At 41.3% G+C, this 62616-nt stretch overlaps 1 protein-coding gene across 1 annotated transcript; it reads right to left on the bottom strand.

Moving 5' to 3' along the window:
* Window positions 1-25302: 25302 nt before the first annotated feature.
* On the bottom strand, window positions 25303-57392 carry DSG1 (desmoglein 1). Its single transcript, XM_038766516.1, has 18 exons — window positions 57330-57392; window positions 55978-56086; window positions 51626-51672; window positions 46494-46532; window positions 46054-46185; window positions 44209-44364; window positions 43863-44007; window positions 41342-41508; window positions 39288-39422; window positions 38815-39000; window positions 37350-37609; window positions 35849-35988; window positions 34013-34324; window positions 32560-32696; window positions 32275-32332; window positions 30244-30255; window positions 29073-29290; window positions 25303-26418 (listed from the first exon to the last, which is right to left on the bottom strand). The coding sequence occupies exons 1-18, from the start codon at window positions 57390-57392 to the stop codon at window positions 25303-25305; spliced, it is 3432 nt and encodes a 1143-aa protein (XP_038622444.1).
* Window positions 57393-62616: the final 5224 nt, after the last annotated feature.

Here is a 62616-nt window from a genome sequence, read left to right as displayed (position 1 = left end):
GTGCTCTGCACACAGAAGCGCTCAATAAATACGATTGAATGAGTGAATGAATGAATGACTTGTATTTATCCCAGCGCTTAGAACTGTGCTCGACACACAGTAAGCGCTTAGCAAGCTCGTTGTGGGCAGGGAATGTATCTGCTTGTTATTGTATTATACTCTCCCAAGCACTTAGTACAATGCTTTGCACACAGTTAGCATTCAATAAATATGATTGAATGAATTAAATATCATTAAAAATAGGAAGAAAGGAAGCTGTATTATTAACCCCCACAGTGGGGAAAAAGCACTTCAGTAACTGACAGTTTTTGAGGACACCTTTCAGATCTGCTGTGAATGACCTCACTCCCAGATGCCAGAGACATTTGAGGTTTTGTATGAGATTCCAGTAAGATATGCCCCAGAAGTTTTTCCATTCTTTAGTAATTCATCGTCATCATCATCAATCATATTTATTGAGCACTTACTGTGTGCAGAGCACTGTACTAACCGCTTGGGAAGTACAAGTTGGCAACATAAAAGAATTAAAGAATTAATTACACTTTTCCTCAGGTGGAATGCTACTTACCTTCTAGAAAGCATTTTCATGGTTAATGCTGACAACACATTTAAAGATGGAGAAATCCTACTAAGGAGACTAATAAATGAGAACATTTTCCAATTTGGCATGATGGAATAGTGCTATCTGTGGAACTTAACTCTTGGCTCTACTTTAAATAATTATGCATGTAACACTGAATTTGATTTTCATTCTCCCTACAGGCAAGGGTGGGAGACTGACTCTCCTGCTGTTAGCATGTCTTCCTGACTGGCTAACTGCTCTTAGCTCAGATAGGGAGGGTTGGACATATTTTGATAACAGTTACTGTTTCATTGATCATCCATGGACAGAGGGCACACAGCTGAGTCCCATTATTAGTATTATTATTATTATTGTATTTGTTAAGTGCTAACTATGTGCCAGGCACTGTACTAAGTGCTGGGGTGGGTACAAGCAAATTAGATTGGACACAGTCCCTATCTTCCATAGGGCTCAAAGTGTTAATCCCCATTAAGACTGAGGTACTGAAAAGTGAAGTGACTTACCCAAGGTCACACAGCAGACAAGTCCCATGGAGACTCAATCGCCCAGTCCTCACATGTGTGAATGGACCAGATTGGAGTTTGGCTTCACAAAGCTACTCTGTTGCCACATTAAAAACTCTGTCAGCTTCACACCATGAAACTTTGGCTGACCTTTAGGTCATTGGTTAATTGTCTTTTGAAAGAACCGATAGAACCTATATGACCAAGGCAAACGTGTTTCTGGAGCTGTTTTTTCCACTCATTCATTCAATCATATTTATTAAGTGCTTGCTGTGTGCAGACCATTGTACTAAACACCTGGGAAAGTACAATAAAACAATTAACAGTGACATTCCCTGCCCACAACGAGCTCACAGTCTAGAGTAGGGGAGGCAGACATCAATATGAATAAATACAATTACAGATTTATACGTAAGTGCTCTGCGGCTGGGATGAGGGAGAGAAGAGCAAAGGGAGCAAGTCAGGATGATGCAGAAGGGAGTGGGAGATGAGGAAAAGTGGGGCTTAGTCTGGGAAAGCCTCTCGGAGGAGATGTGCCTTCAATAAGACTTTGAAGTGGGGGAGAGTAATTGTTGGATTTGAGCAGGGAGGGGGTTCCAGGTCAGAGGTAGGACATGGGCCAGGGGCTGGCGGCGAGACAGGTGAGATCCGGGCACAGTGAGAAGTTTAGAGCTAGAGGAGCCAAGTGTGTGGGCTGGGTTGCAGAAGGAGAGAAGTGAGGTGAGGTATGAGGGGACAAGGTAATATCTGGGTTTGGACCAAGATCAATCAAACCTCTGTTGTTCAACAAATGCAGACAGCACCATTCTTTCTGAACCACATCATCATCCAATGCTTAGAACGGTGCTTGGCACATAATAAGTGCTTAACAAGTACCATCATTACTGTTATCATCATCAAAGGTACTTATTGAGTGCTTACTATGTGCAGAGCACTGTGCTAAGCCCTTGGGAGAGTACAATGCAGCAGAGCAGCAGCCCACAATGAGCTTACACTGCACCAATTACAGCCCAGTGTCTTCTTCAGGAACCCTGACATCAGCCCCGCTGACAGACTGCGTTTCAGGCTCTTCCAGTTATCTCCAGGCCAGCCTTCCTCTTCCTCCTCCTCCTCTGCCACCCTCCCTCCACTCAATCCCCTGAGGAGAGTCTATGAGAAAACAAAGGTCTTGTCCAACTGATGAAACTGTGCATTGGTGAAAAGCAGGATTAGACAGTGAGCTGATTTATTTATAATCTTCATAATAAGAGTGCCTGCCTCCTGCTAATATATGCTACCACACCTGAATCACTTTACGGAAGAGAAATTGTCCACAGAGGGGAGGAAAAAAAGGCTTATTTCCAGATTGGTAGCAGGTGCATGTGTGTGTGTTGTGTATGTGTCTGTGTGTGAGAGAGAGAGTAATGTCTACCTCCCCCTCTAGACTGTAAGTTCATGTGGCCAGTGAATGTGTCTGTTTATTTTTATATTGTATTCTTCCAGGTGCTTACTACAGTGCTCTGCACACAGTAAGTGCTCAATAAAAACCACTGACGATGATGAAGATATGCACTTTGGTGATGAAGCTACTGATGAAGAGATCCTATCCATGTATGAGAGTGTGTTCAAAAAGACCAATGCAAGATGTATATTCCCTCCTGCACTATTTGTGCTTAAGGATAACTCCTAGCAATCTACAGGTTTGTTCTATACAGGATTCATCTCCTTTTTCAACTTGCCGCCCAGGATCCGGGTATTTCTGACCTATCTGCTTCACAGAGAACAGTTGAAAAGACTCAGCACATGAGCAGATAATAAATAAGAACGAGAAGGAAAAAGATGCATTCCCTGGGCCAAATTTTGTTCCACCAGCTGTTCAAAACATTGGCCTCTTTCACATAAATGACACTGTACACTCCTGGAAACCAACGGAATAAAACAATCACTGGTGGTCCAGGCGGCTACATCCCAGCTCTATGAGCCATTGATTTCTTTGAGGTTTGCAGTTTGACAGTCCTTCAGTATGTCCAATATCAATCAATCAATAAATCAAGCAATGGTATTTGAGCAATTACTGGGTACAGAGCACTGTGCTAAGTGCTTGGGAGAGTATCTGGCTCTGTGAGTCATTGATTTCTTTGAGTTTTGGGTTTCACAGTCCCTCAGCATGTCCAATATCCATCAATCAATGGTATTTATTGAGCACTTAATGTGTCCAGAGCACTGTACTAAGCACTTGGGGTAGCCCAATACACCAGAGTTGGTAGGCATCTTCCCTGCCTACAAGGAACTTACAGTCTAAATGGGATGGGAAAGGCCCACCCACTACAGGATCTGGTGTGGTAACCGTCATCAGAAGTCATCATAACCTTAAACCTGCTGGTTTACAAATCTTTGATTTCAACCTTGACAACAGTAGTCAACATCCAGGGAGTAGGTGGCCTGAGGTGACTACTGTTTTTCTTAATGGTATGCTTTAGGATAGATACAAGATAATCAGGTTGAACATGGTCCATGTCCCACACAAGTCTCACATTCTTAGTCTTCATTTTACAGAAGAGGTAATTGAGGCACAGAGAAGTTAAGTGACTTGTCCAAGGTTACACAGCAGACAAGTGACAGAGCAGGCATTAAAACCCAGGTCCTCTGACTCCCAGGACTGTGTTCTTCCCACTAGGACATGCTGTGACTCCTTTCCTCCCTCTTAACATTAGCAATCACATATTTTGATCCCCTTCTCTTAGCAACTAATGAAATAGCCCTGTCTCAATATGAAGAATGAAGAATGCTAAGTGGTACTATTGGTAAGGCAGTGGGGATGATAGTCACTTGTATAAGCATATACACCATGTGATTAATCTTTATACCTTCATTCTATTTTTTCAAACTGATGTTGCACAGTGTTAGGTTATGGATACATGCTATTTCATTCCTCAAGTGGCCTACCTTTTTTGAAGATCTGTGCTCGAAGCCACTTGCTCCCAAAGTTCTAGAACAGCTTGATTAATGTCCAACTTCCCAATCAATATTAGTAAAAATAAAAGGAGGTTCCCTCCTACTTAGACTATGAGCCTTGTGTGGGACAGGGACTGTGTCTGACCTGATTATCTTATATCCAAGCCAGTGCTTAGTACAGTGCTTGGAACATAGCACTTAACAAGTTATCACCATTATTATTTTTTATTATTGTTCCACTCCTCAAATTTATCCAGTGAAATGATCTTTCAAAACCATTTTGAACTACATTTTCATTTTTTTTGATGGCATTTATTAAGCGCTTACTATGTGCAAAGCACTGTTCTAAGCGCTGGGGAGGTTACAGGGTGGTCAGATTGTCCCACGGGGGGCTCACAGTCTTAATCCCCCTTTTACAGATGAGGTAACTGAGGCCCAGAGAAGTGAAGTGACTTGCCCAAAGTCACACAGCTGAGAATTGGCAGAGCCGTGATTTGAACCCATGACCTCTGACTCCAAAGCCCGGGCTCTTGCCACTGAGCCATGCTGCTTCTCATTAGTTCATTAGAACTAACATTTTCAAAAAGTGAATGTTATACGAGAACAGTGCTTCTAGTCTCCATTCTGTGGGTACAGAGTGATGTGAGTCTTACAGTGAGCAACATACTACAGTCATGTTTTTAAGTATCTCATAACTACTGTACTGCCTTTCAGTCCACATTGTTTTGGGCTGTGCAAATTTTCATGGCAAAACTATGCCATGGAGGACGTGTGGCCTAGTGGGAAGAGCATGGGCCTGGGACTCAGAGGACCTCGGTCCTAATCCTGACTCTACCATTTGTCTGCTGGGTGACCTTGGGCAAGTTACTTCTCTTCTCTGTGCCTCAGTTACCTCATCTGTAAAATGGGGATGAAGACTGTGAGCGCCACATGGGACATGGACCGTGACCAATCGGATTGCCTTGTATCTACCCCAGAGCTTAGAACAGTGCCTGACACATTGTAAGCACATAACAAATACCATAACTAAAACCCAATTAACTCTGTGTTTTTTTTTTCCTAAGGAACAGCCCTACATAAGCTCCAGTGTCTAGGGGAAGTGCACAAGCCTGGTAGCCAGAAGATCAGGGTTCCAATTCTAGTTTGCTACTGGCCCGCAGTGTGACCTTGGACAAACCACTTAATGTCTCTGAGCCTGGTTTTTCATCTGTAACATGGAGACATGATTATGTGGAATGTGTAGGGAAGCAGCATGGCTCAGTGGAAAGAGCCCTGGCTTGGGAGGTCATGGGTTCAAATCCCGGCTCCACCGCTTGTCAGTTGTGTGACTTTGGGCAAGTCACTTAACTTCTCTGTGCCTCGGTTCCCTCATCTGTAAAATGAGGATTAAGACTGTGAGCCCCACATGGGACAACCTGATCACCTTGTATCCTCCCCAGCACTTAGAACAGTGCTTTGCACATAGTAAGCACTTAACAAATGCCATTATTATTATTACTACAGCAAGGACTTTGCTCTGATTATCTTGTGCTAACTGCAACACTTAGCACGCTGCTGAACCATTGTTATTACCTCTCAAAATGATTTCTCTCTCCATCTTCTCAAGCATCCCATCAGCCACCTCAGCATTCATTCATTTATGCACATATTTATTAATTAATTTGCACCTATTATTTATATCCAGACTGTCACTCTTTCTTAAAGAAAACCTCTTGGAAGAGATGTGATTTTAGAAAGGCTTCGATGTGTAAGTTCATTGTGGGCAGGGAATGTGCCTTCCGACTCTTTTATACTGTACTCTTCTAAACACTTAGTACAGTGCTCTTGCCACAGTACCAATACATATGATTGATTGATTGAGAGAGGAAGGGCATGTTCTGCCTTAATGACCTTTTAAGGGAAGGAAATAAGACCTCATTGGGTACGGATCTGAAGCCAGAAGGGTTCATGATGTGTTCACAAAAATGTTGATCTGATAAAGAAATCTTAATTACTTTGTTTTGCCTTCTCAAATGCTGGAAGATAAAGTATGTGCTTCTAATAACAAAACGTGTTCAGCTTCTGCAGCAAAAATACCTTAAAGCAGATGGCATTTTGATTGACTTTTAAAGGCAACAAAAGAAATCCTCCAAACCAAAATGTAACTTGTTTCATCGACTACCAGCGTGGATGATTCAAAAACTTATTTAGCTGAATTAGTGGAATATCTGCATGTGATCCAGACACTTTACAATATCAAATCATGACTCATACCCTTTTAAAAATGTCAGGGAAGTTAAACCCAGGGTATAATTTGCTGCCATCTGACCTTGGAATAGTGTGCCTTTTATTGGTTTAAGCCGCAGCCAAAATATTGTTTAAAGTAATTCTTTGTGGCTAGTGTGGATATTATGGAATAACCAAACGCCTGCAAAGTGCTGCCACTCCCTTGGTGGAGTGGCTTGCAATAATGCACGGATCGGTCTTTGATTTTGATGCTAATGAAGCAGGCAAAAGTTTAAGCTTAGAAAATTAAGGATTATGAGGGTCCGGCCCAGTGATTTAAGGTTAGAATCTGCTGTCCCAAGCAAGTTCACCACTTGCAGGTGGGGTGGAGGGGAAGCGATTCATGATGACATGCTGATGTCTGGTTTATCACCAAACTTTTGCCTGGTCAGGGCTGGTCATTGGCTTTTTACCAAAGACAACAGAGGTGCCGGCGTGGGGAAGCTGTGGGTTGCAGCTGGGCCAGGGGAAAGCCTGGTGCAGGAGATGAGATGGGGAAGGGCCATTACATTACTCTGCCTCAAGGGATTCCAGGAGTCTTAATCCTAGAAATAGTGGGCGGTAAGTGGTCAGGTTTTTTAGGACTACTGGACCTGAAATCACTCTTGGCTTAGAGCCCAAGGCTTCCAACCAATATGTCCTTTCCAATACCTCCATTAAACTTGAGTTTCCCACCTGTCCAATCCTGCTTTCTCACCTTGTTCTCAAAATGCCGGGGATGGCGGAGTCTCTTCTGAGCAATGCCGTTGAACTTCCCTTATGACTGATTTGACCGCGTCCAGTCATTCCATGCAGTGGTCTCTCTCGGAACTATATGCTCTCTATAAAATACCCTTGTGCTATGTATTATTGTAAATAATTTGATGTTTGATCTCCTCTTTTAGAGTGTGACCTTCTCGTGGGCAGGGAATGTGTCACTTATTTATGCTCTATGTCCCAAGGGCTTAGTACAGTGCACTGCACCAACTAGATGCTCAACAAATACTCTACGACTACACTGTTCCCCTCATGAAATGTCCCAGTTTGAAGCTTCAAGTTTCCACGGGTGTCATCAAATAGGAAAATAATCCACTACATCTCACGTTTGGGGTAAAAGTAGTTATGAGGAAACCAGCATTCAAAACAAAATAAATCAAGGGAATAAAAAGGAGATCCTGGGAACATAAGGTTGCTGACAACTAGACACCCTGCAAGATTTTATAGGAGAAGGAGAAGATTTATACTAATTAAGCGGGCTTTAATCCGAAGATATTACCAAGCAAGCACTTCCCAGAGAATCAGAACCCAAGCCTTACATCTCATTGTCCATAGTAGATATCCCCACAGGAAGCCCCAAATTCAACACAAGGGGATTATTTGCTCATTGAAGTTTAGATAAATTAGCTACTCGGAATACATTAATTATACAGAGCTGGGTGTGGTCTGCAAGAATCTTTCGGGACTCTTCTTAGAAAAATACGCAACCTCTAACTTTATTAGTTTTTTTGTACTTAGTTTCACAACAGATGAATTATTGTGTTTTGCCTGGTACGCATTTATAGTTATAACTGGGAACAATGAACTGGTCATAGAGGTAATTTTTCACACAGGGAAGAGACGTTTATTATTTTCTTTGTCAAAGGAAGAGCTGGGTTCTCCCAGAGGAGAGGCATTTTTGGAAGCTGAAATCACTCTTTCGGTCCACAAAGGATCCTTCAGGAAGCATATTCACATAGACACTGTCTACATTCAGTAAGTTTATCTATTTGATGGAATGCCACTTTCAGGTGTGACTAATTCACTCCTTTGGAGTCACTTAGGCTTTAGACAAATCAAGCTCATGCTGGACTATTACTGCTGGAACAGTACCGAAATTTTTAAGCTATTCCATTAACAATAATAATAATAGTGGTATTTTGCTTCATGTACTGAACTAAGCCCTGGAATAAATACAAGATAATCAGGTTGGACCTATCCCTGTCTCACATGGGGCTCAAAGTCTCAGGGGAAGGGAGAACAGGCATTTAATATCCATTTATCCAGTTAACACACATTTAGCCACTCTAAACCATTGAATAGCCCAGTTGGGGAAAAAAAAAATCTGTGTCCAGCTGTGGATGTTTAATTGAGAATGCAAGTAAGCTTGTTCGACAAAGAGCTTCCTCGCAGATCTTTACATGCCCAGGACTTTACATGCCATAGCTTAAAAGGAAATCCATTTAAATGACTTCACAGTGGTGCCCTCTGGATGCGACACTCCAGAGATGTGGAACCTGTCAGGGTTTCCCCATTTGCCTATGTAGGCACTGTCCAGGCTTCTATTTTCTTCTTCAAACTCTTCTTAAGTTTTTGGAATTTGATTTTTAAAGATTTCTCCCTTTCCCTGCCCAGCATGTTTTAAATCCATTTGCAACCATTGTGTCACTCTCAATATGTGGGTCTAGGAAAGAGCTTACAGGGTTCAGTCTTTTGCCAAATTTCCCTTCTACAAAATCAAAACTTATTTTGGCCCTGAGACTTTGGCAAAGCTCAAAAAAATAAAGCCCAACAACCTCAAATAATGGATATCAAGCAACTTGTGGAAGGCAGATGACCCCTATTGAAGTTATGGACCAAGGGGAGTTGCTTGGTTGTAGAAATTATGGCACATCCCTCTTTTAGCAAATGTACTCATCAACTGCAATTTGGGGGAATAAATGACATTGGGGAGCCTTAAACCCAAATTTAGGAGATACTGAATTTTCTTGTAATAACAATAATAATAACAATAATAACTGTGGTATTTGCTAAGCATTTACTGTGTGTCAGGCACTGTTCTAAGTGCTGGGGTGGGTACGAGAAAATTGGGTTGGACAGAGTCTCTGTCCCACATGGGACTCCCAGTCTTAATCTCCATTTTACAGATGAGGCAACTGAGGCCTGGAGAAGTGAAGTGACTTGCCCAAAGTCAAATAGCAGACAAGTGGCGGAGCAGGAATTAGAACCCAGGTTCTCCTGGCTCATGCTCTATATCCACTAGGCTATGCTGCTTCTCTTGTTTGATTTGTGGCCTAGTGAAAAAGGTACAAGAATGGGTGTCTGAAGACCTGGTCTAATCCCAGCTCTACCAATAGGCTGCTCTGACCTTGGGGAAGTCACTGTTCTCTGGACCTGTTTCCCTATCTGTAAAATGGGTATTAATTAGCTGTTTTCCCTCCCTCTTAAACTGTCAACCCCTTGTGGGACAGAGATAGGGACATCATTTTTAACTTAACTACCTCATTCGTAGGGATGAGAAACAGAGATCTTTTCCTTTGCCATGATTTCTCAACAAGACAAAGTCCAAATTCTGAAAAAACTCCCCTTGTGAAATATTTTTGAGATTTTTTTCCCAGGTCATTTTAGTGTCACTTCATCATTTCTAATCTTGGCAGTGTGACATATTATTGTAATCTTGCAGAATTACTGGACTATCCTCCACCTTTGTCTAAATTAACCCCAATTTTAAGTAAAACAAGATAATTAAGAAAAATAGAACATTCAGAAAGTGTTGAAGGATTTTCTGCTTTGGCTACCCTTCCAGCCTCATACGTTCTACACACACAGTGATACACCTTTTCATCCATTGCATCACAGAAAGAAGATGATTCAATTACAGTGAATTAAAAAAAGCCTATGATTCCCAAAAGTCTACTCTAATACTCATTTTTGTTGATGTTAACACACAACTATTTTACCAACTGCCACAGGAATGCATTTTGCTATTTCCTTAACTGGCAAAAACAGTTCTTCCTGGAGTTGAGGCATTCATTAACGGATTTTCAGGGATCTGAGCAGGCATAGTAGAGCCATTTTGTAATTGTTTATTGATGTAACTAATGAAAATTACTAATTAGCACCAGCCCAGGTTTTCATTTATAAACTTTCTAGAATAGTGGAGAACAAGAAAAAGAAAGCAATAGATATAGCTTAAGATTTCAACCATCTAATCTGTACGAGTAACTAAAAACAGCACTTTGCCACCCGATGAAGAATAGCAGAACGATTACCCCATAAATTATGTTTTGGCTTCCCTTGAAGGACAGTGAGCTCTCTAGGGACTAAAACCCAGTTCCAAATATTACATTTCCAAGTCACCCACTAGATTTTCAGGGCACCAATTTGAAAACTGCCACCACATATACTCGGAATTGCAGATTATTCCGTATTCCATTAATTGTAACTACTGAGCGCTTACTGTGTGCAGAGCAAGTACTAAGTGCTTGGGAGGCCTCGGTGAAACAGACTTGGTAGACACGTTCTCTGGCCACAATGAGCTTATGAGCTACAGGATGAGCTTACAGTCTAGAGTGTATTGAGGGTGGGAATCCAAAAGAATTCAGCCAAACTCTGAATCACAGTCACACAGAAGAGATTGAATGGTGGAAGCTTGGGTGACAAGTGCAGTCCGGACACCCCACCTCCAACATTGTACTCACCATCAAAATGACCAGAACCCCAACTGTCCTGCAAGGCAAACAGTCCATCGCTTCCAGCGTCTCTCACATACAAATCCAACTGAGTTTCAGTTTCAGTCCCGTCCTTCTGGCTCCCAGATTCAGATGAAGGGGCCCGGATGCTTAAGGATGCTTTTTACATCAGGACGTTAGAGGTGACTGGCTTCCTCTGGACGGAGGCTGGAAGATGCTCTATAATGACTCGGTTTCCCCTCCCCAACCTCCTGGGCTGGTCTGCAAAGTTTGCATGGTTATTACTCCCAAGCAAAACCTTAGACACACCTCAGTTCTTATTGCACTGAAACCCTTTGTTGGACACCAAAGAGAAAAGTTTACAGAGCGAAGACAAGATTTATGGGGAAGATACCCAATGAATAATAAATTACTCACAACATGAAAAATAATTAAAATGCTAGCACCTATCATCATGCTGAATAAAATTAGTAGGTTTCTTCTTGCTGCCAGCATTTAAAAGGTGAAATTATATATACTGGATGTACACATGCCCATCCTCACTGCAGTCCAAATGTCAAGGACTGAAAAGTTTGTCAGAGGAAACCCCATTTCCACTTGTCTCCTTCTGGATGCAAAGACAAGAGTCAAAATAGGCTCCAGAGAGTTTATCAGAAATGAAACTGCTGGACAGAAAATCATATGGTGTCTGATTCACTCCCTTCATAACCCTAGTGTTGTATTCCATTCCTAGAGTTTTAAACATAGTGATAGGAAATAAGTAGGGTGAGACAAAAACCTTTATCATTTCATTAGGTGCTATGATTCTATATTCAGTTCTTTTCTGTGTAATTTCATCTCTTCAGGATTACCTAAACCAAACTACTTTAAAGCTAAAAAAGTCCCCCTATTCTTTGTGGTTTGTTTTCAGTGAGAAAATCAATGTAGAACGTGTTGGTGGATTAACATTAATATTTATCTGTTTGCTAAGAGGTGTTGAAAGCACCACTGAGATTTTCCAGGGTTGGGGATGAAAAGGGAAAAGCAAAGGGAGATCTGTTTGCAAACATTATTTTTTTTCCCAAAAGTAGTTCAGCGGAGTGGGTCATCTTTCTTGGAAAAGTGACACAAACAAGTTGCTTCAAATATAGATGTAAGTGCTCACTCTTGGGTTGATACTAAATTGACCCTACTGTGCCATTAAGGAAGCACATACGTTCATTATTCTGTCTATGAACAAAGAATCCCTGTTTTTGGAGGTGTGAATTGTTCTTTCAATACAGTCTCCTGTTCTGGGATCCTCAGTGCTAGAAAAAATACTACAAAAACCCCCACATACACAGTTGTGGAAATGCAGAGAGTAGGAACAAAATAATTAGAGGGTTGGTAGAGTGGCCTATGATGACAGATTCAAAGAATTAATACGCTCAAATTATTTACAAGGAACAGATAGGCAGTGCTTTGAAGTGAGAACAAGGCGGAAGTAGGGTGGCTAGTGTAGCGTTTCAGTTGGGGATATAATGGAGTGTAGTCAATTAGATGTCTTTTCTACTAGAGAAATAAGGCAGCGGGGTCTTTCAGGTATCTTTCCTTTGAGGAAATAAGGCCGGGGGTGCTTTATCTTAGTCACAGATCGTATGCCTAAGTAGCTGGATCGTGGCAAGCCTTCCTGACAATATAGAAATAGGGTGACAGCCTGCCTTATCCCATCTCAATTTAAGCCCTAGCAGGGAAATGAGGTTTAAGTGAAAGAAATGAATTTGAAATTCATTAAAGATAACACATTTCATTCATTCATTCATCCAATCGTATTTATTGAGCGCTTACTGTGTGCAGAGCACTGTAGTAATCGCTTGGGAAGTACAAGTCGGCAACATGTAGAGACAGTCCGAACCCAACAATGGGCTCACAGTCTAGAAGGGGGAGACAGACAACAAAACAAAACATGTAGACAGGTGTCAAAACCGTCGGAATACATAGAATTATAGCTATATACATATTATTAATAAAATATAGTAAATATGTACAAGTAAAATAAGTAGAGTAATAAATATGTACAAATATATACAGGTGCTGTAGGGAGGGGAAGGAGGTAGGTCAGGGGGCAATGGGGAGGAGGAGAGAAAAAAAGGGACTCAGTCTGGGAAGGCGTACTGGAGGAGGTGAGCTCTCAGTAGGGCTTTGAAGGGAGGAAGAGAGCTAGTTTGGCAGTTGTGTGGAAAGAGGACAGTCTGCCAGTTTCCCCCCAAATCATACTGGTCTTGATTTTTTTCTACTTTGTCCATCCATGCAGAATAATAATTGTGGTATTTGTTAAGTAAGAGCCAGGCAGTGTATTAAGCGCTAGGGGGTGGGGTTGGGGAGATACAAACAAATCCTGTTGGACACAACCCCTGCCTCACATCAGGTTCACAGTCTTAATTTCCATTTTACAGATGAGGTAACTGAGGCACAGAGAAGTGAAGGGAGTTGCCCAAGGACACACAAAGCAGACAAGTGGCAGAGCTGGGATTGTTGGATAGTTGGTAAAATAGCAAAATGCGGCAACAATATTCAGCATGTGTTGCTAATAACATTTTGGGTTGGGTAGAGTTACCTTGGTGTCGGCCAGTATATGATCGTCTTCAGTGGTATTTATTGAGCTCTTACGATGCGCAGAGCACTGTATTAAGTGCTTGGGAGAATTCAGTGCAACAGAGTTGGTAGATTTGTTCCTTGCCCACATAGAGCTTACAGTAAAACAGGCTTTATTAAGAGGTTGCCATGTGCTAAGCACTAGCTCTTCTTTGGACTAATTAGCCATCCAAAAAACTGTGCTGACTCTGTGCAATAATCTGAGTGTCTTCTTTTTTGTGTGTCTTCAGAACACAGTCATCATCCTACAATAGTTCTTGGTTGCCTGTGTCATAGGTTTTTGATGAGGCTTTTAGCCTGTGCATTGGAAGAATTTTCAGGAAGACTAGAAATATATTCTGAGCCCAGTTTTCAGGTTCTTCAGAGTAGCTTCAAATTTGGCAGTAGAGAATAGGATGAACAAAACTAGGGTGAGGAGGTTATAGGTCTTAAATTAAGAAAGGGAAGATAACTGGCTTTCCAGAAAAGTATTGTTTTTCCTTTTCACTAAAATCCACCAAAATGAGAATTTTGTTTTCTGCAGTTTAGTTTATGTGATACCACATCATAGATTATGACATTTCCCAAGGTGTATCCTTGCCCGGTGTTTAGTGCAGTGCTCTGCACTCAGCTAAGCACTTAATAAATACTACTATTATTATAACAACAACAACTGTAATAAAGGCTCCCATAATGGGGTCTGGTTTTTTGTATACTACTAAGCTTTTCTTTCCCAGATATGCACCCTTCAAGGCATGGGAAGGTCATATACCAGAGATCATTTTGGCTTTGCAAAAAATGGCAAGCAAATTCGACCATGCCTCACCTTAATACGGCAGAATTAGGGCTTACTCTCAACACCTGTTAAAAAAGAAAATGAGTAGAATCCATCACTCCAGTCAAAACACATTGATATAGCAGTAACACAAAAAATCTGACTGGATTGAAACTGGTCATTGGCAAGGACTTGGTTTCGTAAAGACTTTCCACAGTTCTCCTTCATGAGATCGGCAGTAGAAATGGAGACAACCATTTTGGAAAGATGTTTATAGAAAAGTTTACAAATGGCAATCAGATACAGGGCAGTGATTACTGATCGGTTAGACCAGAAGAGAGTTTAAGGAAGAAGACAATTCTACTCTTCATAAATGCTGGGAAGATTATTTCCCTATGGAAAGTAGTTTTTACCTCTAAGTGAAGTTCCTGCCTATATAATTGTTTGCTTTTTGACTTTCCATCTGTTTGCTTAACAGAATCCCCAAATATGTGGTTTCACTTTTCAAACTGAGAAGCTGGAATCTGTTTTTACAGTTCAGTAGCAGATAGGAGAGAGTGCTCTGACCAAGTTTAACTCTCTGCTGAGATGAAAAGAAAAGGTAAGTTTTTGTTTGTTTTTTTTAACTGTGATTCGATGCTCTTGCCTTTTTTTCTCTAGCTCCAAAATGTACCACTGTAAAATCACTTCTTTACTTGGGCAACTTTACAAAACAACTAAATGCGTAATTGCAATTTAGTCCCCTGTCTGAGATTCACCAGAGATAAAGAACCTTTCCACAACCAGCAGACTACCCAACAACACAAGTTAATTGTTGTCTCTAGTGAACAAGATTTTTGTGCAGTGACATCACATTGTTATTATTTTTGCAACTAAGTGGTGTTCCATTTTCTCATGCCAAAATGTGAACAGAGTACAGTACAAGTAGGTCTCTCCAGAATTAATTTTACATTTCCTTTTCTAGTAAATGAGATCCAAGATCTGACTCAAAGTTAGCTCAGAGACTTTTCTTTGAGGCAACCTCATCGCAGCTTCACAGTAGCAAAATATTTTGATTTCTCATCCTGGGCCTGCAATACACCAATGAGCTTGACAATTGAAATACTACCCCAGTTTCAGTTATTCAGTTATCCCATTGACCTGAAATATTTCTTTCAGACCAACATGGCAAGAGAGAGCTGAAGCTTCACTGAAGCTCAGGGAAGCAGTGTGGCCCAGTGGAAAGAGCACAGACCTGGGATTCAGAGGACTTGGATTCTTTGGAACCATGGGTAAGTCAATTAATTTCTCTGTGCCTCGGTTTCCTCTTCTGTAAAATGGGAATTAAATCCTTCTTCCTCCTACTTAGACTGTGAGCCCCATGGGGGACAGGGACTGTGACCAACCTGATTAGCTTACATCCACTCCAGTGCTTAAAACAGTGCTTGATTCATAGTAAGCACTTAACAAGTGTTATTACTGTTATTATTATTATTCATAAAGTTTCTCCTAAATTCATGATTTCAGGACCTCAACGATTCAGGCTCGTGAAGGGATAACAAAAACTCCGAGTCCCTGGATGGACTCCAAAGGATGGGAGATCATCACTACATAATCATTTCTAGGCACTTACCCTGAAACTGCAAGACAGAAAGAATTCTTGACCGACGCCTTAGACAAAACATTTCTAAAACCTATCCCAGCTTAGACGATGCAAACTGAACCATGGCTGACAGACCTGCCTGAAGAGGTGGACAAGCAGGCAAACAATAAGGCTCTGTTGATTTCTGACCTAGACCAGAACAGAGCAGACCTTGAGATAATAGCACAGATGATAAGCATCCTGTCTCCTCAATAAAGCCTATTTATGTGCGGAAGCAGATGGCCAAAGAATCAGGCTAGTTAGTGGGTGGAAGCAGGCTCGAAGGACGAATGTGTGTTTTTCTATGGATCACCTTAATGCCACAAGGGTGATGCGAATTTACACCCCAAAACCATATTTATAGGTTGTCATTAATGTCCTGTTGCGTCAGACATGACACGGTGTCATCCGTGTGGATGACTTCCAAATACGTCACTGAGGGAGAGCGTGGCTTCTACTTCCATACTAATTAGGGAGGCTTTACATTCCCATGCCCATTTACTTTCAGGAGAAATAATGAAGAAAATCTTTTGCTCTGCGATCCTAGCTTAAGGTTCATGGACTCCAAATGATGACATCTCTTCTACAATGGAGTGTTTGTTCAGATGGAGGCTTCACAATCATTAGTAGCAGTGTCATTATTGTCATCATCTGCAGTACTTATTGAGTGCCTAATTAGTGCAGAGCTGAACGAGTCTGTGATTTTTTTAATGGCATTTGTTAAGTGCTTAGTATGCTTCAAACGCTGTTCTATGCACTGGGGTAGAGAGAAGTTAATTAGGTTGGACACAGTCTCTGTCCCACATAGGGCTCACAATTTAAGTAGATGGGAGAAAAGGAGAACTGAGGCACCAAGAAGTTAAGTGACCTGCCCAAGGTTACACAGTAAGCAGTTGGCAGAGCCAGGATTAGAACCCAGGTCCTCTTACTCCCAGGCCTGTACTCTTTCCACTAGGCCATGTGAATCTTATCTTCCAGGAACTTGGAATCTGAGGGGGGTGATGGTGGCAGGGGGTGGGGATTGTGTTGTTGAAATACTACTTCCTAACTTACTGCCAGAAGTGGCTTGAGTCTAGCAGGGAACAGCATGGCTTAGTGGATAGAAACCCAGAAAGACCCAGAAACACCTGGGTTCTAATCCCAGCTCTACCACTTTTCTGCAATGTGATCTTGAGCAAGTCACTTAACTCCTGAGAAGCAGCGTGGCTCAGTGGAAAGAGCACGGGCTTCAAAGTCAGAGGTCATGGGTTCAAATCCTGGCTCCACCGTCAGCTGTGTAACTTTGGGCAAGTCACTTAACTTCTCTGTGCCTCAGTTACCGCATCTGTAAAGTGGGGATGAGGACTGTGAGCCCCATGTGGGACAACCTGATTACCTTGTATCCCTCCTCCCCCACCAGCACTTAGAACAGTGCTTGGCACATAGTAAACACTTAACAAGTGCCACTATTATTTCTAGACTGTGAGCCCATTGTTGGACAGGGATTGTCTCTATCTGTTGCCGAATCGTACTTTCCAAGTGCTTAGTACAGAGCTCTGCACACAGTAAATGCTCAATAAATACGATTGAATGAATGAGAGCTTTCATAACAGCACTTTGTGAGGTTTTTTTATTGCATCCCCAAACGAGGTGGGATTGCTTGATTACAAATGGCAATTGGAGTTCACAGAGGGTCACTGATTAAAATAGGGAAAGTATAGACTACCTATGCCAGTAAACATTGATTTTGCTTCCAATAAGTCATGCTGAGAAAGGCAAAGGGGAATTTCTCGAAAGACTCTGTCTGCATTAATCTTTCTTCTATTACTCTTTGGGAGAGAGAGAGAGTGTGTGTGTGTGTGTGTGTGTGTGTGTGTGTGTTTGTGTGCACACCTCTCTGGTTGACTGGGTCCTGGTTAATGAAAGAAGTATCAGAGATGAGAAGAACTGTATCCCAAAGGCAGGAGCTAAGGGGAGAAGAAAAGAAGCTGAGGTACTAGAGCAGTCCTGTACAACTAGAGAGATGGGGGAGATCAAGTGGGTCCATGATTGGCATGGAAACAGGTACGAGGACACAGAAATACAGTGGATGATGTCATGGAGGAAGAGGGTGTACCTGTCTAGCAAGTATTAAAACAGTGGTTCTTTAAGTGTACCCAGGGGCCGATTTAATGGCAGACTCCCAGAGGCCTGGTAGACCCAAGCTTAAGACAACTGATTTTAGAAGATAGCAAATGTTAGCTTCCTTGAACCACAGTGTTCATGTGTATTTTCCTAGAGCTTCCAACTTCACTTTTACTCTTCCAATCCCTTTCCCCCTCCAGCCTTCCACTCTGACATGGGGGGACTGGGGAGTAGGATTGTGAGGGCTTCTATTTTACTTCTATTTCCTTCCTGGCCAGAGGGAAACAACTCTGGAACCCTGGTCCTGGGAAGTGCTGGGGTATCGGGGTGCTGAGGGATGGAGTTGCCAAGATGTATAATGTCCTGAACTCAGAGAAACTTCTAGGGAGGTGCATTTGGGGGTACTTGAATTGTGCTACATACCTGAGGGAGAAGTCACACCTCCACTGCTGCCTGATTCTCCCCTCTGCAGCCAAACGATGTGAGAAAATGGAAGTGAGAGAATCAACGATATTTATTGAGTTCTTACTCTGTGCAGGGCACTGTACTAAGCTCTTGGGAGGATACACTAGAGTAAGTAGACCAGATCCCCACCCTCAGACAGCTTACAAACTAGCAGGGGAGAACAACCCTTGAAATATATTATGGGCAGGGGTGCAAACTGGGGAGTTACTTCAAGCCTTTCCAACTATTCACACAGCCATTGCCATGGTCTTTAAGATATGCATGGTTTCTGGGAAATTTGAATAGACTGATGGTGCATTTCTCCTCAGAGACTTAGCTGGAACACTATACGTTTGGTCTGTTTTCAGAACTGCAAAGCTGGCAGACAGCTCTAAGCATCTAAGGTATTGACTGAGCACTTACTGGGCAGAGCACTCTAGTAAGAGTTTGGGAGAGTACAACAGAGTTAATAAATGCAATCCCTGCCCTCGAGGAGCTTACAATTTAGTGGGCAGTTCTAATAGATAGGGTAAAGCATGTGTCGTGTCAGCACTTCCAGTGCTCTGCACACAGTAAGTGCTCAATAAATACCATTGAATGAATCTTCAGAGATACCCTCTCTTGACTTCAACTGCATCTGGTCTCCTCAGCCCATACTTCCCTGCTATGAGATCCATCACTCCTGAAGCTGTGCTCATAATCAATCATATTTATTGAGTGTTGACTACGTGCAGAGCACTGTACTAAGTAATTGGAAGAGTACAGTATAACAGAGTTGGTAGACATGTTCCCTGCCCAAAATGAGCTTACAGTCTAGAAGGGGAGAATACCTCACAATAGCCCTTATGGTATCATCATCATCATCAGTCGTATTTATTGAGTGCTTACTATGTGCAGAGCACTGTACTAAGCGCTTGGGAAGTACAAATTGGCAACATATAGAGACAGTCCCTACCCAACAGTGGGCTCACAGTCTAAAAGGGGGAGACAGAGAACAAAACCAAACATACTAACAAAATAAAATAAATAGAATAGATATGTACAAATAAAATAAATAAATAGAGTAAAAAATATGTACAAACATATACACATATATACAGGTGCTGTGGGAGGTAGTAGTATCACATTTGACTGCAGGGACATATATGTTCTCTCTAGGACAGGTGGGAAGGGAAAACTGTCATCTGGAAAGTCTCCAGTAAAAACCAGGCCATTTCCATCAGAGTGCAATAAATTGTGTTTGTATTTGTTAAGCACTTACTATGTGTCAAGCACAATTCTAAGCACCGGGGTAGATACAAGCTAAACAGGTTGGACACAGTCCCTGTTCCACATAGGGCTCACATTCTTAATCCCCATTTTACAGAAGAGGTAACTGAGGCACAGAGAAGTTAAGTGACTTGCCCAGGGTCACACAGCAGATAAGTGACAGAGCAGGGATTAGAGTCTAAGTCCTTTGCCCCAATCCTGATTAGTGCATCAGCCTCCTCTCTGACCCCCCATCCTCCTGTCTCTCCCCACTTCACTCTGCTGTCCGGATCATCTCTGTGCAGAAACACTCTGGGCATGTTACTCCCCTCCTCAAAAATCTCCAGTGGCTGCCTGTCAACCTACGAATCAAGCAAAAACTCCTCACTCTTGGCTTCAAGGCTCTCCATCACCTCGCCCCATCCTACCTCACCTCCCTTCTCCTTCTCCACACCCTCCGCTCCTCTGCTGCTAACCTCCTCACTGTGCCTCGTTCTCGCCTGTCCCACTGCCGACCTCTGGCCCACGTCCTTCCCCTGGCCTGGAATACCCTCCCTCCACACATCTGCCAAGCTAGCTCTCTTTCTCCCTTCAAAACCCTACTGAGAGCTCACCTCCTCCAGGAGGTCTTCTCAGACTGAGCCCCTTTTTTCCTCTCCTTCTCCCCATCCCCCCTGCCCTACCTCCTTCCCCTCCCCACAGCACTTGAGTATATTTGTAGAGATTTATTACTCTATATTTTACTTGTACATATTTGCTATTCTATTTTGTTAATGTTGTGCATATAGCTATAATTCTATTTGTTCTGATGATTTTGACACCGGATGTCAAAATCTGTGAGGGATTTTGTTAGGGTTGTCAAAATCTGTGAGTCAAAATTTGTCTGTCTCCCCCTTCTAGACTGTGAGCCCGTTGTTGGGTAGGGACTTTATATGTTGCCGACTTGTACTTCCCAAGGGCTTAGTACAGTGCTCTGCACACAGTAAGCACTCAATAAATACGATTGAATGAATGAATGAATGAATGGACTCTATCCACTAAGCCACTGTGCTGCCTTGCAATTCTTTCCATCCTCTTTCCACATGATCAGCTGCTGATTTATCCCTGTTTATCCATTGGAAAAAGTACCACTCTAGCAATTAGGAGACCTTGGGCTCCGATTCTGGCTCTGTCTGTAGCAGGCTAACATGGGCAAGGCATGGGAAAGTGCACTTCACAATGTGTTGCTCCGCTCCTCTGCCCGCTTACTCACTTGGTCCACTGTGCACCCCAGTGGGAGCAAGACTGGCAGGGAGGGAGAGAGAGTGAGTATCCCTTCTCATGTCACTAACACTATAATCAATCCCTCCGTCCAGATTCTTGGTCCTGATGTCTTCGGTTTTATCTGCAGTTCCTTTGGAGATTTTGGCCATCACTGCTGCTGCCAGTCTTCTCCTGAGAGCCTTCCAGGGAGTCTGATGCTGATGATGAAGATATATGTTTAAGCATTTACCATGTTTCAAGCACTGTTCTAATCACTGGGGTAGATACAAGCTAATCAGGTTGGGCACAGTCCAAGTCCCACAAGGGGCTCACAGTCTTAATTCCCATTTTACAGATGAGGTAACTAAAGCACAGGGAAGTTAAGTGACTTGCCCAAGGTCACACAGCAGACAAGTATTGGAGGCAGGATTAGAACCCAGGCTCTTAGGACTCTCAGGCCCGTGCTCTATCCACTAGGCCATGTTGTTTCCCTAGTCCTCTGGGGGGATCCAAATATATAGCCGAATATTGACATTTGACCCCTGAATTTCTTGTTCTAAAGGGATGCTGTTTTCACCAATAAAATACATCAGACGAGGTCAGAGCTGTACTAATATTTTATTTTAATTCTGTAAACATAATTCTTTGAGACTTAGCAAACCAACTTCAAAACTGCAAACAATAACACAGCCAGAAGCATACCCCCAAATATTCTAGATGAATCTTGCTCTGACCTTTGAAAAAGCTTTATGTTACATCCTTTTAAACATTCCCCTAAGAAAGTGTACTCTTAAGCATCAATAAAAGAAAATAAGGTTGAACTAATTACATCTTGATGTCTGAATTATTTTCAACATAAGCTGAAAGGAAGGTCTGGGCAATTGAACAGTAAAACCATTCATTGATTTGAGACTTTTTGGAGGAATGCTTTGCGGAAATTGTCTACATTTGAAATCTTGGGCTACCTAGAATAGCTTTTGGTTGAAATTCGTTAAAGTGTAAATTCCATTCCTAAACTTCTGGGATATTTCATTGACAGATATGCTAGCAGATTTCAGAGAAGCAGTAGAGTTGAAACGATTTACATTGAATTATGTTGGACAGCAAAGATGTTAGTATTTAATTTGAAAAGGCTCATATTAATATTAGAGAATTTTCCAATTCAACAGTGTATTACTATGTGTGTGTGTGTGTGTGTGTGCTTGCTCTATATGCATATATGCACGCATATGTATTTTTGCCTTTATGTTTAACTTTCTAATCTCTGGACTCCCACTGAATCAGTGAAAATACTATATGTGAAAACCGTAGCCCCAAGCTCTGATTTATGCTAAAAATACTGGCCCAAAGAACCCAGCTTCAGAAATTAATTGATAGAATTGGTAGAAGTTAAATACAATTTTCAGGATGTCATTTTTTTTACTGAAGAGTAAGAAACCAAGCATTTGAGCATATAAACCTATAAATTCATCAAACATGACTGGTGAGTCTAAAAAAAATCCATACAAAAAATAGAATGTGTGCCCTGACATACACTTGTAACATATTTTTCAACAGATGTCTTTTTGTTTATTTCCTCCCACTCCCTTCCTGCCATTTTTAATTTCTCTATATAAAATAGATTTATTTAGTGCAAATATTGTTATGTCTTAAAATACTCACTTATAAAGAGGTTAAATATAACAGCTGCTACTGGAATTAAATGTCAAAATAAGCTAATAGATAAATGGTATTTTGGTTTACATCAGATGATTAACGAAGCACTTTCACAGTACTAATTTTGGCAAAAAGTTTTGCTATAGGATATCAAATGTGACATTGTCTTTTTATTTTTATATTATATACACTTAAGAAAAGAAGCAGCTTTCTGTTTCTTGTTTTGTTTTTGTTTTTGTTTTTGTTTTGTTACTCCTCAGAGTAGGAGGCTTTCATTTTATCTTGTTTCAGCTTATAGTACTGGTACAGAAATTTGGTAACTCATCTTTTAAACTAATTTCTGTTTCTCTGCATGTGGTCATCCCATTCAGACATGAGCATTTGAACAATATTCTATCAAAACAGAAAAAGGACTATTCTCACTTAGGATAAATCAAGAAACTAATGAGAATTTTAAGAGACTAGAGCTACCACTCTCTTCTCAGGGATAAAGTTAATAGCTTAAGAAGCAGAGGAATGATAGATTTAAGTCCCCTTTTTTTCAGGGTTGAAGGCAGCCCATGCCTCTTGAATGGTGGCTGTCGGTATTTTAAATATGGAAGGGAGGGTTACGTATCCTGTAAATGGTCCTGTAAAGTGGTCTTTTATGCATGAAATGAGAATGTTTGCATTTCTGAGAAGATTTAACAAATTCTTTGGTTATACCAGTTTGGGCCAGTGAGATCATATCTGGATCTCTTAAGAGAGCTCTCTGGAGAGAGGACTTTCTTCTGCCCTTTCAATCATGCTTAGATTGCCTATGATTCAAGTAGAAATGGATTGAAATCTAGAAATGCTACCTATCAGTGAGCAAAGAGCAAAATAAGAGGGTAAAGACCTGGAAGAAAACAATTCCTTTTGGATCACTTTATTGTATTTACACCTCTGAATTTTGATAATGCCACATACTTTACATAATGTACAGTTAGAATAAGACACTGTTTTTGTCCCTTTTTTTTTCATTCACCCTCTCGACTCAGCTGGTTTTGGGCAGGGAACATATCTACCAACTCTGTTGTACTGCATTCCCCAAGCGCTTAATACAGTGCTCTGCACACAGTAAGCATTCAATAAATACCATTGATGATCCTCACCAGAGCTCAAAAGGCAAGGTCTCCATAGAAACTATAAAGGGTTGGTAATATATTTTGGGTTTTTCTTCATTTCCGAACAGCATCAGAAGCCGAGTCGTTGTCTTTGTTTATTCATTGAAAAGCTAATTTCATTTAGGAAAGTGGGGTCTGTGAAGAAAAACTGTACTTGGGGTGGATTTGATTCACTAGTCCACTGAAACATTGTTTGATTGTCACTTCAATAGAAACAATGCCAAAATATTGCAGATTTTCCACATCACCCAGCAATGAATCTACCTTTCTCTAAGCGTAGTGTCTTTTGGCCTTCCTACCCATGGCTTGTTAACTGTGGTCATTAATATAAAGATTTGGACTGAGTAGCAACTGCAGCAAAATAATGCAGCATTATTTTTGTATTGCATTAAGAGAAAGCCAGCACATCATTGTATTTGGAAAATACCTAAAAACCCCAGGATTCAACTGTTGGCAAACTGCTTGTATGTCCAACCACAGAAAACAATTGGGAATTGAGGGTTCAATGGATGGAGCAAGCAAAACAGACAGACTTCCAGCTCTTTTGTATATGCCAACACAGACAGGCCTCTGGGGCTAAGTTCCCGATGAAACGTTCAAATTGACAGAGGGGAGTGTTGCTGATAAAAGCCTTGGAACTTAATGAAAAGCAGGAACAGTTTGTTGAAGATACCGTGAGGAACATGCCCCTTGTTAATCATTCCTTCCTTTTATCTCCAGTTCTCTGAGAAATTTCACTGTTGGGCAGTGATGATTTCCCTTTATCTGGCCAAATTTTACTCATGTTTCTTTAATTTTGAACTGGAACTGGGGGAATGAGGTGAATTAGAATGAACAGCCTTTTTAGAAATGACAGCTGAAAAGTCAATGCAACACACACTCTCTCCTCTGGGAACTCAGTTCACCAGTGGCAATGGGGACTTAATACTTAAAAGATCATTCTCTTAAATCAGTGTACTGCTGCTGGCAGTTTTCCTCCTGCTTCTTTGTTGGCTGATAGGCAGATTGTTTGTGGAGGGACAATTGCCCCAAGGACAAGATTCCGAGGGTAATTTCCTCATTTTTATGCCTAGGCCCTTTTCTCATTCTGAAATAACAACCTGGATTGACATCTTCCCACTGAGTTTTTTTTTTTAACATCTTAAGACCTTTGCAGGACAAATCAGAAACATATTTTATTCAGTGCAGTCACTGAGGGGAGCACTAAGCACAAAGATACAATAAAAAACAATCGGAATGTATCATAATGCGGCATATATCATCCTTGAACCCAAGACAGCAGTTCATACACTACACAAGTTAACATTCCCAAAATACATTAGCACATTACTAGCGCAGTTCCCCTTTCTATATTTCCAGAGCGACAGAGCAAGCTAACTAGTGAAAGCCCCCCACCCCAAGATGTCTGGTGGTAACAGCGTATCAGGGCCGTTAACAGCGAGAAAGGATCTCACGGGCCCCAAATGCCGGGGGCCTTTAACAGACCGCGCGTGTGTAGATGGAACGCTTCCTTGTGCCTTTACGACACTTTCTGCGTTCCCTCGGCACTAACAGAAGAAAAGATTTGAAGATACCAAAGAGATCTTTCCCCCATGACAAGGTTTCAGCATGTTCGCCTGCCTTTGGAACTACAACATTACGTGGCTGCCTCATTGGTTCCACCATCATTTAAGCACTAGCTGCCCATTGTAAATAACAGCCAAGTGTTTTGGCGGTGGGGGCTGATTGGTCTGAATTCCAGTCATGGTTGTTGCGGGTGAAGGCTTATTTAGAATATTGTAACGTGCTGTACTTGGTGACCCGACTTCGAGATGCGCTAGGGGAGGCGGACCCGATCGTCTGGTTAAAGTGATCGGAGCTCCTCATATGGCCAATGGTAGCGCTGCCACTCATGCCCGCTCCCACGCCGCTCATTCCAAGAGTACCACTGCTTAGGCCTCCTCCACCTCCGCTCAAGCCAAAACCACCCCCGCTCATGCCGCCACTCACGCCAGCCCCGCCTAGGTTGGCGCCCACCATACTGCCGCTACTCAAGCCACCCCCGCTCATGCTGGTGTCGAGCAGACTCCCAGCCCCCAGGCCCCCACCGGTGGTGCCGGCCCCCGAAACGACTCTCTCGGTCACGATCACGTTATGGGCGCTGGACAACTCAGGGTGAATACTTATGTTGCCCACTAAGCCCGAAGAGGGTCTGATAACCCTCTCCGTCACCACCACGTTAGAAGAATCTCTAGGGTCAGGGAGAGTCAGGGTGTTAGGGAGCCTTGAGTTGGGGGCAATGATCCTCTCTGTCACTATGACGTTGGAGCTATCCCTGAGGTTGGCGTCTAACATGCCGTGGAAATCAGAGCCAGACATGGGACCCAGCACTCTCTCTGTCACCACGACGTTCGAGCCGTGCCTGGGGTCGTGAACGTGGGCAGAGGGCTGCAGAGTCATGCCCGAGGTGGTGTAAGACTCAGTCACCATAACGTTACCGTAGCCCAGAGGATCAGGGATAGGGGTAGCGGACTGAACCCCGGGCCCCGAGGGATAGGTGGTCTCCGAAACCACCGTCGTGGTCCCAAAGGGCGGAGGCACCGGGGGACATCCGTTGACCAAAACGTCCGTTCCTTGGGGAGGATAGCTCTGCTCAGTGCTCTCCGTGGTCCACTGGTGCTCGGTCTCTGTAAACAATTCAACTTCCTTTCCCATGCTGATATCGGCTAATCTCTTAAACTTGGGCCCTAGGTTGTCCAGGAAGCTGTCGTCCAAATCTTCTCCAATGAAACTGCAACAGCCAATGGAGCCGGCGGAAGAACCTACCCCTTCGATATCATAGATGAGCAAGCAGTCATTGGAGGGCCGGCCTTCGTCTTCATCTGCATAAGCAAATGCTTTCTAAATTGGGAGAGTGGTGGGTCCATGCGTTAGTCACCTATATGGAGCATTCCAAACAAGTATTCTAAAGGACAAGGTTCCCTTAGTATTGTTTTTAAAGAGTTGCTAGAAAACCACTGGATAAACTACAATTCCAAGAACTGTCGTACATGTATATATATATATATATATATATATATATATATATATATATATATACATGCATTTCTTTACCAGTATGTTCATGCCAGAAACTGAACCAAAGCACTGTGGTTAGAGCTCAAGAGTTCAGTGATTCTGGCATGCGATTCAATCTAATACCTGAAAATGGGAAATGGATTAGTTCTGTAATCTTTTTAGAGAAGCAGCGTGGCTCAGTGGAAAGAAACCGGGCTTTGGAGTCAGAGGTCATGGGCTCAAATCCTGGCTCTGCCAATTGTCAGCTGTGTGACTTTGGGCAAGTCACTTAACTTCTCTAGGCCTCAGTTCCTTCATCTGTAAAATGGGGATTAAGACTGTGAGCCCCTGTGGGACAACCAGATCACCTTGCAACCTCCCCAGCACTTAGACTTAATAAATGCCATCACTATTTATTATTATTATTTATTGAGCACTCGAATGGCCAATTCCGTTGACTTTCTGTGATCAGTCCTAATATTTATTTAAGCACTTACTCTGTGCCGAGCACTGTGCTAAGTACTGGAGGAGATAAAAGTTAATCAGCTTGGATACAGTCCCTGTTGTTCATAGTCAAAGAGGGAGGGAGAACTGGTGTTTTATCCCTCTTATATACAGATGAGGAGGCTGGGGCAGAGAGAAGTTAATAATAATAATAATAATGATGATGACATTTATTAAGTGTTTACTATGTGCAAAGCACTGTTCTAAGCACTGGGGAGGTTACAAGGTGATCAGGTTGTCACATGGGGGGCTCACAGTCTTAATCCCCATTTTACAGATGAGGGAACTGAGGCCCAGAGAAGTTAAGTGATTTGCCCAAGGTCAACACAGCAGGCAAGTAATGGATTTGGAATTAGAACTCATTTCTCCTGGAATCCTAGTCTTTTACTCTTTTCACTAGGACATGCGGCCTCCTTCAGTGCTTAGAACAGTGCTTGGCACAAAGTGGATTTGGAATTAGAACTCATGTCTCCTGGAATCCTAGTCTTATACTCTTTTCACTAGGACATACGGCCTCCTTCAGTGCTTAGAACTGTGGTTGGTACATAGTAAGCGCTTAACAAATACCATCATTATTATATTGTTTTCTCCCAAGTGCTTAGTATAGAGCTCTACAAACAGTAAGCACTCAATAAATATGATTGATTGATGGTAGACATGTTCCCTCCCCATAGTGAGCTTGCATAGAAAACCAAGCAACATAAAAACTGGAGGAAAAAAAATCTTGATAAATATTTGTCTCATCTATGTTGTTTATAATATTAGACTGCAACATCTTAAAGTGAGGGACCAAGTCTTGTTTAAGTTTTGCTTTGCGCCTAATACAGAGCCCTGTCAGGCCTGTGAGTCCCCTTATGCTTAGGGAAACTTCCTTCATCTTCCTTCATTTCCTCTACCAACACACGCGAGTGCACGTGCACACACACAGACACACACACACAAACACACACACAAAAACCCTTCTCCACTCCCTCCTGGGACCCAAGAAGACCCCAGAACTGACCAAGCAAGACTAAATAACTGTCCGCTGTTTAATTCACCTCCCTCCCTCACTTCCGTCTACCCAGACCAAATGAAGTGGGGAACTACTCTGGGAATTTGATTATTATAGATTGCTCACTTGGATCACTCAAACCCCACCTCTCATCCCTTCCCTCAAAAAGAGTTTTCCTCCTGAAAGGTATTTTTTTCAAAACTGGAATTATTCAGATAATTCCTTTATCACTCTACCTCCCATTGCTGAGGTTGACACAGTCTTCATGGTTCCTCTCGTCTCTTCCAGATTACAAATGAAAATTCTAGACCAAATAGTGTGCCGTTCATACTCAATGAATGTTAACATAAAAAAATAAGTAATGCCAAACTGGGTAAGACCAATGGATCATTCGGCCAGTATTTTGCTCTACTCAGTGACACCAGAGAATGTTTGGAGAAACAGAGTGATATTGCCTGTTTTCCCATCCTGGTTTTTAGTTTTTAGTCCCTAGACTGTAAGCTTGTTGTGGGCAGGGAATGTGTCTGTTTATAGTTATATTGTACTCTCCCAAGCACTTCTTATAGTGCTTTGCACTCAGTAAATGCTCAATAAATACAACTGGATCAATGAATGAATGTTTTAAAAGCTGTTCTAGCCATTTTTACATCATTTATGCCACAGATTGAATCACCTACTAGTATAGAGCAACTTCTGCCTACCATCCCAGAAACTGCTGTTTATTAATTATCAAGTTCTTGTATGCCAAGCACCACTTTAAGAGCTGGGATTATGTGCCAAGCATTATTTTAAGAGCTAGGATAGATAGAATCAGATAAGACTAAGACTCTGTTCCACATAGGGCTCTCAGTCTTAGGGGAAGGGAAAATTGGTTTTTAATCCCCACTTAGAATGAGAAAACTGAAGCACAGTGAAGTTACATGACTTGCCAAAGCCACAGAACAAGCAAGTGGTGGAGCCCAATTTTATTCAGTACTAACAGAGTAGGCCCGTGACTCACCTGGCAGAAATAGTTCTTCACAAAATTTGAATTCACACCCCCTTCTCTGTATTCCATCATGGAATTTCTTCTTAGAGTTCCAGAGTGGCCAGGACACACTTCAGGAACCACAGATGTTTTAACGCCAGTTGTTATTTCAAGGCCAGAAGCTCCTCCTCCTATTCCTCCACCTCCGATGTCTCTTACTTCTCTTCCTCCATACTCATTGGTATACACTCCTAAAAATGGTCAGCAGAATAGTGTTCAAAGTTAGCATTTCATGGACCTTCAAACTTCTTAATGTCTTTCCACTTCATCACTAATGTACATAACTGAACAAACCAAGGGACACACAAAAAAGAAAATCCGGGCCCAGGTTGATCCAAGAAAATACAGTGGGAAATTTTAAGTGCTGGCATTAGATACAACATGCTTTTTCACCTCCCATGTTCTACCTCTTGATTTTTCTTGTTCATCACTTCTTTATCTCCCAAGAACAACTATGTTTTTCTGCTTCCAGCTTTCTAACTCTAATTTATAATTTTATTTTAATCTCCAACCCAATTCCTTCTGCTTTCCGATTTCCTGGATCCCATTCTCAACAACGTCTGGAGACATTTTGTGCTTGACAATACAGTACAATATGCTAAAAAGTCCCTTCAGGGCCTTAAAGACAGAATGACCATCTCTCTCTCTCTCTCTCAACTATATTTACCATCACAGACTGAGGCAAATATTGAGCAGGCAAGAGCCCAGTGAGACATTATCTAAACCTTGTTGTCATCCATCTTCATTCTGTTTATTGTCTTCAAGGTGATTCATTCTTGGCCTCGTCCAACTCACCATTCTTGGTCGTGGACCCAATAGAAAGGGATCCCATTTTCTGGATGGGGCCTTGTACATAGGGATCAAAAAAACATTTCAATGGGATCTCACAACAATGGTAGCATTAAAGACCAGGGAGCATCAAAGATTCAGGATGCCTTTGGTGCCTTTGACAATCTACAATCCTTGGGCACTTTAGAGAGATAGGCTTTAGAAACACTTGGGAGAATAGTGCTTGTTGAGTTCTAGGCCTGAGCCTAGCTGGTGACTGGGGATGGGAACAAACTAAGATTTCCCAATTATGTCGGTTCCTGAGACCAGAGCTCAGGGAAGGGAAAGACCTGTATGATTCTCTCCTGTCTCCTACCTGTGTTGCTGACTATTGTCTGCATCTACCCAGAGGGGACACATTTCTTCCAACTAGAGGCAGTAGTAATAGTAGCAGTAGTAGTACTTATTGGGCTCCCGATTGGGTGCCGTACCCTGCACAAAGCATTTGGGAAGTACAGAAGGAGCTGCTCACAAGGAGCTTGCACTCTAAATGAGGGAGGCAATCATAAACGCATTTACAGTGAGAACGGTCAATCTATCAATGGTATTAATTGAACTTTTACTACGTGCAGAGCACTGTGTTGGTCAGAATGAAAGAGTGCATGCATATGTGCATGAGTGCTTAGGATGGATATGAATACACTACATTCTAGAATTGGCTGATGAAATGACATGGCATAGGGTACCGGGAGATGAATCGGGGTAGGCATGTTAGAGGGAGTAGGGTTTTTGATGTGCTTTGAATATAGGGAGACCTGTGGTCTGTATGATGTTGGGAGGGAGGATTCCCAAGCCAGGGGAACAGTGTGAGGGAGGTGATGGAGTCAGGTGTGAAGCACAGCTAGAAGTTCCTGGAGCTTAGTGGTCTAAATATAGGATGCTAAGAAATAGTAGCTTTGGGAAAAACAATGTATTTGGTGATGCTGCACTCACAGGACCTATACAGAAGTCATAATATACTAGCCATTTTGAGAAGCAACGTGGCTTAGTGGAAAAGAGCACAGGCCTGGGAGTCAGAAGGATCTGGGTTCAAATTCTGACGCTGCTACTTGTCTGCTGTGTGGCCTTGGGCAAGTCACTTAATTTCTCTGTGCCTCATTTACCTCATCTGTAAAATGGGGATTTTAAGACTCTGATCCCCACCTGGGACAGGGACTGTGTCCAACCTATCTCGTATCTACCCCAGGGCTTAGTTCAGTGCCTGAGATTAATAAATGCCATAAAAAATAGACTTGAGGCTCCTGAAGAAGCAAAACTCTCACTGTGATTGGATATTGGAAGAGAATCATTAAGTGAAAAAAAAACCTTTTTTGGGTATGTATGAGCAGGGATTCCTGCTAAATAATAATAATAATAATAATAATAATAATAATAATGGCACTTGTTAAGTATTTACTATGTGCCAAGCACTGTTCTAAGCTCTGGGGTAGATACAAGGAGATCAGGTTGTCCCACGGGGGGCTCACAGTCTTAATCCCCATTTTACAGATGAGGTAACTGAGGCCCAGAGAAGTGAAGTGACTTGCCCAAAGTCACACAGCTGACGAGTGGTGGAGCTGGGATTAGAACCCATGACCTCTGACTCCCAAGCCTGCGCTCTTTTCACTGAGCCATACTGCTTCTCTAGTAATGATGGTATTTTGTTAAGCGCTTACTATGTGCCAAGCACTGTTCTAAGCACTGGGGTAGATACAAGGTAGTCAGGTTGTCCCACGTGGGTAACTGAGGCCCAGAGAATAATAATAATAATAATAATGGCATTTATTAAGTGCTTACTATGTGCAAAGCACTGTTCTAAGTGCTGGGGAGGTTACAAGGTGATCAGGTTGTCCCACGGGGGGCTTATAGTCTTAATGCCCATTTTACAGATGAGGGAACTGAGGCCCAGAGAAGTGAAGTGACCTGCCCAAGGTCACACAGCTGATAAGTGGCAGAGCCAGGATTAGAACCCACGACCTCTGACTCCCAAGCCCATGCTCTTTCCACTAAGCCACACTGCTTCTCGAAAATAATGATCTTGGAAGAGTCTTTACTTTTCAGTAAAATCCCAGAATGCCATCAGAACCTCAAGGCTAGGATGATAAACTTCCCTAAAGAGTTGATGGTTGTTAGCTGGGTAACTCTTGTTAAGATGTAAATTTAGCCAAGGAATCGGAGCTCTATGATCCCAAAGAAGAACACCATGACAACAATAGCAAGAGTGAGCATAACTTTCCTCTCCCAGCTAGAAAATGCCTTTTCTTGTAATGGGACATTTTCTTCTGAAATGAAAATGAAGCCTTGCCAGAACAATAGCTGATCAATAAAACTCTTATAAAAACAGAGGAAAAGCTTGACTTCTACTTACCACAAGTGTCCATCCCTTCGTTAGTGGTGGTCATTGGAACACAAATGTTGGTCATATCCTAGGAAGGAGAAAAAGAAGGGAGAATTTCTTCCTGTTCACAGCTTGGCAGGTGACTTTTCCTTCCTTGGAATTGCTGGCACTGACTTGTTTTTACTTTACAGTATATTTAATTTAGAGGTTCCCAGGGATGCCCACGGGACTTCCAAGGTCTGTTCAAACCCCAACTTATCAGGTGAAGGACTTCAGGGGAGCCCTTCGAGGACATTTAAGCCCATCAGCACTCACCCTGTCTTCCGGCTGCGGTCCTTCTACAGCCCAGGAATGAATCGCCCCTTCGGGGGTGCATTCTGGCACAGGCTGAAAGCCTCCTCCGACAGCACTCGGCCCTCCACAGTCACATGCCAACAGCAAGAAGGGAACCACTGGAAGACAAAGGGGACAAGGGGTTCATGGCATAGTGGATAGAGTATGGATAGCATTCTGGAATTTTACTGAAAAGTAAAGACTTCCCAAGATCATTATTTTCTAGCAGGAATCCCTGCTCATACATAGGTGGGAAAAGGGTTTTTTTTTTTCACTTTACGAGATTCAGACGGTCAAGGGTTCTAGTCCTGACTCTGCCACTTGTCTGTTGCTCAACCTTAGGCAAGTCACTTCACTTCTCTGGCCCCAGTTACCTCATCTGTAAAATGGGGATTGAGACTGTGAGCCCCGCATGGAACAGGGAGAGTGTCCAACCCAATTCGCTTGTATCCACCCTTGAGCTAAGTACTGTGCCTGTAACATAGTAAGCGCTTAACGGATGTGACAATTATTATGACTATTATTATTCAATTAGAAAATAGTCTCCCATCTTGGTGAAACTTCATTTGAAATGAAACGTGACGAACAGAAATAGACAATCTAACTAAGAGAAATCACTGGACAGGAAAAAAAAAACCACTTTGCCACATGGCTGACATCAAAATGAATTGAGAGACTGCACTAGGTATCCCTTTCATTGAGATTACTATGTCCAGTGGCTATTTCTAGTCCAGAAAAATTAAGTTAGTTGTTATAATAATACGTATGGAATTTAAAGTGCTTATTGTGCCGTAAGAATTTTGCTAAGTAGTGGGCTAGATACAATGTGAGCAGATCAGATGCAGACCCTGTCCCACATCAGCCTTGGGAATTTCCACATAATAGAAAGAGCCAGAAATGCATACCATTGCTAATTTAGCGGAAATAGCATGGCCTAGTAGAAACAGCATGGGTCCAGGAGTCCAGAGACCTGGGTTCTAATCCTGACTCTACCACTTGCCTGCAAAGACTGTGAACTAGGCCCTACTGAGCGCTCACCTTCTCCAGGAGGCCTTCCCAGACTGAGCCCCCTCCTTCCTCTCCCCCTCCTCCTCCTCCCCATCCCCCCTGCCTTACCTCCTTCCCCTCCCCACAGCACCTGCATATATGTATATATGTTTGTACGTACTTATTATTATATTTATTTATTATTTATTTTATTTGTACATGTTTATTCTATTTATTTCATTTTGTTAATATGTTTTGTTTTGTTCTCCGTCTCCCCATTCTAGACTGTGAGCCCACTGTTGGGTAGGGACCGTCTATATAGGTTGCCAACTTGTACTTCCCAAGTGTTTAGTACAGTGCTCTGCACACAGTAAGTGCTCAATAAATGCGATGGAATGAATGACCGATAGTTTTGGAAAGAGATTGAATAGCACAGTGTAATACTCACATAACAACATCAAGAAGCCCAAAATGAGAAGTCCAATGCCAGCAGGACCGAAATACGCTTTTCCGTTTCCGTTTTCTCTTCCCCCAGAAGTATGGTCAGAACCAGGTTCTCCCGGAAAAGAATTCCATGTGGTGCTGCTGCTTTGAAAAGTGGAATCAGTAGAGCCACCAGGACCTGGAGTTACAAGCCCCCCAAAGTCTGCTCCACCACTTCCCCCATCTCTAGGTCCACTGGTAGTATCAGGCACATTAGGGTCAAAACCACCATTCAAATCTAGAACGATGGTACCAGTGCATGTTCTTTGAGCAGCATCTGTAATGATAAAGGGTCAGGGTTAATCAATGTGGTAAATTCTTTATTTAACCAGTTCTTTATTAATAATAATAATAATAATAATAATGACATTTATTAAGCGCTTACTATGTACAAAGACATTTATTTATTATCTAATGATTCTTCATTCAAAATGTTTCAGATGGGTTAACAATCGATCCTCAGAGGGCGAGCAGATACAAAGTTCATTTTTCTTTCCGATCTGCATTCCACATCAAGTCCCTGGGACACATTATGGCAGTAATTTTCTCAACTGTCACATCTGATGATTCACTTTTCTAGAATCTTAGTTTCTTCCAAAGGAATAAAACAAGCCTAGTAGCTGACTGTATCTCCAGTTCTAGTAAGGACAATTCTAGATTTCGGGAGGCAATTTTAAGAAAAATATGTGGCTGTCCTAGACTGGGACTGTCTGAGATAAACTGATCACCTTACCTTGCACCGATCATCAGTTGCTCTTGCCCACTTTAAATGTCCAGAATTTTCATGTCTGGGCTGCAGGATGCTCAGTACGTGCTTGGTTTAGGTCCCACAGCATTCTGGGACTCACGTTTTAGAATGCTGGGGGACTTCATTCATTCATTCAATCGTATTTATTGAGCGCTTACTGTGTGCAGAGCACTGTACTAAGCACTTGGGAAGTACATGTTGGCAACATATAGAGACGGTCCCTACCCAACAGTGGGCTCACAGTCTAGAAGGGTTGAACTTGATATTTTCTCCCCTGCTCCACACCCTTCTCTTCCCACTTTCCTGGTCTCTCAGATATCAGGAGGCAAGAGGAAGGCCCACAGATTTATGATAGTGTCCTTATGTACCAAGTTTCAACAAAAATCATATTTAAAAGCTAGGGCCAGCATATTCATCAGCCAGGCTGTAGCTTTTAAAGTGGGGGCTATGGTATTTAGAGCACAATTGGAACGGTGCTTACTGAAAGAGAGGAGCAAAATCTCGACTGGCCTCTCTTGAGCTTCTCACACCTTCTCTCCAACTTGCATAGCCAACAGCCTACTGTGTCAGGATAGGTGTGGATCAGAATCTATTTATTTATTTATCTTACTTGTACATATCTCTTCTATTTATTTTATTTTGTTAATATGTTTGGTTTCGTTTTCTGTCTCCCCCTTCTAGACTGTGAGCCCACTACTGGGTAGGGACCGTCTCTATATGTTGCCAACTTATACTTCCCAAGCCCTTAGTACAGTGCTCTGCACATAGTAAGCGCTCAATAATTACGATTGATTGATTGAGTGATTGTTTCAGAAATACTTCAAGGTGACCCCCTGGAATGGGTCAAAGGAATTTTTTTCCCCATATCCAGGACTATCTTTACCAAGTTCACTATACTTAGAAAATGTAGATATTTTAAAGTACTTTTAATGGTCTCAAATACTGGTTACTATAGTATTTTTTTTTCAAAGAATCATTCTGGTATGAAGGAGAGGATGAGGATTTTGAGACTTGAATGTGAAAATGTTTTCACTAAGAAATGTGGCCTCTTACCGTCGATTGATAGAATGGTTCCCACATAGCGTCCATTGACCTGTGAATAGATTTCCCGAGTGACTTGACGCTTTAAGATAATTTCAGCGGTCCTTGAGTTAACTGTAAGTAAATCGCCTGGATTACTTCCCATCACGTATCTGTGGGGATTTAAAAATCCAAAGGATGATCAGAGATCTGCCAAGTTACAAGGTCTGATAAGAATATGACAAATCAGCATCTTCTACACTCTGCTATCCCCAGGCTTTTATTTGTTGGGGGAGAGGGCAGAATATCAGGTCGAGAAGGGAACGTTGGTAGGATAATGGCTTCCTTGGGATAAACTGCCATCTTATTCTCCCTAACTTCTCCCATTTCCAAGGATGATGTTCCATATATCCCCAGTTGGGAGCTTGCAATGAGCACCAGGAGAGATACATTATAAACCAATCGAAAACAGTTTTTGTCACACGTGGAATTCCCAGCCTAAGGCGAGCTGCCTTCTAATCTCTTTCCTCCTCCCCTCCCTTTTCTCATTTTGATGTGGTGTCACCTTTCTAAACACTAGTTGTAAGGACAACAAGGTGAACACAATCACAATTCTTCTTTTCTTCTCCCCTTCTTCCCACCACTCACCTGTTTCCACTCCTTAAAGTCTAATTTATGAAACAGTGTTGATGCTGACTGACTCCTTAAAATCAGCTTTAAAGCACTCCATCACCTTGCCCCCTCCTCCCTCACCTCACTGCTTTCCTTCTACAATCAGCCCACACACTTCTTTCCTCTAATGCCAACCTACTCACTGTACCTTGATCTCATCTAGCCCCCTGCCAGCCTCTCACCCACGTCCTGCCTCTGGCCTGAAACACCCTCCCTCTTCATATCTGACAGAGAATTACTGCCCTCACTGTTAACTCTTTCCTGAAGGCACATCTTCTCCAAGAGGCCTCCCCTGACAAAGCCCTCACTTTCTTTCCTCCTCCCTTCTGTGGTGCCCTGATTTGCTCTTATTATTCACCCCGCCCACCCTCAGCCCCACAACACTTATGTCTATATCCATAACTTATTCACTTATATTAATGCCTGCCCCTCTAGACTGCTCGTTGTGGGTAGGAAATGTGTCTGTTACATTGTTATATTGTACCCTCCCAAACACTTAATGCAGCGCTCTGCACACAGTAAGCGCTCAATCAATACGATCAATTGAGGTATGTCCCAGCTAACTGGATTGGAGTTTGGTCGGCAGTGTATAAAGCACACCCACACTTTGAGTCTTTCCACGGACTATAGCTTGAGCTTCAGATTACTTTACAGATGTAATTCCACTAATTATTCCAAGTTCTGAATTAGACTGGTAATTTCAGGATGTTCAATAACAGCTTTCACACAGGGCCCTCTACAAACAAATCATCGATTCAAATTTGTGATCATGCAAGCTTGTATATGTAAAGGCAACTGATAATACCAGGAGAGTTCAAAATATAAGGAATAGAAATATGATAATGATGAAAGTCAGCCCAACCTGACTGTTGTAGAAGGTCTTCCTGTGTCCAGGTCTGTGGCTTGATAGCTTCCAATTAGAGAATTGGGTCCCATCCCTCTTTGGAGAATAAATGTCTTAGAAGCTGGAGTAAATACTGGTCCTTCGAGCACATTTATGACACTGACGGTGATGGCGCTTGCTTGGATTCGATATTGGGATATAACTGACTGGTGAAATTCAGCTACATTTTTAACCCCAATGCTAAGTACCATACTTTGAGCATCTTCGTAATTAAGTGGCTAGGATGATAAAAAGAAAAGAGTTGCCGTTAAAAACTGAAATCAACAATTTAAGCCTACAGGGTAGAGAAATCTTAGACTAGTATTCAGAGGCCCACGTATAGGATAAGAAGAATTGCTAGAACCAATTAATCTATAAAGAAACTGAAAGACTAGTAACTAAAAACTAAAACAGAAAACTTGAGTCAGGAGAGCACAGGCTCCTCCGTTTACTTGCTGTATGACCTTGGGCAAGTCACTTAACTACCCTGTGCCTCAGTTCTCTCATCTGCAAAATGGGGATGCAATACCTGCTCTGCCTCCTGCTTAGACTGTGAGCCCCATGCAGGACTTGATAATCTTGAGTCTATCCCAGTCCTTAGTACAGTGTTTGGCACATAGTCAGCACTTAACAAATACTATTATTATTATTATTATTGTGATTTTAATACATTTCCTTGAAGTCACTCAGCAATTTGGGGAGGCCTTAGATTACATTCTAAATTATTTTTCTATTTAATGAATCAGTGAAAATGGAATGGTAGAACTTGATGTGAGTAGCTTAATGTCTAACTCTGGAAGACACACATCCCACAAAGACCCTATGAGAAGGGAGGAACCAAGAGGGCTACCTCTGTCTCCTGGGGGTTATCTATCCCAAGCAGTGCATTCAAGACTCACTTCAGGTTTTCACAGATTTCTTCAAACTCAAAGTTACATTTTTTCTACTCCATTTTTTGAAAGTAGTAATCAGGTATTCTTGGATGGCAAGATTTTGTTGCTACTTTAAGGAAATACTTTTGCTATAGGAAATGTCAATAAAGTTGAAAAAGTTAAACTCCAGTAAAGTTAGTAATATGTACTACTTCAGAGAAGGAGCCTTAGCCCCACAGTGTGGTTCCTTTTACCTGCAAATATTGACAAGAAAGGACAATTAATGGATGGATCCATTGTTACTGACGTGTATCTTCACTAACATTGCATTTTAGCTATTTTCCTAATTATCCCCAGGTCTAGTATTTTCAGAGAGAAGATGAAAATGTAAAAGCCTCTGGAAATTTTTCCACAGCTGGCAAGGAACTTAAAATGAATCACATTTAAAGACATGGTTTCTCTTCCTTCTTTTCTTGTCCCAGAAGACTGAGCTAAGGAATGCGTGCTAGTTAGCACTGTCCATGAGATTTTCATCTCTTCGCTATACAGTATTCAGTGTGGCTATACTGTACCTTAATAACCCGCAGAATTCCCTCATTAGTTCTTGAATCGGTTACAATTTCAAACCAGTTTCCGGCATTTCCCGAAACAAAGAAAAACTGCGCCAGCCAGTTATCTGAGAATTCTTCATCTAGATCAATTGCTCGAAACCGAAGCAATTCAGAATTCAGAGTGTTCTCTTCAATGCTGGCAGTATACTGAAATGACAGATGAAGTTGTGTTTTTGAACAGTGAAAGGGAGAGGAGAAAGACACTAGAAATCCAAACAATATTTATTATTCTTTACTTTAAAGGTAAAGTAAATTTACTTTAAAGAATATTACATATACTTTAATATCAACTGTAGATGGGTAGGTTAAAAATCTGCATGGACAAAACTGCTGGGAGATAAGGAGAGCAATCATAGCCATAAACAATATGAGGTAAAGATGAAAGGATTCATATGGCTAGTTACAGTTTATTAATTTCAATAGAAAGTACTTACAGAAGACTGCTCAAGGTAGGGAAAATTATCATTGACGTCTATAATTTTAATCCTGCAATCACACTGGGATGATTGTCCGTCGGAAGCACCGTCCCGATCTGCACCTTGTACGACAAGGCTATAGCTGCTTTGTTGCTGATAAAGAAAAAGGAAATCACGCAGAGGCATTTATTGAGTGCTTATTGTGTGTAGAACATCGTACTAAGTGCTTGGGAGAGTATGATACAACAGAATTAGTAGACACATTCCCTGCCCACCATGAACATTTGGTCTAGAAGGGAAGATAAACGTTAATATAAATAAAATAACTTCAGATATGTACATAACTGCCATGGGGCTGAACATGGAGTGACTATCAAGTGCTAAAAGGGTATAGATCCTAGTGCGTTGACAACGCAGAAGGGAAAAGGAGTCCGGGAAAAGAGGGCTTAGTCGGGGAAGGCCTCTAAAGGAAAGTGGAAATAAAAGCAGGATGTTAGAATCAATGGACCATCTCAATAGCTATCCAGCCCAGTTTGCACCAAATGATACATACAGAAATAGGATGGTGATTGTCTTCTTTGCCAACCATCCTCAAGGTTAGGAATACATTTTCTAATATTTCCATTTCCTTCTAATAACTCATTATCCATCTATCATCTGAGGCTCTTTTCCAGCCTTCTAACATCCTTGAAGTTTTCCACTAATCACTCCAAATTCAAAAAATTAACAGACATTATCTTATCTATTCCTCTTGTACTGTTTAATAATGAGGGGTTTTGGTAATAATAATATTCTCCCAAGTGCTTGGTACAGTGTTCTGCACAGAGTAAGCACTCAATAAATATGATTGATCAATTATTGATTTCTAGTGGCACTTCCTTCCAGTACTTTTTCCTCTTGGGTAGATGGGAATGTGCCGTGAAGTGATTTCACACTGGGCATCAGTAAGGAGCAGAAGGGGAAATGAATGACTTGGATAGTCCACAGACTGGATAGTTGAGAGCTGTTGTCCCTTATTTAACCAATGAGGAAACCAGAACTCAGAGGCAATGTGGTATCGCCGTGGTATTTGGCAGGGTGGCAAAAGATCACCTCACAATGTGGAATCTTTAGCTACAGGATTGATGCAGCCCTCTAAAATGATCAATCAGTCAATCAATGGTATTTATTGAGCACATACTACGTGAAGAGCACTGTACTAAGCAATCAGGAGAGTACAATACACAGAATTAGCAGACCTGTTCCCTGCCTGTAACAAGCTTAGAGTCTAAGGGTGTGTGGGGTATTCCCTGTAAAAAGAGATTCCTGGGTCCCACTAGAATTCCTGTGAAGTGAATTTTTGTTTGGGGAGCTTCTACTCAAGCCTACACAATACGCTTCTCCCAGTTTCCCTCCTGAAGGATTTGGTGGGTGACAACTTCTTAAACATCTAATGTAACCATTAAGGTGGCCCCAGGTGCTGGGAAATTGAAGTGTTTGGCACCTGATTCATACCTTTCCCCAGTTTATTTGAGTGTAGAATGATATCCAAATATCTAGGCTTCCTATCAACCAGGCAAACCTGTAATTTCTATTCGTTAATCAATCAATGAATGCTTACTGTGTTCAGGGCACTGGATTAAGCACCTGGGAGAGTACACTACAACAGGGTTTGTAGACACGTTCCCTGCCCACAGTGAGCTTCCAGTCTAGAGGCCCTATTCATAGGTCCTTTTATATTTTCAAAAAGGTTTAGGCCTCACTCATATTATTTGTTAATTTCTTCTATTTACATCACGTATCTTTCTACCTCATCACCGACCGCGTTGATTAAGTTTTGTTTTCTTTTTGGAACTGTCCTATTAAAACACTGTCGTGGCATGTGCTACTCTCAAACAACAAGAAACAGATTCCTGAAATCTACTTTTGGCTCCTCTCCAGTAAAATATCATTGTGGAACGAGAGAGCACATGAAAACGATTCGTCATTTCATTTCTGTTCAGCAATTGCACTTCGCAATTCTTTGCACTTCGGAAAGAAGAGACAAAATCAACCTCTTTACTGCTGACCAATCAATCCTAAGAAGACTTTACCTCTCGATCCAGGGAACTGCTCATTGTTCGAAGTTCTCCAGTGTGTCTGTTTAAAATGAACATTGGTGCGCCTGCAGGCTCTTGAGAGATTATTTTGAAGGCAATTTTAGAATTCAAGTTGTTCGGTTCATCCGCATCGGTAGCATTTAATATCATTACCAAGGTGTCTAGAAATTAAAATTTTAAAAAAGTTGATTACCGTCGTTGTTTTAAGATTCCATTACCTAATAGTGTAGTGGATAGAGCAGAGGTCTGAGAGGCAGAAGGTAGTGGGTTCTAATCCCCGCTCCACCACTTGTCTGCTGTGTGACCTTTGGAAGTCACCTTACGTCTCTGGGCCTCAGTTACCTCATCTGTAAAATGGGGATTGAGACTGTGAGCCCCAAGTAGGAGCCCAATCTGATATGTTGTCAACCCTAGCACTTAGTACAGTGCCTGACACATAGTAAGTGATTAACAAACACCACAATTATTACTTCGATGCTTAAAGATTAAACCACCTTGAATGTGTAAAACACTTTTATTTCTCAAAGTACTTTTACTTAGTTATCCCATTTGTCCCCGAATCATCCCTAAAGGATATATAGGAGTTTTCCTCCACTGTAAAATGGGGATTAATAGTAATAATAATAATAATAATAATAATAATGGCATTTATTAAATGCATATTTTTCCTCCCTAAGAGTGTGTGACCCATGTAGGACAGGAACTGTGATTGACACAATTGTCTTTTGTCTACCTCAGAGCTTAGTACATTGCTTGGTGCATAGTAAGCACTTCCCAAATACCACTATTATTATTATAATCCATTTTAACGATGATAAAAATGAGGTTCATTCATTCACTTATTCAATCGTATTGAGCGCTTACTGTGTGTAGAGTACTGTACTAAGTGCTTAGAGCATGTCCAGTGTCATTTAGCAGAGCACTGAGAGAGAAAAGCAGACAATACCACTATCTTCCCTGTCTCAAGCTCAAAACCTTGGTGCTATCCTCTACTCATCTCAATCAATCAATCAGTGGTACTTATTTAGCTTTAAGTGTACGTACAGCACTGTACTAAGCCCTTGGGAGAGTACGACTCGTAAATTCAGGCTGTTAGCAAATGGTGTCAGTTCTACCTTACAGCTACCCTAGAATCAGCTCCTTCCTCTCCATCCAAGCTGCTAGCTTGCTATTCCAAGCACTTAATATCCCACCCTAACTACTGACTGCATCAGCCTCTTTGCTGACCTCCCTGCCTCCTTAATTTGATTCCCAAATTGTTCATAACTTTCCTCTCCTTATAAACCTCCACTGATTTCCCATTCATCTCCACATCCAACAAAGACTCCTTAACCTTGCCTTTAAGGCATTCAATCAGGTAGCCCCTTCTTACCTTTCCTGGCCTATCTCCTACTCCAACCCAACCTGCATACTTAGCTCCTCTAAAACCTACTCACTGTACCTTGATGTAGTGTTTATTACCACCGACTTCTTGCCCACTTCCTCTCTTTGGCCCGGAACTCTGTGGTTTCGTATCTGACAGATCACCACTTCCCCTATCTTCGAAGCCCTACTCAAATCACATCTCCTCCAAAAGGCCTTCTCTAAGTCCTCACTTCTGCTTCATGCCCTCCCTTTTGTGTTACCTATGCACTTGGATCTGCAACCCAAAAGCACTAAGTTTTTCACTCCAACCCCTTGGCACTTATGCACACAAACAGCTGTAATTTATTTTCATGTCTGTTTCCCCATCTAGTCTATAACCTCCTTATAAGCAAGGATCACGCCTACCTAATCTATGATATTGTACTCTCCCACTGTCCTAAATGCTTAGTACAGTGCTCTGCACATAGTAACTGTTCAATAAATGTCACTGTTTCGTTAATTCATTGATTGAGGTAGAACTCAGATCTACTGTATCTCTGTATCAGCCAGATATGGAGCTACAGCTAAAACACTGTATCTCTCTGTTCTTTTTACTAGCTGTTGCCGTATCATAATCTAAATTTCCTTTCTAAGGTGAAGAAAATCACCCTGATCAAGACCCTCCAGTGTCCTACTGAGAGCCAAGAAATCAATCCATCAGTCAATCAATCAATAGAATCGAGTGCTTACTGTGTGCAGAGCACTGTTGAAATAGAAGATACCCCCTGAGCCTGTCCTTTCTTACTTTTCTACCAGTAAACAGTCTTAGGAGGGCCGGGCATTGGAGTAGCCAATCTTGTAGGGTATAATAATAAAAGTAATATTAATTATGTGCTTACTCTGTGTCATGCATTGTATTAAGAGCTGGGGTAGGTGCAATGTGATCAGATCGGACATAGTCTAAAATGGAGGGAGAACAGGTATTTTGTCCCCATTTTACAGATGAGCAAATTGAGGCACAGAGAAGTTAAATGACTTGCCCAAGGTCACACAGCAGGCACGTGGCAGATCAGAAACTAGAACCTGGGTCTCCTGCCCCTCTGTCTGGTGTCCTTCCCACTAAGGTCTTACCCGACACGCATTTATTTATTTGGAAATGAAGATTGCTTACTCGGCTGGCTGTTTTCCTCAATGCCTCCCACAAATTCAGTTTGGGAGAATATCGGAGCGTTGTCGTTTATATCGAGAACTCTGACTCTCAGCTCAAGGGGCCTCTCTACATCCTCACCCCTGGAATTCAGTGCTCGACAATAGATCTAGGAAAAGAGGAATATGACTTTATTCACAAACTGGAAACTAGTCCCAATCCACCTGTAAACACGTAGAAAGTTGATTAATGCTGAAATGCGAACAGTGGTCCCCATCCCTTTACTCTAAAGGGGGTAATGCAATCCCCTGAACAAAAGGGAAAGTGGAAACTAGAAGTATGAGTAACTGCCCTGACTAAGACTTCTTACCGTGAAAAATGGGGTCAGCTCTCGATCGACTATGGAGGTTATATTAATGTCCCCCGTTTTTGGATTCACAATAAAGACTCCATATGGGGGCTGATCAATTCCCACTCCAGAGATGCGGTATGTAATTTGCTGGTTCACAGAACAATCTGAGTTAATCTGCAGGAAGGAAAGACACAAAAAATGTTGGTGAAGATAATCATTGGTTCTGTCTTAAATAGCCTAGTGACAACTTCCTGGAGGCCGTCTGGATCAATGCTTGATATTTATTGAGCACTTAGTGTGCAGAGCACCGTACTAAGTGCTTGGGGAGTACAATACAGTTGGTAGACATGCTCCCTGCCTTCAAGGAGCTTGCAGTCTTCAATAAAGTGATGTCCCTAGAGAGTCAGGGAAAAACATCACTCCTTAGTAATCAATCAATCACTGGTATTTATTTAACACTTACTGGGTGCAGAGCACCGTACTAAGACTTGGGAAAATACAGTACAACACAGTTGGTAGACAAGTTCTCTGCCCAGAAGGAGTTTACAGTTTAGAGGTGGAGACAGACATAAATATTAACAAATAATTAAATAAATGTCAGTACATAAATGATTTAATGAATTTAAATTAAATAAAAACTTGAATTATAGATCAATCAATCAATCAGTGGTATTTAATGAGTGCTTACTGTGTGCGATCGCAGGATTAAGCGCTCGGGAAAATACAATACAACAGAGTTGGTAGACACGTTAAATGCTCTGAGGCTGAGAGTAGGGTGAATATCAGGTGCTTAAAGAGTTCATATCCAAGTACATAGGTGACTGAGAATGGAGAGAGAGTAGCGGGACCCAGTGGAAAGAGCAAGGGCTTGGGATTCAGAGGACCTGGGTTCTAATCCTGATTCTGCCACTTGTCTGCTGTGTGACCTTGGGCAAGTCACAACTTCTCTGTGCCTCAGTTTCCTCATCTGTAAATTGGGATTAAATCCTACTCCCTCCTACCTAGACTGTGAGCCCCATGTTCAACCTGATAACCTTGTATCTACCCAGCACTTAGAACAGCTTTTGGCACACAGTGTTGAAGAAATTTACTGATAATAATATTAATAATGTTGGTATTTATTAAGCACTTACTATGTGCCAAGCACTGCTCTAAGCGCTGGGGGGATAAAAGGTAGTCAAGGTTGTCCCACGTGGGGCTCACAGTCTTAACCCCCATTTTACAGATGAGGGAACTGAGGCACAGAGAAGTTAAGTGACTTGTCTAAAGTCACACAGCCGACAAGTGGCGAAGCCGGAATTAGAACCCTTGACCTCTGACTTCCGAGCCCTTGCTCTTTCCATTGAGTCATGCTGCTTTGCAATACTATTATTAGTATTAATGATACTTATGATCATTAGTATTAATGATACTAATAATAATAATAGGAAAGAGGGTTTAATGGGAGAAGGTTTCTTGGAGAAGATGTGATTTTAATAAGGCTCTGAAGGTGGGGAAAATGGTGGTCTGTCATATATGGAAGAAGGGGGAGTTCCTGGCTAGAGGGATGACATGGTCACGGGGTCAGTCGGGAGATAAGATGGAGGTACAGTAGGTAAATTGGCACTAAAGGAGTGAAGTGCATGGACTGGATTGTAGTAGGAAATCAGTGAGTTAAGTTAGGAGTAACGGCAAGCTAACTGAGTACTTTAAAGTAAGGAGTTCCTGTTTGAAAGAGAAGTGAATCCAGGATAAAGCCAAGGTCATGGGCTTGTGAGACAAGGAGGATAGTGGTGTTGCCTACAGTGATGGGGTAGAGAAGGGGAGGGCAGGGCTTGATTGGGAAGTTGAGGAGTTCTTCTTTGGATCTTGGGTGCAACTTACTTTGGCAATGGGATTTCTCTTTGAGTTATCTTCTCCTTCTCTACACGCTGCAGCAAATTTAATCCATTCACGTTTATGCCTTCTGACGGAATGCCATTTGATGGTACCATTTTTGCTGTTATAATCTCTTACCTTAGGAAGAAATTTCAGGTTTTGAGTCTTTATATATTTTCACTTGCAATACAATCTGGACTTTTTTTTTCAGTGAGAAACAGAAAACAATGACTTGTAATATCATTTTTTTGTAAATGCACAGTTGTAAATATTCCGGTATGTGGTAGACATTATCATTACAATATTGTTTCTTTATTCTAATGAGTAAAATAAATCTGATCTAAAAAGGAAATGGCAATCTTCCTTTCGAGTTGTTTTCTTTTATTTTTTTTTTCCATTTTCTGATAACAGTCTAAGTTTCAAACCCAAGATTTGTTATACATTACCTGGACTTGAAAATTGCTGTTAACTTCCACCACCACCACCTATAAACAAAGAGATAAAAATCAGAATTATTGATCAACTAGGCTATAAGTTGCCTTCAATTTCCCTCCCCCTTCATTCATTTCCTCCTCCTTCCTATTGACCAACTATCAGTTAGTCTCAAAACTCATTTTTTGAACGTCCATAGAACTGTGCTGAGTCATTATCCTAATATAACTCTGACCCTTAGAATCAAAGGAGACTATGGTCCAGTATAAATGGGACTGACCAGTACCAATCCTGGGCTTCGCCAGATTTTACGGACAGAAAAGTGGAAAGCCCATTATGGAATTTTTATGCTCTTGGAAGTAATACTCATTGCAGCCATTAAGTTGTACCAAATGAAACCTTACAAAAGCTCATGGTGAATCCTACACATCCACAGCTTGGCTATAGGATGTGGGTGAAATTGAGCTTTCAAAGTTAGAGCAGAAAAAATAAAAGTTCAACACGGGATAAGAAATTATATTCAGAAAAAAAGATTCTGGAAAACATTCCAGGAATTCATTTTTCCTAGTGACTGAGATTTCCAGGGATAATCAGAGAAATTGAAGGAAACTGTGTTCATTACAGAGGTCTGGGAAGGTGATTTTTTTTTTTCCTTTAGCTATTCTTTATAGTGATAAAAGTGGGTTCTGTCAAACTCTTTCAATGTTATGTAAATTGTCCCCCCCCACCATGGACATGGGAAATATGTACTTATTTGTGGTATTTGTTCCTCCCTGTAAATGCTAGACTTCAGAAGACTCATTGCAACCCCTATCATTGTACTGACAGACAGAAAGAAAAGCAGATAACAGCAAATTGGAAATTAGCTACCAAGCAAGTTTTTCTTGTTTTTTTACCTTGCCTCAGCAAATTATCCTCTTTAAACAGACACCATAACCTAAACACTGCACGTCCTATCTTCAGGTCTAGCTTTATTTTTTAAGCATATATGATTTATAAATGAGGGAAAACACAATGTTCTTTTTCCACCCTTAAGGAACACTGTTCTCACCTGCACATCTCACTGAACTTCTAGCTACTATTCACAGAAATTAAATCATACTAAACCAGCTTCTACATCGCAATATAGCCAACTGGATTTTTGATAGGTCACCTGCTCTTGCAAAGAATCCTGCCGTCTGGAACACAGAGCGCATTTTTGAGGCCTAGTATCTGGTGACACAAAACCCGTCAGTTCACATCCTTTCTACTAGGGTTGTTTAACTCTCCACATTTTCCACCTTCTTCACCTGTGTACATTTTCCAATTGGCCAGTGACAGAGTTGTTCATTGACCCAGACTCCTCTTATTGGCCTTTTATAATGGAAAACATAATTGAGAATGAAAATGTATTTAATAATAATAATAATATTAATGATGGTATTTTTAAAGTGCTTACTATGTGCCAAGCACCGTTCTAAGCACCAGGGTAGATACCAGGTAACCAGGTTGTCCCACGTGGGGCTCCCAGTCTTCATCCCCATTTTACCGATGAGATAACTGAGGCCCAGAGAAGTTAAGTGATTTGGCCAAAGTCACACAGCTGACAAGTGGCGGAGCCGGGGTTAGAACCCGTGACCTCTGACTTCCAAGCCCTTGCTCTTTCCATTGAGCCATGCTGCTTCTGTATTTGAGGCAGAAAGGATTAAAGGGAGAGCTCTCTTTGAGATAAGGAACTCTGTCCCCATGCAGGGGCAGAGCTATGTCTTCTGGACAAGTACAGAGGAGGGCGACTTCGCTGAATCACCAGTCTTGACACCCCTGGGCTTGTAAGCCTCACTAGGGGAAGCTGGTTTTCTGTGGTTTTCTGTGGTTTTCTGGTTCTTCAGAACTGGAAGGTGGTAAATGATCCCAGCCCCACACAGAATTGCCACAAGAGGGAAACAGGCCCTTGGTCAGGTCCAATCCCCTTAGGGGAAAATGAAAATTCCGGACTAAGTCTGGCACTAAGCATTCAAGAGCTCTGAGCCCTGGTTGGTGTTTTTAAAGGAGGTTAAAGAATTGCTGCCAGAGCAAAGTAGCAGCCATGCCCTCGCCCCAGCCACCCACTCCCTAAATTCCTGCACACCCGTGGACTGACTTTGGAGATCAAACCCACCCAGGGTTTGGTAGGGATTGCTTGTAGCAAAGGTTGCAGGGTAACTTGTGGCTTGCAGATCCTAGCCCTGGGGGATAAGGACTCCAGTGATCCACTTCCCGTCTTTTCTGACCCTATCAAACAGTTCCATGGTTCTTGGAAGAGGAAGCAAAGGAGAGAAACTGAACCTTTCCAATACCCTCCCTTACCACTTAAGCATTTTATTCTTAACCTCAGGGCCATATTTTTCTTTATTTGTATTTCAATTAATATATTTATTTGCGCAGTCAATTATTTGTCTAGCTTTTTTTTCTTGATAGATTTGGACTGCTTCCTGATGATGGTGACCTGAGTAGAAAGAGACTGAAATTCCTTATGTTTGACCCAAGGGAGAGAGAGATTTTTCTTCAATCAATTGTATCTATTAAGTACATACTTTGGGCAAAGCACTATACTAAGCACTTAGGAGAGTATAATACAATAAAGTTGGTAGACATGATTCCTGTCCTCAAGAAGTTTGCTGTCTAACAGGGGAGACAGATGTTAAGAAAAATTACAAGTAAGGGAAGCTACCGAGTATGAAAGTATACTCATAAATGCTGTAGGGGTTGGGAGGGAGGGTGTACCTAAATCATGATCATGGTATTTATTAAGTGTTTACTATGTGTCAAGCATTGTTCTAAGCGATGGGGTAGATATACGTTAATCGGTCAGACACGGTCCCTTTCACACATGGGGTTCACAGTCTAAGTAGGAAGGAGAACAGGTATTGAATCCCCATTTTGCAGATGAGGGAACTGAGGCACAGAGAAGTTAAATGACTTGCCCAAGGTCACGCAGTAGGCAAGTGGCAGAGTCATTATTAGAACAGAAGTCCTCTGAGTCCCAGTCCTGTGCTCTTTCCACTAGTCCTTAAGCACTGAGGGACTAAGTACATGGGAGAGGTAGCAGGGAGAAAAAAAAAATCACCTTCCTGAAGCTTCCAGAGTTGCAATCCTTTCTTCTAGGCCTGGTTAGAGGTCTAGTTTGTTGGTTGGTTATGAAGCGCTTAGAACAGTGCTCTGCACATAGTAAGCGCTCAATAAATACGATTGATGATGATGATGCTTAGTAAACATTTACTATGTGCTGAGCACTGTATTAAATACTGTCATAGGAACATAATTGAATGTGCTTTGTACTGGCAATTTTTTGCCTATACATGTTCTTATATTATTCACTATAATGCTAATGAAGCCCCTGGAACAATGCAAGAAGAACAATTTCTGTTTCTTCAAACAGGAAGAAAGACAGCCTTCCTGCAATGTTGTGTCCTATGTTTCTTGATGGTCAGATTTAGCCAATCAGTGTAATTCTCCATTGGGTGAAGTAAGTTTCTCTTTAGGCTGATAGTCCAAGCTACTAAAGCCCACAGTGTTAAACCAACGTCGTAGGGGACGTTTCCTCACTGGTGAAATCTGACTGGCCTAATATACTTTAAATTTCCATTTTAAGCTCAACAAATGTCTACTTTGGTGCTTGGAAATGACTCATCAGGAAATTAATAATAGGGTCAATTTGAACTCACAGAATAACTTTTGTCTAAAGAGTTTAAAGCACTTTCACAGATATTATCTTATTCAATCTCACAACATCACTCTGCGGGGGCAACTATTCCTAATCTCATAGTACAGGTGAGGAAACTGAGGCATAGAGGAGGTTGGTGTTAATTTTTTTATGGTATTTGTTTAGCGCTTACTATGTGCCAGGCATTGTTTTAAGCACCGGGGTAGTTACAAGGTAATCTGTTTGGACATAGTCCATATCCCACATGGGGCTTGCATTCTTAATTCCTATTTTTCAGAGGAGATAACTGAGGCACAGAGAGGTGAGGTGACTTGGCCGGAGTCACAAAGCAGACAACCAATGGAGTCAGGATTAGGCCTGTGCTCTCTCCAGTAGCCATGCTACTTCTCTATGCCCCTGATCCAGCATGGCAGAGAGCTGGCAATTCAAGATCCTGTGAACCTCTAAATTTTCCTTCCTTTTTCCTTAAGAGAAGTTGATCCTGTGGAATTTTGCTCATCTTCTCCTGTCTTTCTGTGGTGAGATGCAGAAGAAGAGATGCAATGCTAAATCTTGATTTCAATCAATCAATCATTCAGTGGTATTTGTTGAGTGCTTATGGTTTGCAGAGCTTTGTACTAAATGTTTGGGAGAGTTTGGGAGAGTGCAATAGAGTTGGTAGGCCTGTTCCCTGCCCACAAGGAGTTCACATCTAATTAGACAGTAATCCAGGAGGACAGTGACCATTCACTTTTTGGAATATTGCTGCTCATTTCTTCATAATCACACACCCTTAGCTTCCAAATCACACCCTCCTTTCCAAAGTGAAGTTTTAGTGGGTAGCCTGTAGTGTTTATTTTAGATGAATCTGCTGGACAACAAAAGATCCTTTTCAATTAATGAAGTTTGGTTAATGAAGCTGAATCCTGTTGTCGCCTGGAAGGTAGGCAGGTGCTTTGAGAGGAAAACTTAAGTCAGCTCCAGAGCCACTGAGACATTGGGAAAATTCCTCACCCTTCTCCAGATTTATGAAGCGAAAAATAATTATCATACCCTTAGTCCAACAAAGTATTCTATGAAGATGTATTGGATGAATCATTGGAAAAAACACAAAACTCTTTAATTTGAAAAGTGAATGTAACTGTCCTTTACAACCAACTCTCAGATCTCTGAGGTAATTGAGGTATACATGTAATGTGGCAATTCCTAATCTTCACTTCAGTTAACGGCTACCTGTTGACAAATAATGTGGCAAAATTGACTTTTTTGGCTTTATTTGAGGAGCAGTAACATGACCAAAGTGATGATATGGGATAATCCACAGACTAGATAATCTGCCCATGAAAAAAAAGAAAATTGGTGGAACTTTCTAACAACCCACTTTGGGACCACTTGCTCCTGAGGTTAACCTATAATAATGCTAAGAATAGTAGTATTTATTAAGCATTTACTATGTGCCATGCACTGTGCTAAACTCTGGGGTACATACAAGATAATCAAACACAGACCCTGTGCCACGCAGGACTCATGACCTAAGATGGAGAGAGAGCAGGTATTTTCTCCGCATTTTGCAAATGAAGAAACTGAGGCACAGAGAGGTTGAGTGACTCACCCAAGGTCTCACAACAGATGTAATACTCCTAGGTTAGGTGCTATGGTGATTAATGCAAAACAGGATTTGTTTTAATCAAGGAATAACAGTGAGGCCCAGCTGAAATGCTCTTTGTTGTATTGTGGGTCTCCACCCTGCCCAGCGCTGAAAGCTTTCTTCCCTCTGTCCTACATGGATGCTAGGGAGAGTCTATAGGTTAGGGATTTCGGCACTCATGTCCTTCACTATAATTGGCTCCTCCTATAAGGACAGCCAATGATCTACTCCCTAGATCCTAGAAATTAAATCCTGTGACGTTTCCTTGTGATGGTATCGAGACAATTTAAAATGAGCTCAGAGATTTTAATTTTTAAGAAGACATCTCAAACCAGCAACTGAGAAAACCAAAGTATTACAATTCAACCAAACATTTGAAATTTATGTTGCCAACTTATACTTCCCAAGCGCTTAGTAAGCACTCAATAAATACGATTGATGATGAAATCTATCTTGAAATCGGTCTCTACTTTTTTTGACTTCTCAAGGCTTGATAGGGGATGGCAGTTAATAAACTGCGATGTGGAGAATTTTCTTATCCCTAGGTAGATGAGGGCAAACTGGCTTTCCAGTTCTTTCACAAGTGTTATTATTTTGCCATAGACCCTCAAAACTCAGTTCTTGAGTCTTTTCTAGAGTTTTCACGAATGAAGAAAATAGCATTAGGATGTAAGACACAAATAGGATTTGTAAGTTACTGTAGTGCTGTAGATATTAATCAATCATATTTATTGAGTGCTTACTATGTGCAGAGCACTGTACTAAGCACTTGGGAGAGTGCAATACAAGAGAATTAGCAGATCCGTTCCCAGCCCATAATGAGGTTACAGTCTATACTTCAGTTTTCTTAATTTATCAGTAGTACACTTAAAATTGCATTTAAATGGATGAGTCAAATTCAACCAAGTAAATTCCTCATACAAAGACTTTGTGAAGGGTAAACCTTCATTTATATATGAAGAGCTCAATTCTCTCTTTATATTTTATATATTTATATAAATATATATTTATATTTTGTTTATATATATTTATATTTTATATGTTTGTGGATACTGTTACATGGGATCATCTAGAGTTCAGTTGTAATTTATGAAAATTGGTGATCTTGAGGCCCACAAAACTCAGAGATACAAGTATCTTCCTTTCACAAAAGGAAAATCAAGTTTGAGGCGGGCAAGGAACATATCTACCAACTCTGTTATATATACTCTCCCACACACTTAGTACAGTTCTTTAAACACAAGAAGCACTCAATAAATATGATTAATTGATTTTTTAAATTATAGTTGTTAAGCACTTATTATGTGTCAGACACAGTACTAAGTACTGGGGTAGATACAAGTTAAGCAGTTTGGACACAGTCCCTGTCCCACCTGGGGATCACATCTTAATCCCCATTTTACAGATGAGGTAACTGTGGCCCAGAGAAATTAAGTGACTTACCCAAGGTCACACAGTAGACAAGTGGCAGAGCTGGGATTAGAACCCAGGTCCTTCTGACTCTCAGGCCCATACTCTGATTGACTAATGTGCAGGATCAAGTTCAGAATTCAAACATTTATAACTCCATATTGTGACTTGGCTGGAGCATATCCAGGCATTGTAACTGAAATCAATCAATACTGATCAGATCCAGTTCAGTTAAATGCAACCCTTTCTATATCAGGCCTTTAGAATGCTGTCTCCTATACTGAAGGCATTTCCAGAAGTCTTCGAGAGCCTAATACCTCTAAAAGAAACTGCTCCAAATGTCTTCAGAGCCTTTCTGAAAACAAAACTCCTCCAGGAGGCCTTCCCTGATTAATCTCTCATCTCCCCAATTTACAACCCCAGAGGTCATTTTGGTCCTTCCAAACCACCTCAAAGTTTGCTTCTGTATACACAACCCTTCAAATCACTTATGAACATATCTTTATTCTCTATGACTTTCTGATCTGTGATTTTATTTTAGTGTTTGTCTCCCTCTCTGAATTGTAGGATCATGTCTACTAATAATAATCTAATGCTCCACATGGTTAATTTACTGCTCTACATACAATACGTGCTCAATAAATATGGTGGACTGATTGATTTATCAATCAATCAATCAGTCATATTTATTGAGCGCTTACTGTGTGCAGAGCACTGTACTAAGCGCTTGGGAAGTACAAGCTGGCAACATATAGAGACAGTCCCTACCCAACAGTGGGCTCACAGTCTAGAAATTTATGTTGATTTTCTATCCAAATGGCACTTTCCTGACCTTTGAAAAAAAAACAATCACCAAAGCTATCTCATAGATGTGTAGAAGAGTAGATGTGCCTTCAGAAGAGTCTGGCTCAATCCTCCTGTGTGAAACACCAGGTGTAAAATTTGCATCTTAATTTATTCCCTTTAATCAATCAGTCAATCAATCAGTTGGTACTTATTGAATTCTTACTGTGTGCAGAGCACTGAACTAAATAGGAAAGCAGCATGGCCTAGTGGATAGAGCACAGGGCTAGGAGTCAGAAGGACCTTGGTTTTAATCCCAGCTCTGCCACTTGTCTTCTGCAACCATCCTTCCAGTCTCACAAGCCTGTAACCTTGGTGTCATCCTTGACTCCTCTCTCTCATTCAACCCACATATCCAATCCATCACCAGATCCTGTTGGTCTCACCTTCACAGCATTGCCAAGATCCGCCCTTTCCTCTCCATCCAAACCGCTACCACGTTAGTGTGATCACTCATCCTATTCAGCCTAGATTACTGCATCAAGCTTCTTTCTGATCTCCCAACCTCCTGCCTCTCCCCACTTCAGTTCATACTTCACTCCGCTGCCTGGATTACCTTTCTACAGAAACATTCAGGGCACAGTCATCCCACTCCTCAAAAATCCCCAGTGGTTACCTCTCCACCTCCATATCAAACAAAAACTCCTCACTATAGTCTTTAAAGATCTCCATCACCTTGCCTCCTCCTACCTCACCTTCCTTCTCTCATTCTACACCCCACCCCACACACTCCGCTCCTCTGGTTCTAACCTCCTCACTGTGCCTTGATCTTGCCTGTCTCACCGCCAACGTCTGGCCCATGTCCTACCTCTGGCCTAGAACTCCTTTCCTCCTCAAATCCACCAATCACTCTTCCCCTGTTGAAAGCCCTATTGAATGCACACCTCTTCCAAGAGGCCTTCCCAGACTACACCCCACTTTCCTCAGCTCCCACTCCCTTTCACGTCACCCTGACTTGCTCCCTTTACACTTTCCCTCTCTCCCCACCCCGCAGCACTTATGCATATATGTATGTGTATCTATAATTCTATTCATTTATATTGATGCCTGTTTATTTGTATTGACATCTGTCTCTCCCCCTTTAGACTGTGAGCCTGTTGTGGGCAGGGATTGTCTCTCTTTATTACTGTACTGTACTTTCCAAGTGCTTAGTACAGTGCTTTGCACACAGTCAGTGCTCAATAAACACAATTGAAAGAACGAATGAATGCTGTGTGGTCTTAGGCAAGTCACCTCACTACTCTGGGCCTCTGTTACCACAACTGTAAAATGGGGATTAAGACTGTGAACCCCATGTGGGACATGGACTGTGTCCAACCTGATGACCTTGTATCCTCCAAGATGCCTTCCCAGACTAAACCCCACTTTTCCTCATCTCCCATTCCCTTCTGCATGGCAACCCTGACTACACTTTGCTCTTCCCCCCTCCCAGCACCACAGCACTTATGTACATAACTGTAATTTTATTTATTTGTATTGATCTCTGTCTCCCCCACCTTTGGATTGCAAGCTCACTGTGGTAGGGAATGTCACTGTTTCTTGAATCGTATTTTCCCAAGCGCTTAGTATAGTGTTCTGCACACAGTAAGTTGCCAATAAATATGATTGAATGAATGAACATATCCACCCCAACACTTAATACGGTGCCTGGCAGAAGGTAAATGCTTAATAAATACCAAAACACAACAACAACAAAAAACTAAGTGCTCAGACATATACTGTATAATCGAGTTGGTAGCCACGATTGCTGCCCTCGAGAAGCTTCCAATCTTGTGGGTGAACTCATCACAGTGGACCTGATTCTAGTCACTCCACCCTGTCTCCGGGTAGGCCTTTTTCTTTAGGATCAGAGCTCCTTCTGAACTCAATCCCACTTAAAGGAGAATCCCAGAGTAAATGCCAAAGGGAAGAAAATTCGGTAGCTAGAAAATCTCACCATGTATTACAGGTGGCTTATCCACAAGAACATTAGGTGCCTGTTTTGTTCCTCTTTGCCTTTGCTCACTTAGTTTATTTGACTCCAAACATTCCCAGTTATTGTTCACCTGACAATAAAAAGCTAATTTATTTTCAAAAGGCAGCAAAGAGGATTACGAATAACAAGAGCTTTATATTTACTTTTCCTTATGAATTATTGCAATTTTGGGACTTGTAAGAGAAATTCTTTAGATGGCAAGCTGAACTGAAGGCTCTCATATAACAGCTGATGATCCATTTTTGCAAGAACATACCCCAGAAATGAAATGATATGAAATGAAAACTTTCCATCTGTTCTTTGACCAGAATATCAGTCTCATTAAAGATCCCTTCCTTTCTTTACACAATTACTAACTTGCCCAAACACTATTTCTACATTAGCAAAGTGAGGAATTTGGGCAAAGAATGCCATCCATTAGTCAAGAAATTACCACTGACAAATGAAGCACTAGCTGAGGTTATGTTGGCAGGTTTCTTTCGGTCCAGGGGTCTATCCAATGAATAGCTGCAACTTGAGGCTCTTTATTGTTTCCCTTACCGCACTGACTCTCTGCATGGATTTCTGGGATTGATCCGAGATCTGCCGGATGACAACAGTTGAGGGAACAGAAGAAGGAAATGGAAAAACCTGGAATTCTATGTTATTCAAGCAAATACACCTATATCAGGAATTCAGAATAGATGCTGAGTATTCCAGGAGGACTCAGCATGGCCTAATGGTTAGAGGATGGGCCTGAGAGTCTAATCCTCACTCCTCCATCTGTCTGCTGTGTGACCTTAGGCCAGATCCTTAACTTCTCTCTGCCTCAGTTCTCTCATCTGCAAAATGGGTATTCAATACTTGTTCTTCCTCCTACTTAGTCTGGAAGCCTCATATAGGACCTGGTAGTTTTGTAACTACCCCAGGGCTTAGTACAGTGTTTGGCATATAGTTAGCGCTTAAAAAAATCCATGATTATTATTATTGCCTGCATGGTACAAACTTGCAAAAAAAGTCCCTTATCTATGTAAAAGTGGCCACTTCCTCATTGGCCAATAAGAAAAAGAGTCTTGGCATAAAAAAAGCAATCTCTCCCTGTGGTCTTTTCCACTTCCTCAGTAAGACTTCCTGTTTCAAGGGAACCTTTAGTATGAGAAAAGCAGCCAAAGCAATTCTCCTTGGATATAATTTGTGGTGGACAGATTCTCACAGGGCCTAATTTAATTTTTAATACAATAGCTGTGGTATTTCTAAAGTGCTTGCTATGTGCCAAGAGCTGTACTAAGCATTGAGGTAGATACAAGTTAGTCAGGCTGCACAGTCCCTATTACCAATCTAAGAGTAGCTGCAGAAATATTTTCAGGCTTTATAGGTCCTGAATACGCTGTAGCCATTAGTGAGTGTTGGGTGTTTGGTATCCATCTGACCTGAAAAAAAGTCTAAGGAGTAGCAAAGACATGAGGAAAATCTGACTCGATTTATTCAAAATCTTATACTTTGGGAGTTCAGAGATTCACTGAATAATTTGAATTTTCAAATAGGCCCAAAAGTGGTTGCCTTTTCTGTTAGACTTTAAGCTCCTTGGGGGCAGGAACTGTATCTTCTAATTTTATTATTTGCTCCTAAATACCTAGAACTCAGCACCCAAGAGTTATTCCAATTAATACTGATGAGGATGGTTTATTCATTCATTCATTCATTCAATCGTATTTATTGAGCACTTACTGTGCACAGAGCACTGTACTAAGCGCTTGGGAGAGTAAAGTTCAACAATAAACAGACACAATTCCCTGCCCATATGTATACATAGTGAAAAGACTATGGGCTTATTTCTTCTTTTCAAGGTGATATTCAAAGTTAATGATCAGGGGACATAACCTTTCTGGTACTAAGTTTTTTAAAAAACTTTTTCATGAGTACTGATCTTAGAATAGCTTTAGAAATCCACTCATTGATAAGCAGTATCCAATTTGGGGGACATATTTCATTTTTATTGATCCCTGTGAACAATCCTTGTTTTTTTGCATGTTGTGCACAGAATGGTCTCACCCTCTCACTTTTTCTGCTCTCCACATGAATGCCTAGATCACATATGGAGATCTACTTATGCCAAGATCAGAAGCTGTGGTACACATTTCATTCATTCATTCAATCAATCGTATTTACTGAGCGCTTACTGTATGCAGAGCACTGTACTACTGGTGACAGAACAAAGTTACAGGCTAGTAATGTAGATATCTATTAATTTCAATAATGTCTTCATCAAGACATTGCACACCAGGCAAAGATTTTGCTAAAAATTAAGCTTTAGAAATCAATGACCAAGGTTATGGCAATTGGGGATGAATTTTTGACAGTGATACTAGGGAATGTTCCAGGCATAAAGAAGTCTAAATACTAGACCCTTTCAAAAATAAGGCATTCCTCCAGATCTTGTAGTCTGAATCAGGAAGAAAGACAATAGAGTGTAACAGCGAACTACAGTTTAAATTGAGGAGAAGGTCAGAAGATATGTAGACCTTGACTTGGACATGGTGCTATTATTAGTGGACCAGAGGCTAGAAGGGGTGTTGTTGCTTGTGAAGTTTTGGAGGGGAGGGAGACCTGCATACCCAACAGATCAGAAGTTGGAGCCAATGCTTCAGGTGATCAAAGGCTTTTCTACTACGGTAGGCAATAGAGCCACATCTTGAAGCAATCTGGAGGCAGGAACCATGTTTCTTAACCAACCAGAGGTAGATTGATCCAAAGCATTAATTCCAAGTTCTTGAGGCCCTCAATGAAATTTTCACTGCTTTCTCCCATAATTACTTAAGCCCCTCCTTCCTCCCCTGAGCTAACCACCTGCTGTTCCCCCAAATCCCTAGACAAAATCAACTTCATCGTCTTTCTACAGCCAACTTGATCTAAATTTCCTCACAAAGTAGATTTCCGAGATGACCAAACTTAAAGAAACTAGGAAGAAGAGAAAGTTTCCATTACATCTATTTTGGGCTTGCTGCCTAATTATCCCTTGGGCCAACCCTCATTTTCATGGATGATTCATTGGGCCAATGAGCCGGTTTTGCGGAGATGCTGTTCTCTGAACTTGCTTTACTTTGGAGGAGTCCATGAAAAAGAAAATAATAATAAAGATGGTATTTGTTAAGAGCTTACTACATGCCAGACACTGTACTAAGCACTGGGGTAGATACAAGATAATTGGTTTGGACACAGTTCCTGTCCCACATCGAGTTCACAGTCTTAATCCCCATTTTATAGGTGAGGAAACTGAGGCACAGAGAAGTGAAATGACTTGCCCAAGGTCACACAGCAGACACTTAATGGAGTCTGGATTAGAATCCAGGTCCTTCTGATGTTCAGGCCCGTGCTCTTTCCACTAGGCCACACTGTTTAATCTGCCCATTGCATGCACCAGTACTACCGGTTGTTGAGCTGACAGCTATTTCTGCTGGTGTGTGGGGTACTTGCAAAGATACCTTTTATTGTCTGTTTTGATCGTGGGCTTTCAGAGAAGTTGTCTTAACTAAATTCTAGAACACTGCATGTAACAGAGGTAGGGGAGTCATTCTTGGCAAAAAACGTGATTGACTTTTTACTCACGTAAACTACTTTAAATTGCAGTGATCATTTGGAGGCAAGACATTTTTAAAAAGTGCATGCATAACTTATTTCTGAAAGGACAGCAAATAAGGAATTTAAGAATGTAAAATTGATGGTTTTGCAGAGGGCGGCCAGATTCCAATTTTGAAAATTGTGACACCATCCAGCACCGGATTTCAACCACCCCCTGATCTTGGAGAAACAAAAGCCTTGTGTGACTCAATTATTCCTCCACGCAATATACAGGACAATTATACCTCTGCTCCTGGCAGATATTTCAGGAAACATGGAGTTAAGCAAAGAAACAATCCCCTTTATTTGGAAAGCCTAGGATTTCAAGATCATGCTAAAAAAAAATATTTCCAATACAGATTCAAAAACTTGTGTATTCTCTCAAGCCTAGAAACCTTTCAGAACCCATTTAAAGGCATAGCATCAATGGGGAACTCTGTGAAATATTGGGGAAAGTCTATAACAGGAATGATTTATGGTTAACTACTGGAACTATCATTTAACACCCAAGTCATCTTAGATATATGATGAATGATGATGGCCTTCAAGTTCCAACTCTCATAAGTCTTCGTTATGGAAATGTCCATTCTTCTTATGTGTCTAGCAATCTTTTCTAATCCATTTGAGGTTTTGTGACATTCTTTAACCATTGTGTTTGTGTCGGTTAGCTCATTCTCTCCTTTCTATAGGCAAGTACCTAAGCAGTGAAAACTTGTCAGTGCAACTTCGGCACGGACAGTTTCATCTGAGTGAATTTCTTTGTTTGTACATAATAACCACTACCACTACATTACTTTAGTCAACATTAACTGTAGAAGTGAATGTGAAAACGTACAAAATGATTTTGTGTCCTGAAGCTTTTCTCTATACAAGACTAGCAAGGAATCAGTTCACCCCCAAAAGAGCGAGTCAATGGGGTAAATGAAAAAAAGCTACTTCAGAAAAATAAATTACTGCTAAGATTAAGCATGATCTCTGAAAGATAGATATTGCACCAAGCTACACAAAAGATGACAGTTAAAAACAGAAGAAATGTCCCAAGTCAGTGAGATATTTATAAACCTAAGTAATTTTCTTGAAACTATTTGATTTAGTTAAGAACTGCATTATTGAAAAATGGCTAAGGTAATTCAATGGCAGGTTTTATAAGGGAATTTATAGGGCCTAGTTAATTTGAAACAATCACATAATCAAGGAATAAACAACTTCCAGCAGATTGTGTGAAATTTACAATGCAGGAGAAAGAATGCAGTTATAAATCACTACCTCTATTATGGAACATAGAGGTTAATCAGAATTTGAAGGAAACTGGAGGCAGAAATCCTTGATTTTACTCGTTGCGGCTATTCATGACTTTGCTATCTGAATAGTGGGTTTGGATGGCCCAAATCACATGTACTCGAGAACTACAATAGTTTTGTCTCAAAATGGCAAACTCTAGTGAACCCCGAATTCCTTCCTTTTTTGTAATGAAGCCAGCCCACTACAGTATGATTGGATAGTTCCAGTTTCTGAGTTATACTCCTGCAGATAATCTTAGAGGTATCTTGACATTTAAATCGCAATTCATTGCAACAAACTACTGCAGAATGAACTCTAACGCTACCTTGCCATGATATAAACTCACCATTCCAATCCTAAAAGAAGCAAGTAGAAACAAAGATGAATCAAAGCAATATCTCCTGCCAAGTTTTAAAGTTATTTGCTTGGCACCTGCCTTCTCCTTTGGACTACCTCAACCGTACTGTGAAGCTGGCAAGAAGTTTGGCTTCATTTTCCAACGTACAGTTTGTGAAGTGTACATGGTATTTTACATGCTATGAAGATACTCCACAAGAGGGGTATTGTTAAATTGTACCTGTAAAAAGGTAACACAACATATTTAATTTTTGCAACAGAGGCTGCGTAATGCGATCCTCACAGAACTCTTTGTTTTGTGATACGGCTCTCCTTATGCTTCAAAAACATTTCACCCTTTACTTTTCAGGAAAAAATAATTTTAAATACACAGAAATAATGTGCTGGAGAAAGAGGATTAGGTAAAACATATTCGTCTATTCTTTCCGATTGGTTTCACTAATAAAGCTAAGACTTTTCCACTACTGAATTCTCACCATTAAGAAAACTCACAGTTAACAATTAATTACCCCTCAATTATAACAGTTATTTCTCCTTCCCTTGTAAATGTTTCATACTGTCATTTTTATTGAAGCAGCAAATGCAGTTTCAAACTGTTGTGAGGCCCTGTTTAGCCAAGTTTGGGGTTTTCAATAGCATTTGAACAAGAACCTTAGCCACTATTTAAGTAGATTTAAATAATTAGACTAGTGTGTGACCGCAAATTACTAGCCTGAAAAGACACCGGTCTTAGGTTGTCAGTTGATTTGCCACTACATCAGAAAAGGTAGATATTTAAGTAAAATCTCAAAAAAAAGTCCCAGATAGGAAGACATCAAGTTGGATATGTGATCTTTGTATGAGGGGAGTATCTGGAAAAATTACCTTGAAACCACATATTGAATTTTAAACTTGAAAGGTGGTGAAGATAATTCTCTGGCATATCATCATCTTTAAAATTGTGTCCTAATTGTGCTAGAACCACCCAAATAATCCTAAATATTTGATTGAAAAAAAGAAACATTTACATTTGAATGTAGTTAAAAGAATGACCTCACTTATTAACGTGTTCTTTAATAGGTTAAACAACACACAGGGCATTTGGGGAAAAAAGCGATCAATTGCGAAGAGTTTTAAAAAAGTCAAATCTACTCACCATAAAAATGAACAGAACAGCAGCTGTTCTGCAAGGGAGCCAATCCATTGCCGTTGATTTTCTCTTACATCCAAGTTCAAAGGGGTAATGTTCTTGCTTCTGTTCCTTTTTCTTTCTCCCCCCCAATGCCGTTCTCCCTATGCTGGTGCCTAATTATAAAAAAAAAAAAAAAAAAGCAAAACCTCAGTAGATGTTCTTACATGCAGGCTTTGAGGTGTTTCTGTCTTCCT

Source organism: Tachyglossus aculeatus, chromosome 25 (genome assembly GCF_015852505.1).
Source record: "Tachyglossus aculeatus isolate mTacAcu1 chromosome 25, mTacAcu1.pri, whole genome shotgun sequence".
NCBI classification, from domain to species: Eukaryota; Metazoa; Chordata; class Mammalia; order Monotremata; family Tachyglossidae; genus Tachyglossus; species Tachyglossus aculeatus.
This window is presented reverse-complemented; position numbering and strand designations above follow the sequence as displayed.

Coding starts and splice junctions, on each gene's coding strand:
- DSG1 (XM_038766516.1), bottom strand. CDS start 57,392: ATGGCTACAGCGTATTCAGGACCTATAAAGCCTGAAAATATTTCTGCA. Junction 44,365..46,053: donor AGAGAAATCCCATTGCCAAA/GTAAGTTGCACC, acceptor TCCTTCCTGCAG/ATTAACTCAGATTGTTCTGT. Junction 35,989..37,349: donor AGACCTTCTACAACAGTCAG/GTTGGGCTGACT, acceptor AAATCCCCACAG/ATACGTGATGGGAAGTAATC.